General features: G+C 39.2%; 4 protein-coding genes across 5 annotated transcripts; 1 reads left to right on the top strand and 3 right to left on the bottom strand.

Moving 5' to 3' along the window:
- Positions 1-26,714: 26,714 nt before the first annotated feature.
- MAT2B (methionine adenosyltransferase 2B) lies at positions 26,715-35,173 on the bottom strand. 2 transcript variants are annotated; one of them, XM_015875956.2, is made up of 7 exons: positions 34,402-34,557; positions 31,792-31,986; positions 30,852-30,966; positions 30,416-30,568; positions 29,886-30,079; positions 28,856-28,969; positions 26,715-28,290 (listed from the first exon to the last, which is right to left on the bottom strand). In XM_015875956.2, the coding sequence occupies exons 1-7, from the start codon at positions 34,462-34,464 to the stop codon at positions 28,120-28,122; spliced, it is 1,005 nt and encodes a 334-aa protein (XP_015731442.1). In that variant the 5' UTR covers positions 34,465-34,557; the 3' UTR covers positions 26,715-28,119. The 2 variants fall into 2 exon arrangements, with proteins under 2 accessions (XP_015731442.1, XP_032303250.1); XM_032447359.1 differs by lacking the exon at positions 34,402-34,557 and adding an exon at positions 35,129-35,173 and having other exon boundaries at positions 28,073-28,290.
- An 827-nt stretch (positions 35,174-36,000) lies between these two features.
- On the bottom strand, positions 36,001-48,894 carry HMMR (hyaluronan mediated motility receptor). Its single transcript, XM_015875955.2, has 17 exons — positions 48,679-48,894; positions 48,010-48,086; positions 47,121-47,201; positions 46,191-46,379; positions 45,812-45,898; positions 44,836-44,936; positions 44,208-44,282; positions 43,181-43,359; positions 42,369-42,517; positions 41,870-42,084; positions 41,166-41,282; positions 40,416-40,574; positions 38,675-38,827; positions 38,471-38,570; positions 38,027-38,203; positions 37,622-37,784; positions 36,001-36,911 (listed from the first exon to the last, which is right to left on the bottom strand). Exons 1-17 carry the CDS (start codon positions 48,767-48,769, stop codon positions 36,898-36,900), a joined length of 2,127 nt encoding a protein of 708 aa, XP_015731441.1. The 5' UTR covers positions 48,770-48,894; the 3' UTR covers positions 36,001-36,897.
- Positions 48,895-48,944: 50 nt separating this feature from the next.
- NUDCD2 (NudC domain containing 2) lies at positions 48,945-53,575 on the top strand. The gene is made up of 4 exons (XM_015875958.2): positions 48,945-49,204; positions 49,632-49,680; positions 50,651-50,802; positions 51,692-53,575. The coding sequence occupies exons 1-4, from the start codon at positions 49,016-49,018 to the stop codon at positions 51,773-51,775; spliced, it is 474 nt and encodes a 157-aa protein (XP_015731444.1). The 5' UTR covers positions 48,945-49,015; the 3' UTR covers positions 51,776-53,575.
- A 631-nt stretch (positions 53,576-54,206) lies between these two features.
- CCNG1 (cyclin G1) lies at positions 54,207-59,396 on the bottom strand. The gene is made up of 7 exons (XM_015875957.2): positions 59,212-59,396; positions 58,678-58,941; positions 57,564-57,817; positions 56,918-56,996; positions 56,734-56,832; positions 56,320-56,514; positions 54,207-55,665 (listed from the first exon to the last, which is right to left on the bottom strand). Exons 2-6 carry the CDS (start codon positions 58,939-58,941, stop codon positions 56,323-56,325), a joined length of 888 nt encoding a protein of 295 aa, XP_015731443.1. The 5' UTR covers positions 59,212-59,396; the 3' UTR covers positions 54,207-55,665; positions 56,320-56,322.
- Positions 59,397-71,025: the final 11,629 nt, after the last annotated feature.

The raw sequence follows: 71,025 nt of genomic DNA on the forward strand, positions 1-71,025 counted from the left end.
GAGGGTTTGAATTTAGTTTAGTTTTTTTTTTTTTTTTTTTTAATTAATATTTCCTTGCACAGCTACTGTAGCATTTGACTTCTGCAGCACTACCCACTTGTATAAAAGCACATTTGTTAATCCCTAAAGGCTGAATGCAAGTCAGTATTCTATATTAAAAACACAAAGTTGCTGACAATGTATCAAAGTGAGTTTGATGTTCAGTTTTTTATATATGTAGATATTTCTAAAAGACAAGGACTTAAAAGCTGACTTCCAAACACAAAGAATAATGCCCTAATTGAACAGAAACAGCCTGTACTGGTTTTGGCTGAGATAGAGTTAATTTTCTTCACAGTAGCTCATATGGTGCTTCTTCATGAATTTGTGATAATAAAGTGACATTTTATCATCTGCTGAGTAACACTGAGGCTTCTCTATCTCACACTACCTTGCCAGCGAACAGCTGAGGTTGCACAGGAACATCCTATCTTACACGGCATCATGTGCAGTACAGGCTGTGGGAAGGGACAAGAAAGAGTGGGACATTTGGAGTTGTAGCATTTGCTTTCCCAATTAACTATTCCATGCATTGAAGCCCTGTTTCCCTGGAACTGGCTGAACACCTGCCTGCTGATGGGAAGTAGTCAATTAATTCCTTACTTTGCTTGAACATACAACTTTTATATTACCCATTTAAATATTCTCATCTCAAGACAAGAGTATTCTCACTTTTTCTCTCCCAGACCCACTGGGGGAAGCAAGCGTGTGGTTGTCAGCTGCCTACTGGGTTAAGCCCAACCAAGCCTATCAGCACCACCAGCACTCTGCCCATCATCTCAGCTTTCCCATTAAAGTCTCTGCTCAACATCACTTTCAGCTACAACTGAGAGACCGACTGTGATGCAGGGGTATTAAATGTCGGCATAGTTTGCACACTGTCAGCTGACTCTTTGCTAGGAACTGAATAGTGTAAAGACAAATCTAAGGGAGTTTATCATCATCCAGAAAATTATTAAAGGAGTGAGTTAAAAGCACTGAAGTTCCAATTTATGCTAAAAAAAAAAATAAATATCTAATTACTTTTAATAAATTAATATCCTTAATTAATAATTATGATCAGATTTTGTAATTGCAGCACTAGCATTTTACTGACTCACTATCACAACAGTGAAAACATTCATCAGCACTACAGAAAAATTAGACTACATATATTCAGAACCTTCATTTAGGCACCACCTCTGAAAATAATCATTTTAGCCAAACAAAAATAAAATATAACAGAGCAAGTTTGATCAAAAGACAAGTCTGATATGCCACTCCAGTGTTTATTAACATTCAAGCCACATATTATTCTCTATGTAGTCACCCAAGCAGAAACAGATAGACCTTAAAGGGATGCTATGAAATTAATTAGTTAATAACTATAAAACAATTTGAAGGTATAAAACCATGTTACAGAAATGTTAAGTGCTGTAATAATGTCTGTGTAGAAGTTGAAGGTGAGCTTGCCAGAAACTCTACGAAATTCTGACTGCATGCAAAGTAATTACAGGAGAAGTTCAAGTTATTTTCTTGCTTAATACAACAATCCATGTCCCAGCCCATCAAACCATTGTTTCCAAAGAGTGAATACCAAGTGGAACTAACAGCTCTCAGTAATAGACTTGTTCTCCTGAGAACACAATACATATCACAACCTGGTAAAGAATAAAACAGAAACAAAGGAGACAGACTCAAGATGAGCACAAGAACTGGGTTGATGGCATTCTTTTATCTAAGAAATGACTACAAGAGTTACTAGAATTTTATTTATTTTCCTTTTTAAAAGAGAATATCCATAGGAAGAGTTCTAATCCAATCTTTTGTGTCAGTGCAGTGCCCAATAACCACAATAACTTTTCCAAGCAGTACTATGAACAGCACTAACTCAACTGCAAAGCCCCAAAATCTGCCCAGAGTGCTTTGGGAAGATTAATTTACATGCATGCACCCAAATATCACACTAGAGCTCAAGGCCAGACTCAGGTCTCAGCTCCAGTAGGTTTATCTCAAGGAACGGTAGCAATTCCACAGATCTTTGCATCTGTCAATAAATGAAACTGTCCTTAAATCCACAGATGTCCATTTTAGATTGTCAGTCTTTGAACCAGTACATATCTCCAGTTTAAGCCAGTACTACTAAGTAACAGCACGAACAGTGCTAAAGAGTATCACTTCTAGTTAATTTAGAGAAGTAAAAAGTATAATAGGGAAAAGTAAAGACACAAATGATGCATTGTATCAGCAATAGCTTAAGTTTTTATATACAGGCAGAAGTAACCAGCAATGTCAGAGTTACTGATTTCTTTGACACTGTCTCCTTGTACACTACTATGTAACTAGACAAACTGCAACCCTAACTACACAGCCCTATTACATGACTCTCCTCTGAATGTGGTTCTGCGGATAAAGACATTAGGTTGGTAAGACACTTAGTCATACAGGTGATAAGAAAAGCTCCAAAAACAAAACAAAACACTCCCAAATACAAGAGTGGTCCTGCTTCCGTTGCAGTACAACTACTACATAGGTAAGTCTGATGCAGTAAAGAGCACCAGAACAAGTGCTGGGTCAACATGAAAACAAATAGACCAGTAATGATCACAGCCTCTGGATGTCCAGTAGAAAAATTACATGTTCATGGAGATTAGAACCACATCTCATTAAAAAAGTCAGCATCTGCTACACGGACAGAACAGAGGGTAACTGAACACTCTATAATCGATGAGAGGCACAGAAGTGATAATATTGCAACTTGAATGACTAGAGAAACGTCCAGGAAGAGCTCCTGGACAGTGCAACAGGTGAACTGCCTGCTCATCCCAGCTGGCTGTTGGGATACAAAGCTTCTTGCTGGGCATGCCTCATTGACTCAACTCCGCATTCACTCTGTCTTCAAATTCACTGTCTGCCACAGTACATGAGTACTGGCTTTTGGACAAACCACGCACCCTGAACTCCAGTTAAATGCTCCAGGCTACAGTCAACACTTCTGCAGCTGTCTATGGTTTTGTTTGCATTGGCTCCAAGTTTAGTTCCCTTGAACATTTCAGTCCACATTGTAACTATAGAAATGGCCATATAATTGAAATCAAAGCTAATTAAAATGAAAGCAATTGAGAAATATTTGTGCTGTATTTTGTTAGTTAAAACCTTCTCCAGTGCCTTCTCAATTTTTCAGCATTACTTGCCATTCAGTTTATGACACTAAACTAAGCGTTTGAAAATTCAAGATATTTTCAAGTAGTCTTAGCTAAGATTCCTGATATTAACTAGGTTTACCAAGTTCGGCTGCACTGACCATTTGTCAGAACCCATGAACAGTACAGGAAACTTTCTCTTAAGCTCAGAAAAGGACAGCAGAGATACAGCCAATGAAAAAGTAATGGGCAGAAGACAATCTCTCAGAGATTACTTTCCATAAAATTGAATTAGAAACATCTGCTCAATCTACTGTAGATAAACAGTGAACTATTTTCCATCTCATTAACTCAGAGGATGAGATATTAAATAAACCCCAGGGGCCTCGTGCTTTGTTAAGTCTTGTCCTGAACTCACCAAATTACTTTTCTTATGTAAGAGAGAACCTAAGAGCAGAGTTGCAGCTACACAGCAAACATACAACATTTAAATCCCTGGATGACCTTAAAAAAAAAAAAGTCCCTACTTAATCTGACTGTGTTTCTAATTACTAGTCACTTAGCCTAAATTATTAACTGTGTCCTCAGAAGTGATGTATGGCACATGTAAATTTTCAAACAGGATTCTAATAGAATTATCTAATTCTATTAAACCACAAACAACTACCCATTAAATATTTATTAGAAAGCTTGCATTCACTTAAAATAGATTGGAATGTCAGCAAAACACCATGATAATCTCTTCTTCATTTCAGCCTTCTATGCCAAGAGATCAAAATGAGCTAATCAGCATCACACTTATTGATTACGTACAAATTAGTTGGCTAATCAAAATCAATAAAAATAAAATGATCTGAAAAGAATTTACAAAGTAGACTATGGATTTTTCAAAAAAATACACTGTTTAAATAAACAAGATCGTTAAATTCAGGATTGTTTGATTATGTAAAGCTTTTTAGCTTATTCTGCCATAGGGTGGGGGTGGTAAATGCCAACTAATTAAGTTTTCTCTGTAGCATCAATGAATTGCACTTCATAAAGAGAGAACTGTTTCAAACCACTTAAGAGATTCAGTATTTACGTTCTCTGTGTGGTTGTGTGGCTTCATGTCTGCTACAGATTTTAGTCTTGCCCAGAACCAAAGCAAAAAGTTTTTCAGACAACCAAAAGAGTAAGCATCCCAAGAAATTCAAACTCACAGAGGGCACAGCAACTACCATCTACCTTTTAAAAAGAAATGCTAAAGACAAATGAATCATTCTGTTGTTTTTTCCATCTCCCCACACAACTACTCAACACTGATCTACATTCTTTACAGGGTCTGTAGCAAAAGAACTGTGAGACTGTTCCACCCAGCCTGAAAATATATACATATATATACATACATATATATACATATACATACATACATATATATACATATACATACATACATATATATATATATATATATATAAAAACAAATCTTGACTCTACACACTGCAGGAGAAATCCGTTGCCAGCTTTACTCCAGACCAATTAATAAGGCAGAATAAAACCAAAACATCTGACACTTCACACTTCCTAGATTGGTGCCTTGTTATCAAGTCTCATAGAGGAAAGAGCTCCGCCTCCTGCAAAGCTCAACTTACTAACAGAGCCCATGTTTCTAAGAGCTCTGTGGAAGCAATGCAACTCCTGCTGTCTTTCTCTTCCCTGCTTTTCTGGGCTTTGAGTCTTTTAGACGCTCACCCAGAATTATTGCTGTTTTCACATATATTTATTTCTAGGGGTCTTTGTTATTAAGTACAACTCCTCTGGTGCTAAGAAACGTGGGCCTGATTCTGCACTGCATGGTAGCTTTTTGTAGACTGTCAAACAGATCACAAAATGAGATAAAACTATCACCTCATAAACAGTAGCAATTTACAACCACTTTGCACAGCCGTAATTGACTGCAGAGAGCACAAGACAGGGCTGATGAGGTTTTACAAGGGAGCAAAGCAAGCAGAAATTGGCCTCAAGTTTTGCTCAGTAGCCAACACTTTAGCTCTTCACATGGAAACTTCACAGCTGTGAAACATTTACAGAAAGGGAAAGTAGTTACAGAACACTACCACTGGAGGTGCTTAAATAATTTCAGGTTCACTGTGTCTCTGATTCTTTTTATTCCATTTCTTCTTCAAGATCAGATGCTGCTCATTTTAACACTCTGGATTTTCACAGAGTTGCACTTCAGTTTTCCTCTAAATATGTATAAACTACATGAGCTTCCAAGAAAACAAAGGATTACAATTTTCAGGATGGGAGATTCCTTTCCATACTGGAATCACAGAAGGAGCTCCTTTTGATCATCAGGCAGGATTTTCAGAACCCATAAACCTTCTGTACAAGGTTCATATGGGGCAGCTGTACATCTAGAGACATGTCATATCATTATAAAAATCAAACTAATGCATGTTCACATTGTTCACATAAAGTGACTTGTATGCTTATATATGTATGAACTCAAGTCAGCCAGAACATAAAAGTTCAGCTTTCTGTTACACAAGGATCATACACTTGATGGTCCCATTTTATTAGCAATCACAATTTTAAGAGATAAACTTAGGAGACACAATTAGCTTTCTCTGCCAGGCCCTAATCATTCCTCTGAGTATATCCATTAGAACCTTCCTTGAGGATGAGGGAGTGTGCATTTTGTAGCTGAGGGTGCCATAGATCTGTTTTGGATGCTGATACTGTGTAACTTGATTAAAGTCGTATTAGACCTTCTCCTTCAAGGCTTGCACAACTGTAAATTAATAAAGTAGACTATTTGTCCATTTGAAAATCATGTTATTTGTTCTATAATGAAACTGTTGCAACAGTTTTTAAATGGAAGATATTAAAATAAATCAGTCTTATTTAACAGGAAAATAGGTCTCCATGTATTTCTGATAAAATGAAACAAGAATCTAGCCGTTGGGGCTACAAAGTAACTGAGTACCACTGAGACAGAGTTATTTAACTCACATGAATCGTTTGGAACTATCTTCATAATAAAACCGACAGTTCTCAGATGTCAAAACTGCCTATTTTACTTACAGAAGGTTGAAAAGGTAACTATTTTTTACTATTCTCTTTTTAAAATGAGCAAGAATGTCCACAGATATAGTAACAGGCAATACACTGCATAAAACTCACCTACACTAGATCTCCTAATAACCCAGAGCAGTTGTTTAGAATTCATACTTGTTTTGGAATAAATTCTAGGTTATAACTAGGTTTAGGTGGTTAGTTTTAGTCAACTTTCCTATCATTAGATGTGAAATGAGCCTATTTCATTTTCTTAGGATTTAAGCCAGACTCTACCAGTCCCAAAAATGAAGTTTTCCGGGTTCTTTCACAAACAGTAAGTTATTTTCTAGCTTGAGATATTTAGTAACCAAGATAATTTGTTAGTAAGCAAAATATTTCTATTGCTGTGAAATAAATAGATAAAAATCCACATACCTCTAGTCAACAATTCGCAAATAACTGATAAAGTAAGCATCAGTGGTTTCCAACTCACTGACATTTTAAAGGCTTCGTGAAGTGGTGGCATATTCTTTCATGCAGTGGTAAGGGAAAAGGATTAAAATATATATAAAGGTATTTAGTTCATTTTATTAATGAGTTTCACATCACTAATTTCCAACAGCCCAAAACCTACCACAGTCCCACTGAATGCCAGTCTTCCCTCAAGCAGAACATAGGAGAAAAGACTTTCACAATGAACTCAATAAACTGAAATGTAATCAAACTAAAACCAGCAGTTTATTTGTCTGAATAGAGAAAGGGAAAATGTGCAATATCTTTAATATATGGATGGCTGGGTAGACTAAATGACTGTCACACAGAAAGCTTATCAGTAAACACTGCAGAAAGTCTTAAGATTTTAAAATAAATGACTGGTTTCAGTCAAACACTGCTAAAGCAAAAGGCATGGCCCACAGGAGTAATTACAGTCTCTTTACTGAAACAAAGGGCAATTACAACAAGCTGAAGTATGCTCACAATAGTCGAGCACTTGATTATAGAGTGCTACAGCAATCAGCAAAAATAGGGATACACAGCATATCCCTGCACAGTCCTAGTCTGATATTACAGCTCAGTGCAAGAGGCGCTCCCATATGGACTAACTTAATGCAAAGTTTAGGCTCTGACGTGTAAAATGTAACACTTGAGAGAAATCTTAAGTATAGGAAAGGGAAGAAAAGCCCAAGGCAAGAAACTAGTGGGCAAACTCACTGTAGTCTCTTTTACATCTAATTGTGACTGCATGACCAAGCTGCAGGATTCCTCCTCCAGAAGCCATTGCAGTGCAGCAGTGCTACATGAGCATCATGTTGCCTCACAGTTGTTCCGTGCACTGCCTTTGGCTTGTCTCCACAGCACAGAATTTAAGCAAGACTACCAGAACTGTGCAACTATACTGAACTACTCAGCTGATCTGCCATATCACTGCAAGTATTTAAAAAAAATAAAAGCTCAGGCTGCTTTTAAGGCCAATCAAGGTTTGGCACCACTTCCTTCACATTTCTGAGTAGGCTATCAAGACACCTCACTAAAAACTCCACAGAGGCAAAGCTTGTGGGAAACAATATAGCTATGCTTACAGAAAATAACGCCGCTGTAGCTCGGTGGGTACTTTTGTCCCATACACAAACTGACCGCAGCTAGTAGTTGATCCAAGAGTACATGCAGCCAACGTGAGCCAAGTTTCCTTTGGATACCATGGTCTGCTGTACAAGCTCAGCAGGAGCCACAATCGAGCAAAACAAACTGAAAGAATTTCCCATTCCCACCCACAAATGTATTTTCAGGTGCATGCAGAAATCACTATGTACAATATAAGTACATATTAACAGAGTGCTAAGAACTAATATTACCCCATTGTACCTGGACAGTGCACCTGAGAGAATCAGACTCAAGCAATTCAGAGCAAGGACTAGACAGAATTTAAAACAGAGAAAAAGTGCTCTTGAGTTTGGTGCTTAACTTTCCTGAAGTTCAGTATGGTTTCCTCTCTCTCCAATGCCACATTCTATTTTCTGAAAGTTACCTGATTAACAATATTTTAGTGCTGTTACTTTGATATTCCATCAGATATTCAGTGAGATAAGAAATAGCAGTGAGACTCTTCTATTTGCCACTTAGTGCTGATTTCTTCAGTGTTAACTGTTTCTGTGTGCTTTTTCCTTTAAATGTTATAAATTAGGGTTTGACTAATGTTCTCCTTCCATTCCACATCATTCAGCTGGAATTATTAAAATAAAAATTCACAATTATGAAGATGTATGAGGTAGTTTAAATTGAAAATTTAAAAAAGATGAATGCAAAGATCAAGAAAAAAAATCATCTTTTGATGATCAATTCAGATTTGTGTGTACTTAGATTCAAAGAATAAAATAAAGCCAGTAGCAAGCAGGTAAAGCTTGAATCTAGTAGAATGCAAGCAGCATCCAAGTTTAAGATAAAAATAACATCCTTCATTGGACTATTTTATTCTCACTGCATGTGCTGCTCAATCTCTTTAGCTCATCATCTTAAAATCTACCCATGTAATCAATATATGCCAACACATCACAAAACAAAACAAGCTAAAAATAAAAGAGCAAGTTACACACAGGTGATTCTCAAGCTGTGGCCTATGGTTTTCTCTTTCTTATTATAGACAGGCAATCAGTCCTCATCATTTCAAACGACACGCAAGATAAATGAAAGTTGCCAAAAAAAAAAAAAAAGAAACAAAAAAAGAAAACCTGAAGCCTCAAGTTCAGACTTGAAAAAGCAAACTCAAGAAAAAGGCTTGCTACACAAAAAAGCAGGCAATCTGAGCAAACTCTGGATTTGTTTTCAGACCAGTTGTTTTAAGCACTGAACCTTCCTTGTCATCGCCTTTATTTCTGTAATGTTCTTCTGTATTAGTATAAAGACACTGAAATCTGGAAAAAATATACCATAAATGACCTGCAGAAAGAATAGAATCCTTACTGTAATAGGGTTTAGTGTCTGTGGTTTGGTTAGTAAACTTGATTGACTCATCCTTTGTGTCTAAATGCCCAGAACCAAGTTACCTGGCCATGTCGAACGTATGGCCTTTCTACATGAATGCAGAGGTTTCTATGCCTGAATGAAGAGAATAGGACAGTAATTCTAAAAGCAATCCCAGTCTGTTTCAAAAGCCCAAGAATAGATGAAACAAAATTCTGTAGAATGATATTGTATTATATTTATTAACACCTACTGGGTAGGGATGATATATGCTAACATTTAAGAATCGGACTGTCCAATTCACATAATGCAAATAAAAATATTAATAGTAATCCAACATCTGCAGGTTCAGTCAATCCTTCTTATTCAGGAAAAACTTCCTATAAAAATGAGAAAATATTAATAATCTTCCATACAATCTGTCTGTTGAAATAACTACAGAATAACTTTCATTGATCCAGCTGTCAATTTAGCCTCTTCTCTCAGTTGTCTTGGAATACCCTATCCCTCTTGCACACCTCAATGTCTGCCCTATCAATTCAGGCTTACCCCTAGCATCCCTCTCCTCTTCTGTGGTTACAATACTTAAGCATCCCTCACCATGACTGACAGGATCACAACTTCCTTTTGAACATAGTCCTACCACATCACCAGCTCTGCATTAAACAGTGATTTATTACTACAATTTAATCACCATGAGCTATGTGATATAAGTACTCTCATCAAGATTTTTGTATGTTTTTTATTTTTAAATCTGCTGTTAAGCATTGGGGGAAAAAAAAACCTGCAAACAGCATAAGTAATTAAAACCTCCCTAGTAATAGAAAAGGTAGATGCAGCATAGGCAAGGATGTCATAAGCCTTCAAATGCTGCCCCATTGGCACACCTTGGTGCCAGGTTGGATGGACCACTTAGAGGGGAGCAGAGGCTGCTTCAGCACATGCAACTCAGGGCTTCTCTGCTGACACTGTTGGCAGCAGTATTTTTTTAGAGCAGACCCAACGTCAGGTCTGCATTAAGTGTACTTCTCTTGTGCATTTGAAGAGAAGTAAGAGAGGCAGCTTTCTTTAGCCTTAATAACACTGACATCCACCCATAAAGAACATGACTACATGTCCACTCACTTCCCTCCAGGCTTTCATACACACAGCCTTCACACTTAGTCTTTGGAGAGTCATCCAGCTTCACAAAACACAAGAAGAGAAACAGTAACAGTTGGCTCACAGAGGTGGACTCTCTCAGGCTGAGGGAAGGGATTTGTTGTTATGGACCACAATTAAAGGAAAGGGAGATGGAGGAGGATGTGTCTGTGTTTGTTGTCAGACTATACGACATGCACAGCAGCCCAACATCACATCCAATTAGTATTTTCACTAGAGCACTAATTAATCACTTCAGACATCTTATCTGTCTCCCACACCTCCCTGCCTCCACTGTGTCATCATTTACACTGTATAATGCTGCTAAGTAAAACAACCTAGAAGCTTAACGTCCACAGCATTGTTATTCCCTACCCTCTGCCTCTTTCACCTAACAGAAATAAGGCAGTTAGAACACCAAACTCTTTGCATGGCCATGGCAGAGGCTCATCATCTGAAGACACCCAGCAAACATGGCCATCAGCAGGTATAAAAAGTATCCACAGCAGGAAGAACCCTTCATGGTATCTGCACTGTGTCAGATGCTCCTGGGCTGGCTTTACAGCTGGGTTTCCGCCTTCAGCCCTTCAACAAAGACTTGCCAGATCTAAAGTTTAATAGTCAAGAAGCATGTCTTGAGTTCTGCTGACACCAAGGGTGGAGAAGCAGGGTAATGCTTCCCCTTGCTCTTCCTAGCAGAAGCTGGACTTACACTCTACCAACTAAGGTAGACTTTTTAATTATTTTGTTCATAATTTCAAACAGAAGATTGTTTTTAAATAAGCATTTAGTATTTTGGATCATCACCTAATGCTCCTAAACACACTTGCAAATGGCCTAATAGCTTTGAAACCCACTGTGAAAGCAACTGTCAGGCAGGAACAGAAGATTCAGACAGTCTATTTGTGTTACAGCCAGACCAGCAAGTTTTACTTCACATCTGTAATTTGACAAAAACTTTTTAAAACAAATTTTCAAAACAACGACAAAACCCAGAGAGAGATCTTCTCGAAAACTAAAGAAATCAAACATGGGGTTTATAGTTTTACTCCTGCTGCTACTGTTTCCTTTTCCCCCACTGTGAATTCTGTAGTCCAGATACTGCAGTGTCCATCTGCATGAATAGATAAAAACAAACTGGACATTTGAGAGGTCAAGTGCTCTGGAAAGCCACCAGGTATTTCAGAAATCTAAAGTGTCGATCTAATTTCTATTAACTACTAAACCAAAAAGTACATGTCATTTACTTAAGCAGCACGACTAGTAATATGTTGGTAGCATTTGCACTTTACCAAAAAAGTAATAAGCCTGGAAAAAAAAAAGAACAAAAAGATTCAGAGAAAAAAAAAATGTCAGTGGGAATACAAGCTATTTCAACTAAAAGCAGTTTTGCTTTGAAGAGAGAAGCAGACATTTTCTGGAACAACTGTCACAATACTACAAAGATGATTCCCCCCTCGCTAAAAGTTTCTAGGACTTGAGGGAAAAAAAAACCTGCTATTCAGTTTTGATATTTCATAAGATTTCTCAGTAGACATTCTTCACTTAAAAAGAAAGAAGTTAAAGGAAAATGGAAGAGAGAGAACAAGCAAGTTCATTCGCAACTTTGATCTCGAGTCATTTACATTTGTTGTTATCATAGAATCAGGGAGGCTGTTTTCACTGCAGGCTGTGTGTGCTGCAGCATCTCTTGCTTAGAGTTAAAGCTTCAGAAAGCCAAAGTAATTTCTCGAAACAACTCACCTAAAAGTTCTGGGGAAAAAAAAAGAAAAGGTCAATTCATTTGTAACTGAAATTGACAGCAAAAGGTTTTCTGGGATATTGTTTGAATCACAACTCTTTCAAATGCTTGCAGAACAGCCCTGTTCTGCAAACAGACTGTTAGTGAGGCATAGAGCTTATTGCAGAGCGTTACATGTCAAGGCCTCAGCCAGTCCCTAATTGAGTGCAGGGAAATAACTCAAAAGAGATGAAAGAATTCTTGGAGAACTTTCATTTTCCTTGTTCAGATCTCTTAACATTCACACAAGTTCCTTATGAGTCTTTATAGAAAACTGCCAGTTTGTGGCTTACTCCAAGAACATTGTCGTATTTTAGCTGAGATGGCAGCAATTGTATTCAGTTATACACAAACTGTTAGGGAAAAACACTGACTTGTGGCATTATTCTTTTCATTTCTGTTTTACCCTCTGATTAAGGTTCATACTGCTAATACACAAAACCAGCACATCTGGAGATCTCAAAGAAATAGCTAATGGCTAAGTATAGCACTATCTAATCAGTCACAAGATCACCCAACATAAAAATTCATCATAAAAACCTTAGAAATTACATTCTCTTGCTAGTCTGAGATAACAGCTACTTGATCTGCATTGGTCTGACCCCCCACTCAAATTCCACATGCTAGCTTCCTATAGTACTGAGCACCAAGAGATGTGGTAATGTAACCTGTCCAAGGAGATTAAGCACAACAGCAAAGGCTGAGATAATAAACGATCTGTGAGCTGAGAGCCTGAACCTTGAGAACTATGGATCAGTGAGTTTTAGTGGAAAACAGAAAAAGAAAGAAAGAAAAAGAAGCAAAAGGTAGAAGGGAAAAAAAAAAAAAAAAGTGAATCAAGAGGCAAGTCTGCAACAATCAAGTTGACGGAGTGGAAATATCTTGGTAATTAACGTCAGCAAAAGAAGAATGACAAAGGTTTAGAGAACAAGGAAAAGCAGCATGTAAGCAAAGCAGCTGGTACCCACAGACAATTTCAACTGTCCTTCTGAACAGGCTCTGGCTTCTCCCAGCTCCAATCTGCTTCATAAAAACAACAGAAACTGAAATGTTGTGTATACATGACATACAGTTGGTATCTTACGAGCGAATTTTCTTTTCCCAGAGTTAAAAGGGCTGTAACAGATAGCTAATTACACCTCACACCACTTTGCCCAATTCAGTTGGCTAACTGTGTTTAAATAACTGCAGGTACCACATAGCTAAACATCCCAACATTCATTAAAACTGTTTAATTTCTACTTAACACATTCTATCAGCTACCTTCTTCATTCCCCATATTCTGGTGCTATCTATTAAATTCCTTTAAGTCACTTCTAAGTCTTTGCTGATTACATGAGATAGGGAATTCATATCTACTAATAAAGAATCTCTGTTTGAGCTTCGGTACAAATACAGTAATGTACCTGAACATAGCCATATAATTAAGAAATTGCAGAATAAAGAAAAAAATCACTGGGTTGAATGTCAAATGCACACACTCCCCACACTTCCATAACAGTTATTTTGGACACATGTTCCTGTCATTAAAACAAGAATAACACCTGATTGTATTCTATTTCAGAGAAAGGGAAAAAAGTCATGAGCAGAGAAAAGCTGAGCCAATTTCAAAAGAAAACCAAAAAGGAAATTAAAAACTAGAAAGAATGTATTAGAAACTTACTGCAAGGGCAACTGGACTTTGAAAATCTGAAGAAACACCTTAAACAGCCACAGGGAAATGGCCAAACACTTGCATACCCTTTCCTGAATCAGATAACAACCAGCTGTCACCTCAACACATAACCCATCCCAAACAGTAGACAGCCTAGATGTGTGACACTTTTTTTCTCCACTAATTTTCATGATTCATATTGTGAACTGCTGCTGAGCTAAATCATTACTGAGGTCAACTTCCCATTTCAGTATTCTTCACATGCAAATATTTCTCCTCCAAAAGAATGGTCAGGCACTGGAACAGGTTGCCCAGGGAAATGGTTGAGTCACCGGCCCTGAAAGAGTTCAAGAACCATTTTGGCATGGTATGAAGGGACATGATTTAGTGAGGACAGTTCGGTGGGAAGTGGACAGTAGGACTGGATGATCTCAGAGGTTTTCTCCCACTTTAATGATTGTATGCCTATAACCCATACCAATTATCACTAATAATTTAATAATTGAATAATGCTTTCTCTCTAAACAACTCTAATGAATTGCTACTTCGAAAGCTTTGTAACAAAGCTCCAAATAGCTCTATGGCCATACAGAAGAGATCAGGAGGTAATGTGCTTCTCCAAAGAAAGCACATATTTAAGTGTCTTGGTAGAATGGTATTGTAAAAAGAAGCCTGGAACATCCACTAATTGAACCATCCACTCATGATGCTGTCAATCTGGGAATGCCCTGCTAGAATCAAAAAAGGAAAAAAAAAGAGAGCAAAAGATTGCCTGTGATTTAAAGCCATTTCATTAAAGTGTATCTTTGGTCATAAATTACTGTTTACCTGTCGACTGGGTTCAGAACACTCATGAGGTGTTCTTTGAAGCTAACCTCTTGGATTTAAAGATTTTTAAACAGCTGTTGAAGGACTGTTTGATCTGAAAATCTGAATCTTTTGAAGTTGAGAGTTAGTGGAGTATTATTTTTTATTCACAGTGATCAAGCAGCTAATGAGATAAAGTGATGGGAAAACAAGCCTAATAGAGTATTTGGATGCATCTCTCTCTACCTTTCCTGCTGCTTTTTGTAAGGATTAACAGGAAGGTCAGATGTAGTCAGGGCCATATAAGATTAAATCATAATGAAGAAGAAAATGTTCTTTACTCAGGTAGGGCATTGTACCAGAACCAACGTCTTTTGGAAAATGGATTCCAAACCCCTTTGTGTATGTTCACCAAACAGGCAGTTAAGCTATCAGGGATGTGGACTGGGCTCTTTTATTCAAGCTAAAAAGCCTGGTTTCTGACTCACTTGTGATGTAGGAAGGAAAGGGCATGGCTTAACAAAAATGATGATCCAATACGCTTCAACTACATATGCACTCTCACTGTCTTTAAAAACCCCATCAAATCTATTTCATAAGGCTCCAAACACTTCAAGGAGTACCCTTTGGACACAGTAAGCATATTATTGAAATAAAGTGCTTCTAAACAGTAAAACAAACATTAATGAATGAATACTCTGAAATATAGAAACATCCTGCTCTTGTCCAACAAGACCTTCCAGACCTTCCAATGACATAGCTCCCTGTTACCATGCATCATTAGCTTCTTTAATTCATATGGGATACACTACTACAAGAATCAAATGCAGCAAAACATGTCATGCCATTCAAGGGTAAATTTTAAGCTACAGACAATATGACTGCAAGATAAAATTTAGGCAGTGAGTTACATTTAAATATAAATAGACTGAAATCATAGCTCAATTTACTATGAGATGAAATAAACTCACTTGCCAGTTCTGTCCAACCTGGCCTTCAAAAGCATTTGGCTACATCATTTCTGTTGTCTGAATAAATGGTCTAAAATTACAAAAAATGTCTTTAATTATCTATTTTAAAGGAGTGATATATGACGAAGGATACATAAAGGTAATATACATTTATACTGTGAAATTCTTCTCAATTCTTGCTTATTTTACAGAAGATATTAATACTGCACTAAGCATAAAGAATCAGACTAAGGCTACAATCCATATTTATTTGTTTCCTTCTTTAGATCCCAGAGTATTCCCCTTGAAATCACCCCCCTGAAGATTATGAATCCAGTCAATACAGTTGGTGAGAAAATAAAACGTAAAAATGTAAAGAAAACTGGCTCATAAAAGAACTTGCAATCTGGCTTGATGGCTTGGTGCTCTCTACTTTAGCCTCCATAAGTCTCAGCAAAATGGCAGAGGATTTCAACCCTGCAACCTTTAAAGCTGCCAAAGAGCAGTGACAGAAATGAGAATTAGAAGGCGGAGGGGGGGGGGGGGGGGGGGGGGGGGGGGACAACAAAAAAAGCCACTTAGGACACAGTTCCATTTGTTTCCTTTATTACATTCTGCTTTAGAGCAGAAGTGCCAAGGACACTTGTGGCTGAACCATTACCTGACCTGAAAGAAAGTTGTGTTTTTACTGTTCTTTCATTATTGCTAGCCAGTATGCTACTAATTATATTTCTTCTCTGTCTAACAGATCTTCTAATAGTACAGTTACCAAACTTCAGCCCAAGACAAATTTTTATTCCTTAATACCCTCACACAAAGTACAGAATATATTTCTTCCTAATTTTTCAAGGAGCAGAGGGGGAGCACAGCTCTCCAATGCTCATCTGATGCAGCACCTCACCTCCAACAGTAGCCTACACCAGATGTAGGAAATCCAAAGGGCAAAGACATTCCCTCCTTTACTTGAGGTAAATACTAGTCTGGACTCAGTTTTCTCCAGTGACCATGATTAGCTGGAAGTGGAAAAGTGGGACTTATAATAGTAATTAGGCTATCAATTATTACCTTCACAATAAATTATTTCAAGGTTACTGCCTCAAGGTCCTCGGCTAGAGAACCAAACAGCCCACAGCTCCTTTGCACTGAGAATGCTAAACTGTCTGTGATGTGGCAGAGAGGAAGGAATGGGAAGCAGAAAACCTTCACACCACCCAACCAGCAATGAAAGTCAGCAGCAGTAGGGGTAGAGCAAGAAGTAAGAGTAAGAAAACATATTGTCTTTATTTACTCCTCATTTTAAAGGGAGATGTTAAAGGCCAGATTCTGTCATTCTGATTAGAGATTTATTAAGCATATCTTTTGTGTTCTATGACCCTATCAATCTAAATCTTCAGATTTAGAAAGGGATAGTTAGTCCTATTCTGCGAGATCCTTAAACACAAAAGTAAAAAGGTTGAAAACCTGAGATTTCCCAGAGAACAGCAGCCATGGTGCTGTGGAGCTGGCAGCAGTACAGTCTTCAAAGTAAACCAGAGCATCTCAATTATTAAAGGCTTTATGACCGATAGTAAAATGAACAGTGGAGTCTTACCACTAATAAGCACCCTTAATTAAGTATTTCCTTGCTTATTCGTACAATGCATACCATGTAAGATATTTCCCAAACCTCTCCATCTCTATCCTGAATTAAAACCAGCTTTCTTCAAGCTTAAAGTAAATGGTACAAGCTGCCCAAGCCAATTTCAGTGCTTGCAAGATCTGGTATTATACTGAACTTTGGCAACTGAGCTATACTCATGCAAGTTGTCAGTGAGAAAGGAAATGGTTGAAAGTAACACTCATGAATATGCATACAACTAAAGCTGAATTCTGATTTGGCTGCATTCATAACCCATTTACGTTCACTTCTGTGGATGATCAGATGCTGGAGATTTATTCATGGAAACTAACTGAGCACTCAGTCACCAGAAGGGAATTCTAAGCAGCGTTTTCAATGGCAAGGTCTGCCAGTGCTGGTGAGCTACACAAGTCATCTAATCAGACAAGGGAAATAAGCAAAAGAAATAGTAATATATGTAAATCTAGCACAAATTACAAATATTCACAGTGAGGTTTTCACAGACGAGCTGCTAATCAGTACCAATTCACTGAGGAGAGGAAGTTCAGTGGTCCAGGTTCTGCCCTGTATCTACCTGCAGATACTGCAAAGTGCTAATAACCATTTCTGTAACAATGCCCCTGGAAAGCTGTAAGAGGCATGAGATAGAGGAGTTCACTATAAATACTGCACCAAGGCACTGCACAACTCTCTGCAGTCCTTTCACGAATAAAATAAAAGGAAGGAGCTAATTTGTTTGGACAAATTGCACAGTCCCAGACGACAAGGATTCAAAATCATTTCTGCTATGATTTCAGATATACTGAAAATTTCCTGTGCACTGGTAAAGCACCGACCAAATACCCTGAAATAAAAGATGATCTCTGCTGTTCTCTGATTTAAAGACAATTTGCAAATGGGATAGTTCTCTAAAGCTATACAGTACATTGGATTGACGAGGGCTAACAGCAGCTTGGCTTAATCGTAAACTGCTAGGAGAGCTGCAGCAGACCACTTTCTTCAGATTACACGAAAATCCAAGAACTGTGATCAGAAGATTTAAGTTAGAGCAGCACAGACCCTTAACAGTAAGGCGCTCTCACATTTTGGACTTTCAAATTCTTAAATTTGCCCTTTGCTTAAAAAAGTCAATGATTTCACCAAGAAAGTTTGATTAGTTTCTTTTACTTTCTGTAATGAAGTGCCATCCTTTTTACACTTGAAAGGATCTTTGTAATAATGCAACATTGATCTTTTGAATACAGATGAGCTAACCTAGATAATAGGATTTGGTGCCTGAAAGAGAGACCTTCTGAGCATACATCTCTAAGGCTCCAGTGCCATCAAGAGGACTTAGGAGATACAACACCTATTCACAAGCAAATGTTTATATTTTGTGTAGTAACAATACATCTTTAAATTTCCATTATATTTCTAGGAGGTCTTTCAAGCCCCCCAAACACTTCACGATGCACCTGAGAATGTAAGCAAGCAATGGTGCAGAACTAAACAGAAAGAGGAAATGGGAAGAAAGCAGATTCCACTGATAAGAATTCGGAAGCTTTTCTTTCTGGTAATCCATACCACACTGTGGTGTCTAATTTATTATCTGTAATAACATAAACTGGAAAAAGGTGCTTAAAGGCAATTTCCTAGACAGAGAAGGAAATAACCTAGAAAAAGATAATAATAATTTGAGGTTTTACATCTGAAACTACACCAACAAGAGCACTCAGTAAAAAAAAATTGTTTTCCTTAAAAAGGAACTATTACTAAGTGTTTCCTGAGAGCTTTAACTCAACTCCATCACCTCCAGCAAACAGAGCAGATCACCAGATATCAAAATACTTAGGTTTTCTTCCTAACCTTACCACAAACTTCTTGTACTGACCTCCTAACCAGGATAACAAATACACATCCCTACCCCTCCATTACCTTATTTCCTCTATTTATTTATCTACCTACACAGCCACCACATGACAGCAGCAATTTCTTGTGATGCGCTTACAGCCAGCACTCATAGGTACGTTTCATAATCTGTAATCATTTCATTTCACTCTGCCCTTTTCAAATACATATTGGGCCTATTTTGAGAAGGGAGCCAAGCTGAAAACAGTATTAAAAGCGATTCAAGATGGATTCCCTGTCATCCATGACCTGTAACTCAGAATAATGTTTAGCACAAAACCAACCATATTAAGAAAAATTCAAAGCACCTGTGCCAGCCAGAAGTGTTGTTTTGTGTGGTGGTTTATTAGTTTGTTTGTTAATTGTAACAGAAGTAAAACTCTTCTGCTCTTCCGCCAAGAAAATAACATCTAACATCTCAGCCAAGCTCTTACCAGGCTGCCAAACCATTGTCAGAATAGAGCAGCAAGAGCTGAACTCAAACTATGCCTCAACACCATTTTCAAACACAAATCTATTCCAAGTGCAGGCAGAGCCTTTGAGGACTGGCCCTTTTGAAATCTTCCTATGATACAGCCCATTACTAGGCTTATTGGGAAAGCATGTTTATTGGAAAGATTGGTATTGGTCTGGATAACTTCACTTGGATTTTTCCTATGCACAGCTATCAAATTTTGCTGGTGACAGCGCACGTGCCATTATTTCAGCTTCAGCTCACCAGGTTTTCAGACTATTGAAGCACAATCATTCTATATTCAGAACATCAAGCACTTCTGCTAGACCATGATAGCAGCAGGGTATCTTCCGATTTCTTCCCTCTGTATGTGCCTTCAGGCAGCACCTACAGATTGGGAGCTTAAGAAGAAAGTCAGACTGAGCCATGGTTTTAACTTGTAAACAGGGTCTTTGAAAGAGCAAAGGTGTGAGTTTGTCTCCAATAAAGCAAACTTACTTTGCTGTTTGCTTTAGGCATTTTTGTGATAAATCTACAGAGCAGGAATGGATTTCCTGTCTCTCTCTGCAAACTTGCCTTTTACTGAACCAAACAGAACTGCCAGGGTTTTATTGCTGATGCAAGAATATGTGTCAGGGTCAAAGACGAGGGGTCAAAAGTGCATTTCAGGACGAGGTGAATTTTTCCTCAATGCTTATGCAATCTTCTGTAGTAAGAAAGAATGAAAAACTTCAATTTCCAGGGTGTAAAGAATCAGAATAAGAAGGCTCCTGTGCTTTGGTCCTTCCTCCTCTGTTGATATATTTGCATCATTGTAAAGAAGGAGAAGAACATTTCACATAAAACTCATCTGTTTTGTACTATGAAACTGGTACTAAGCATTTTTTTAATATTAACTTGAAAAAAAAAAAACCTAACCCCGTGTAGTGTTCTTCCTTCAACCCAAAATCTCTCCCTGCATTACACTAAATAGCCTGAACCAATTGCTATCTGAAATTTCTTTTTATCAGTTGAGAAAAATAAAACACAACAACATGCTTGAAGCCACCCAGATATTCAGATTTTAGGCCACTTCTCAGCTACTACACACAAAAAGAACCACAAGACACATTTCTACACATGCACATACCCCAAAATAATCATATGGCCTCCAGCCATTCTAACATCCCTGTAGAAAAATGCACCTGTAATCTTAAGTGACAGGCAGCGTCAAGGAATTGATGTGTGCACATTACTTCAGTGACATTTCCAACTAAATATCATCTATTTTTCAAGTGTTACATCAGAGACAAAATGAATGTCCTACTCACGACACTAGCATGTGTCCATCAAACAGATGAAGATAAATCAACTACTTTGCAGCCCCCATCAATAAAAATGCACAAAAAACAATAAACATTATGAATTTTTAACTACCGACCTACTTCTACCTGCAAACATCAAATTCCCTCACGCTTCAATAAAGGGAAAATACACTCAATGAAGTCGAACAAATATGCCACCTGTTCTGGTACAGCAGATAAAGTAGAGCAACAGTTAAACGGGACTATACAGACCTCTAGTGGCAGCGCTGCAGAGAAACACCTCCAGAAGCAAAGGGCTCCTTTCTGTAAATGCAGGACCATTCCCAAATATTTTCTTGATCGTTTCGCTGCTGAAACACGAGAAAAACTTCTCCATAGAACCCGTCCATGTTAGAACAAACTTATAAGCTTCCTACACCATCAGCTGTAGCTTGTTTGGCCTGAAATGGCTGGCTTCACACAAATCCCACCTGTAGCTCCCAGGCTGCCCATAACATTCTCACCTGCTCACTGCATCTCACCTGCACATGTCTAGAAGCCTATCTTACATTATTTGTTCCTTTGGTCAAGAGAAAAGGCACGTTTAAGCAATTGCCCTTGTTTTTGTAGGTTTTGAGATGGTAGTTGCTTTACCTCACAGAACAAGGCCAAGAGGAATGTTAGTTCCCCCATGCCCTAAACCTGGAAGACCTCAAACCTAATTTAAATGTCTGGAGAAATATTATTCTTTTTTGCATGTAAAATGAAAATAAATGGAAATAGAGGGGGTAAGCAGAGCATGATGACGTTCTAGTGCAAAAAAAATGGTAACCTGGATTACAGTAACCCACCACCCACAGAAATGGATGACCTGTGTAAAAATCAGGAAGAAAACACATCTGCAGCCCTGAACCACCAAGTTTAAGGAGATCACGTACTTTACCCAGGATGACTGCACAAGCTATGCTTTGTGGAGTGGCTCGATCCCCACAGAATCACTGAGGCCCTCAGGAGCCATGGAGGTTACCTCAGCACAGAGCACAGCAACAGCACAAAGTTTCACATCTTGGTTTATCTTACCACTTGAGAGAAGTCAGAAGGAACCATTGGTGCAGAATCTTCATGGTGTTCTGAAGTTGTTTCAGTTGTAAGCTCCTGCTGCGTGGCCACAGGGCGCTCTGTGAGGAGTCCTGCACTGCCGCCATGATGCCTCATGCTTTGGCTGGACACTGAATAAAGTGTGGCTGAAAATACGAGTATCCCACACAGGCCCGCTGTGGGAAGAGTTTTCCCAAGCTACAGTCTGGGACTAAATTTTTTCACATAAAACAAAAGCAAGATTGTAAACGTGGCTGCTGGAGATGGCAATGAAACTGAAGATGGAAGCCCAGAGATGTCCTAGCTCCAATGGCTTCCATTCTTGAGTTAGCATAACACAATGCTTGTTCCGCCACATCCTAAAATGGCTGATGTAATCACCACCAGGGGCCTCGATGACAGCTTAGAGCCCTTAATTCTGTGAAAATAGGTATTCATGAAGAGTGTACAGGACCAAGCCTCTGCTATGGGAACTGCTGCAGTGACTCAGGTTACATTAGGACAGTACTGGAGTCAGTAGGGGTTACTTATAAGCAATTGAGAGAAATACAAAGCCTCAGGGGCCCGTTAAACAGTCTCTGAAAATCAGGTAGAGAATTTCTGTAGCGGAAACATTACAGGATATTTATGCATGTTGTTTCTACCTGCTGTAATCAAGTCCAAGGGCTGTCTTTTCCCAAGCTATGTTTATAGAATTTGAAAAAAAAAAAAAAAAAAAGAATCATCGTTTGGGCTGTGTAGGATTAAGAAGTTTTCCCCTCCCTCCCCATAATCCAGATAAATGATACCACTCTCTCTGTCCTGCCTACTCAGAGCCACCAGGCACATCTATCTTCCCTAATCTTCTTTTCCAGGATCCATGCTGACTACCCCTTAAGCAATTACATACATCTAAATGTTCTGTTTGCATAATTGCTCTCCTTGTATTTGCTGCCACTGAGATCAGATTTACAGGCCTGCAGTGTTCTCAGTCTTCTTCCAGTCATCCTGCTCATTTTAGATGCCTAATGCTCTGCTTTGTCCTTTAATAAATTATCAGTGAAATACACACTTTTTAAAAAGCAAGTCAAAATGGCCACCACTCGGCCTCAAGAAAGAAAACCTTCCAAGCCAAATGTCTGTTACAGACAGTTATATTTTGCTGCACTTTTACCCAACTCCACACACATTGCCCCAAAGAGAGAGAGGAGGAAACAAGTCCTTCACTCTGCGCAGACAGTGAGGGCCACCGGTGCTGCCAGAGATTTGGTTGGAACTTTGTGTTTCAGACTTGTTTCCTTCCTCTGCCTTAGTTTATCATTGACCTTCTGAAGTAATGCCTCCAGGTTGGTGGGATATACAGACACTTAGCAAGAATGCCCCTGTGGTCTCAGTTTGATGAATCACGTTTCTAGAAGCTGAAGAAGCTGTGTTTTCTCATGATAGAATAAACTGGAACAGTTCTCAGTAGGAGGGAGGAGAACATTGTGCAAAGCTCCCTACCTAATTGCAGTGAACAAATATAGAAGAGAGGGTCTATCAAAAGTACAAATGTTCATGTAAGTATTATGCATTCAGTTCACATTGAGTGGATGCATGAAATTCCTTTTGAGCCTTTGAACTTCAAGTTGAAATTAACAGTACGCTTAGAAAGTACCTCTTGGACTTGAGTAAGTGAGCCAAGTGCTGCCTGTTGCAGGATGGTTAGAGACTCGAATGTATGATAGGATTTACCTGCTCTGCTCAGTGCTCAGCTCCCATAGTGCCCTGAAAACCTTTGCAAAAATGATTTGCATAAGGTGTTAAAGACTGCTTAAATCTCAGTATCTCTTTAAGGCAGAAGTATTCTCTTACAGTATTGCTATTTACATCTGGTTTACATGGAAAGATTGATGAATATTACAAATGTTGATATTTGGGATATGGAATTAAGCATATCTCCATTTATGCTAACGTTATTTAACTTGTTTTCAGATAGGGGACTTCATTTATAGACACTGATTATCTTATACTTTCATTGTGTCTCCTTATGCTTTTTCTTTTTTTCTCAGTATGTTTTGTTTGTGTATCACTGTTATCAGAGTACACACTTGCATTTATATTGGAGCTAACTATGACCTGAAACAGCCATGCACAGAACTTATTTCTTGTTTATTTTTCTTTAGACAATCAATGAAAATGTTGTCCCCCACAGTTAGGAAACTGCAGTGCTTTAAGTCCTCAGGGAGAAAATCTGAAGCTTCTGCTTCACCTGTGTGAATCAAGCAGCTCTTCATAAAGCCTCGCCAATGCTCAGGCACTTGGGAAAGGATAAAAAAATACCTGCTTCTTTCCCCTGTTTTGCTATGTGTGCCTGTATTGTCTGTTGTCACAAGGGATGGTAGAACTATATTGCAAGACCATTTATTTACAATCTAGAGTGGCTATTTTGAGGGAATATGTGGAATGTCACACAGAAAAAAAAAAAAAAAAAAAAGCCATTTTGTTGGTGTTATTTTCATTTGGACATTTTTTTTTTTTTCTCCTTTTAAAACTCTTTCACTGCTGCCTTCCTGTGGAAACCGAATTTTGGCCAAAAAAAAAAGCCTCCTTGTATACAAGGGCACATTTCTTCATCTTCAGTACTTCAGACCTACACCCAGCTTTTGAAGCACCACTGTTCCAAGGGATGAGCTACTCAAAATATTCCTCTTCCCACTCCTGCTAGAATACCGAAATGTATAATTCATCTTGACCTTGTGCCTTGTCAGCTTTTAATACTTTTAATTGCCTGTCTGTGTTAGCATTATCATAAAACCTTTTAACATTTCACTTAGTCCGCTTTCCAGAATTTGACCTTCAGTCTGTCTCATGAATAATGGGCCAAAGAAATTCATTTAGACTACTTGCAGCATCAGCATCATACATCTTCATCCTTTCTTACAGTGTTCCCAGCAGCCATTTGCTGCTTATAAATATGTTTCGCTTCTATCCGCATTTTCATGCTTCCTTTAACCCCTTTATGTCATAGGATCATAGGGTAATTTGGGTCAGAAGGGACCACGGAGGCCTTTAATCTAATCTTCCGCTCAAAGCAGGGTCAGCCCTGAGGTAAGGCCGGGTGGTTTTATTCAGTCTAGTCTTGAACACCTCCAAGAACTGCACAGCCTCTCTGGGCAACCTCTTCCAGTGATTCCCTGTCTTCATACTGTGAAAGGCTTTTCAGCCTGAGCTGTACACATTCGAGTTTACATCCATTGTTTCTTATTCAGCAGCTCTCTTGCTGTCCTCCAGGAACTGAGGGTCCTTCCTGCAGAGCTGCTACTCATCCCGGATCAACTGAAAAGGGCTTTTCCTTCCCAGGTGCAGCACTTCTTATTTGGTCATGCTAAATTTCATACAGTCACTGAGGCTGGGGTACAAACAGTGACTTTTGAGGTCTGATCGGGTCCATCCTCCTGTGATTACACTCACTGCCATCACTATGAGTTCCTAGACAGCAATAAAATGATTTGGAACTTAACTGCTCCATTCTGTTAATACTGTAATCCTGTATTCTGGTAATACTGTAATCCCATAGAATACTGTCAAACTACACTTACGATGCACACCAGGAGACAATCTGTATGTTTATTCTCCCATCAAGATACTCTGAAGCATTGATACTTGTACTTAAATGTAAGCACGGTAAGGAACCCTACAGAAATCAATGGAACAGTAAGCAGAGTCAGAAATCTTTCCTGTGATAGTTTTCTTCATGTAATTCCTATGCCTCGCTGTTTACACACTTCTTTTTACATAACTACTAAGGACGATTTTTCATGCTTACAAACATCCTATAACATTACACAGCAGTCATTATTTTGGAAGCTAGTGGCACAAAACAGCCAATCCTCCTTGAGAGCCCTTTCTTGGGTTATAAAAAAAGCCAGCTCATACAGAAGTACCATTTCTCTAAGGTTTTAATTAAATACGAATTCAGGCAAATACAAGTTATAAAGTAAACAAACAGCACTGCAACGCCACAAGTTCTCTGAGCCCAAGGCTGCAACTCAAGGTCCCTCGAGGCAGTGCTAAGCTTACAATTTAATTTATCTCTAAACTCCAAAATCTCATCAAAACCAGGGTATATTGTATCAGGCTATACTTTCCCGTCTTATTACGCAGTTTATCTATGCTCCCGTTACAACATAATCCCTAAGATGCTCAAGCATTTTTATATGTAAGAATGATGGACTGCAAAGTTAAAACGTTAAAGAAAGAAGGAAAGAAGGAAAGAAAGAGAAAGAGAGAAAGGAAAGAAAGAAGGAAAGGTAGATGAGTAGATGACAGGTATGGAAAAGGTAAGGTACTGGCATGGTTACATGCTAAGCCAATTGTAGCTTTACAGATGTGTGTTTTAGCTTAGAGGGGAGTACAGAGCAACTAGTTCTAAACCTCCCTAGCGGGGAGACTGGGTATCTCCTTTGCACAAGGTTGCAGTACTTAAGAGAACATTGCTTCTGCCTTCCTTCAGCTACGGTAATTTCACATGGTGCTGACAGCTGCATTGATCACTTGGCCAGATCCGCTTCCAGGCAGCAGACAGAGACTCACAAAAATACCAGTGTGACATTTTGTATCTTACCTTTCCTTTTCTTTGATGAGACAAATCATGAGCTTCTGACCATCTAGCTTCATTTGAAACCTTTATACAGTAAAACATGAGAAGAGCTAAAAGATTATTTTGAGCTGAAATTGTGTTTAAGAGGTTTTCATGTATGACCTCAAGAACCCCTAGCTGATAGAGTGCAATGCATATAAATATTCAAGCAGGCCTGACCTTCTAATGCCGTACTTTGAACAATCACTTGAAGTTGGCAGGAGTTTGAAGCATTTATGACTTCCAACAAACAAATATTGGGAGAAAATAAAGAATGGACAAATGTTTCTCATGCTGCAATATATATTTATTGTCACTTTGGAAACAGGTTACCAGGTGTATATCAGGACTTCAGACTGAAAACAAACCAGGATAATGAACTCTTAGCATACATATGGCAGTTGAAAATTAAAGAACTGAATGTAAAGCTGACCTTTGTATGATTTGAAGTTGGTCTGTTTTTGTCCCACCCTTTACCCCCCCCAGATATTTTTTTAAAGATGAACACCTTCACCCCTCATCCACTCTTCATTTCAATCTCAGAACAATAAATTATCATAAAAATGCAGCTTTTCTTAATTTTGCTTCTGTTCTGCTGGCAACCTCAGAGCATTTCCGTTGTTTAACAACTTCAGAAGGAAGCTAACTTTTACAAACCACATTCTTCCTCTACTTTTAAGTAGCTACTGAGTTCACTTTCAAGGACTAAATATAAGCAGATTCAAGGTTTGGTTATATTAGACTACTGTGGCTACATCACAGTGCAAACATTTAACATATGCACTTAGCTGTTCCAGAACAAGCTGCATCAGTGCAAGATGTGAGTCTGTGCAAAAGAAGCTGGAGTGCTATAAACTCTTGAAATACCTTTCCTCTCCTCTCACACGTACTTACTAGCGACATCTTCCTACAAATAATTTCACCAATCCCAAATACCACTCAGAAGAGAAAGATGAAGATATCAAAACAAAGAAGTCACCTCCAATACCCACCCCAAAATAAAGGTCAAAACTATTTTTCCTCACCCTATTCTAGCTTTAAGTGATCATTAAAACAAGTGCAGAGAATTTGCCATACAAATATGAAGCTGCAGGCATTAAATTACAGAACACTCTGAAAATATTCCAAGCATAAAAAGTACACTTGATAATTGCAAAAATAAAGTTTCACTTTTTTTAAAAAACATTTTGATTCAAGCTCAAGCAAAACAACATTTTACAATTCCCGTTTCAGTTCAGCTTCATAGTAACAACAACTTCAGAAATTAAAAACGACTAACCCAGATTTTTGGTGATAAAGTAACTGACCATGTCTTTCAAGGAAGTGAAATGGTATATACAGCGATGGCACAGGCCTGAAGCATCAACAGCATGTTTCAGCCAAAAAGAAGTCTACAAGTCATCTGAGTCATTCTTAGCATCAAAAGGTGCTGACTACTAAGAACCACAACCTGCTATAAACACTTAAGTTGGACTGGTACTAAAAGAAGGAAGGATCTGTGGTGTCATACAGACTCAGTGTTTGTCACTGAACTTTTTTAGGCTAACGATTTTACTAGTGCAAGACCACACATTTACCTGATTAAATGAAAACTTTTAAGTGTCACAATTTAAGAACACTCATACAAAACTATTTTTTTTTTCTTTTAAAAAAGTGCCACATACCATACTTTTACTAAAAAAGTTACAAACTAATGGAAGACAGTCTGTCTCCATCTCTTGTCAACAAGGAAAGGCCAAAGTGATTCTTTGATTCCAGCTCGAAATGGTGTTCTCTGACCTATCCCCAGCATCTCCAACTTGGAGCAGTCAAGTTGAGCGTTCCTTGGCCGAAGAGCGCCCACAACTGGACAATCAGTAATCTAACAAAAAAATTAATACAAAAAAGAACACACCATCAGACAAGTAGAAATGGCAAAACATTGAGTATTTATTCTCATATACATGTTAATTTAGAAGCTTTTTATTCAGTTAAGTTCCCCTGTATTGTGTTTTTGTGCTTTTTTATTTTTATAGTTAACTCCATTTCAGCATAGGAGACATCAGGCAGAGTGATGTGAAGTGTCTTGAGTTGTGACATTTCTCAAATAACTATTGCCACCTACACACTTCCTTGTTTTATTCCTATTTTTGTCATGACAGTAGTTACAAGGTAAAAAAGATGACCAAAAATGTTGACAGAGCCCTGTCTTCATTAGTATAATGGAAGAGAAATAGATTTAGTAAGATTTTCTCTCCATCTTCTAAGTCACGTTTCAGTTCCAGCTGCTACTAATTCACAACCCTTGGAATATACGTGCTAGGAATACACATACAGACTGCCCTGAAGAGGAAGTTTACTTGTGGATCCAGTGTGAGACCCAGACCTACTGTGTGAAAAGATAAAATGCTCTCATCTTTCTACAGGTTTAACAGTGTATCACTTACTGGTCTCAAGTGGCTGCTGGGAAGGTTGAATGCATCTGCAATGGCACACGCCATTTCATACTTAGTCATCTGCTCATTGCCAGACCAATGAAACGTTCCTTTTATGGAGGGGTCCTAAGAGAAAACAGGAAGCACAAGTGAAAATAAAGCAGCCAGCCTTCAGACTAATTCCCATGTAAAAACTACGCAGATTAAGCTTACAGAACAATCCCATCCAGACAAGCATGTTACAGCACCTCAGTGATGTTCTGGGAACAATTTGCCTCCAAAGAAACACCTGACCAGGGACTGACACTAAAAATTAGTGTTGTATTCATTAGACAAAACTTCACAAAAACGGCTTGCATTCTGCAGCATAAACACGAAGGAGCCAAATCAACCTATTAATAAGTTAAATGAGTGGGGAGAAAGAACTCAAGAAAAAACTCAGCTGTTCTATACTATTCACTTAAAAAAAAAAAGGCAGAAATCAGCACACACGTTCTGAATGCTCAACTAACCACATGCAAGTCCTAGTTCAGAGACCAACAGCATCATATCCACAATATGACACAATATGCTAGACCCATTCTTTATAAAAGCTTTACCTATGAGAAAAATCAAGTGTTTTTAGATGCGCTGCTAAATAAAAGCAATAAAGTACTTCGTCCCACCAGTTAAACTTTTGTCATCTCAATGTTCTTAAATACAATGATCAGCAGCAACTTTGAAATTACTTTCAACTGCTTTTTTCAGTCTAACATGGCAGTCTGTAGAAGGCACGTTACAAAAGGTTATGCATTTGTAGTTCCTGTCTTTGTACTAGAAGAAACATGACAATGTTTGGAAGGATCTTCCTGTCCCTTTGCCCACTTCTGTTTTAAACATCAGAACACTTGCACACTGTCATGTAAGGCAGACACTGCACTCTTACAGATAGCACTTTCCCACCGTTCCAGAAATATAAAGGATAATGCAGGTTAGAAGTAGTTTTCAGTTGTTCATTGAGAGCTTGATCTGATTTTACCCCAATTTTTCTCAAGATTCTTACCAGCATTCTTTTTTCTGCAAGTTGTCTGCAAACAACTGCTACATCCTTCACATTTGTAGGAAATCTTTGTTGCCAATGGTCCATGTTGGCAGATTTATTACTGAACTGCACTTTATCAAACATAACAGTCACAGCACTTTCCTCCAGTCTTTCCACCTCTCCATACAAAACAGGAATCCGAAGTACCGCAGCACCTAAAAGACACAGTATTATGAAGAGTATTAATGGGGCTACAAATAAGCTCTAATGTCATACCACAACCTGAAAGATGTTTTGGAAGTGTTAAGAAATCTGTTGGTGATAGTAAACAAGTACAAATAGGAAACAAAAAGCAATGAATGTGTTTGTACTCAGAATATGATTCTGAACATTACTTCCTTAAAGCATTTTTTATGAACACCAAACACTACTTTCTAAATCCGTTTTTCCACGGCTTTGCAACTTTATCCCTGACACAGGAATTTATTAAGCTAAAATACAACTATGCAAAATAGGAAATTTCTATTAAAAATGTGCAAGTGTATTCTTACCTTCGTTATTTTCCAGGACTGCCTTTTCACCCTCCAGTTTGGTTTTACCATATAAATTCAGGGGATTTGGTACATCAGTCTCTTTATAAGGAGGGCTCGTTCCATCAAATACATAGTCTGTACTGATGTAGATCAGAAATGCTCCAATACCAGCTGGAAGGCAAATGTTTATACGTAATCCATTTGTATTCATTTCTTGTTTGAAATCTCAGCAAACCCTTAAATTTCCAAAGGACTGTCTTCTAGACCCATTCATTCCTTCTGTCTTTTCACTGATCCCCTGATACAGACAAGTACATCACTCTCAATAGAACATGGATCAACTGCACTCTGGCAGCAGAAATAACATTCAAAACTTTGAGTAACTCATATTTTTGTTTTTGCCTACGTAAATATAGTATCTAAAGGCACCAAATCCATGAGACAGCCTCCTTACCTGCCTCTTTTGCTAAGTTCCCTGAAGCAGCCACGTTGAGTTGGGAAGCAGCATCTGGTTGGCTTTCCACAACGTCTGGACGCCTCTCAGCAGCACAATGCACTATAACATGAGGCTGGAAATTAAACAGTAATTTAGAACAATGAACATTATGAAGAAACTGCAGTTTGACCCTAACGCCCTCAGGATAAAAGGCATTTCACTAAGTTGTGAAAACAGTAAAAGAAGTAGCATTATTTTGAGAAGCAAGTTTTCCTTAGGTAGCAAAACAGAACCAAACTGCCTCAAGGTTTTGTATCCGAGCACCAAGGGAACCTGACTATAAGTTTTGCAATCTTGACCTGTAACTTCAATCTAACAGAAAGACTGAGGTTGTCTTTTATTTTTTTAAACAGCAAAATAATGCAAAATACAGAAAAATGCAATATCTCACTGGTAATGTTACAGAAAAAATTAAATTACTCAAATTACTTTTGTATAAGCTATTTTCCCATGCCTTATTTCACATATACAGACTGTTAATGGGATATTTAAAGACATATTCTAAACTGGCACCCTGAATAATGTTTTTCAAGTTTCACATAGTCCCCTTGCAAGTTAGAACAGGAAAACAGGATGCCGTTCATCCTGCATGCTAGACATGTGGTTACTGGTTACTTACTACACTGAAACTCAAGATTACCTTTTTCTTTATACCACAAGAGCTGGCGTACTGATATCTATATGTACCACCTGTGTTCTCTCTATGGTGATGATGACAAAGTTCAGAATTATTTGTACCTACAGAGCAAACCTGTATTCCAGTTAGATCAAAGACAATGATATAATATTTTAGAGCTCTACCAAACTTTTACTTCCACTGAAGCCACATGGCCAGTATCAGAACGGCACTGTCAACTAGCCATGTCAAGTACCTTATCTGTCTACTCCAGAAACTCACCTGAAAATCATGGATAATGTCATGAACTGCAACAGAGTTGAGAAGATTAACCTGCTCAAATTTAGGTTGAGCTCTTCTGTATCCACAGCCAACAGCATTCCAATTATTTTCATTGAACTCTTTAAACACAGCTCTACCAAGAAGTCCCGTAGCACCCGTGATCAGAACTCGTCTACTGGGAATATCAATATCTTCCTAGGAGAGGAGAACAGGAGAAGTTTTGTGTTCCATTGTTATTTATTGGCTTCTCATCTTAAAGTGTTAGCAAGGCTACAGGGAGCGTTACTGTATTAATGAGCTTTCACTGTGATGTGTTTTGAATAGAGTGCCTCACAGAAAACAAACACCTGGGAGCACTGATACTGTACAGAGTCAAGTAGTTAAACATATTCTTGAAGATGCTAAAGACAAAATTCAAATAAGAAAATCTTGTACTTTCACAATAGAGGGAGAAAAAACAACACAACCATCCAAAGAAGACAAATTCAAATGTGAGAATTTTAAGCTCATTCATAATCCACAGTAGGTGCCTCAACAGTGATCATGGCACTGGAAGACCAGAATTTTACAAGGGCATCTCTGAAAGTAATGTCTTCTATTTTATTATGTTGTTCCATGATCTCAGAGGTAGAAGCCAGTGGGATGGCCATAGAGGCTGAACCTTTCCAACAATATTCCATTACATTCTGTTGCCGTGTGACAGATGGCAGCAGAGGGACAGTCTGACACAACGATATCTGACATGGAAGTGTGTATGAAACAAAGGTGTGATACTGAACTCCTCCATGCAGAGAAAAATGGCACCTAGTGCCACTCTTCAGCACTTGCTGAACATTCACGGAGACTGGACAGTGGATGTGAGTGAAAATGCATAGCTAATAATGGTAAGTGTTGAAAAACAGTGCTTTGTAGCGGAGAATTTACTCTATCAAATAGCAGGCATTACTTCTGGAGTAACATATGTATTACTAAATAAAACTGTAATTCATTGTTTATGACCACACTGGCCTAATAACAAATAAACCGAAACTATCACCCTCTTGTCTTAGCTTATTAAAGGCAGGTGAAAGCGATTAGGTTACTTAATCTCTCCATCTGTACAACCAAGTAAGGATTTACTTCAGCCACAGCACATTCAGTACTCGGGATGACTACATAACTTGGTCCACATAGAGCTTGTTTCTCCCCAGCACTGCTCACTACTGTCAGGCTCTCAAGACTGCAAACACTGACTCACAGCTGTCTGTGCAACCTTTATTCCCTTTCATGCTTTCCTTCCACACATATTGTTGAGCAAAATCCTGCTAAGAACAAAAATGAAAGCACATGCTGCTATGCCAATAAAGAAAGCTTCAGGCATACAGGAACTATCAATCTTGGATTTCCCAACTGCACCATGCACAAGGACACTGCTTACTGAGTACACTATGCACTTCTGATACCCCATTCCCTTCTGAGCATCCTCATGGTTTCAGCACCACGACATGCTCACTATGGCTGATTGTAGCAATGATTTCTCTGCCCTTTGCCCTTTGCGTCTGAAGGTTTCTGTCCTGCCAGGTACAGAGGTGTGATGGGCACAGCTGAGCCCAAAGCAGCTGTGTGAGGCTCCCAGCACCATGCACCTATGTTCCTCAGCATTATGGGCAAAAAAGGGATTTATTCTTCTAAGTACTGGGTGAAAACGGGTAACTCTTATCTGGAAAACAGCCAACTACAACAAATTACGTTAAAAAATAAGTACTTCTATCTTTATGTTGATTCTGATCAGAGAACAGAAGTGTGTAGACTGCTCCTCAGGGCCATCCATGTGCCTCTGAGAAGCGGGAACAAGGAAATGGTGATTGCTTTCTCTGTCAGGGACTTTTCAGTCCCATGGGAGAGATGACTGCTGCTTCTGCAGACAGGGGGTATCTGCTCATCCACATCAAGGACCTGCTGCAGAAAGCAGAAGGCAAACGTGTTCTAAAAGCACAGCAGCTACCATAAAGTGACCAACATAAATGGGTAATTTCATGTGAGATGTGGAGAGACTGGCAAGTAACACCTACGAGCCATAACGTTACTTTGTGCACATCACCAAAACACAAGAGTATCATCTACAGAAGCAGCAGACACGCTTTGAGTTGAGAACCAGGACCAACCAAAGCTACACAAGGAACCACAACAAGACAACACAAGATCTAGGACGAGCTCAACAATTCCCACTGAAATACGGCCCTGCCGTAACAACGACAAGATGGGATCCACCGCCACATCGCCCCGCGCGGACTGAGCCCACATCGGGCCGGGGCAGGCGGTGGCAGCGCTGCCGGCGGCCTCAGTCGCGCAGCAGTACAACGCCCGCGGGAGCAGCGATACGCGGAGCTACAGCCAAGCGCTTCCGCGGGGACAGAGGTGGGCCTGCTAAGCGCCCAAGGGGCCGCGGACGTCGTTCGGCGCCGCGGAACTCAGCCGCTCGGGTAGCGGTGCGCCCGCCGGTACGAAACAGACCGACACTGCGACCCGGCCCCGCCGCACGCCCCGCACTGCCGAGCCTTCAGCAGCTCCTCGGCCCCCACCCGTCCGAACCCCGCGGCCCTTGGAAGGCGACGCGGTGTCCCCGCGCACCTCCACGAGCTCGCAGCGCCCGGGCACGAAGCGTATCTTGAGCTCCTTCTCGCGGCCCACCATGGCCGCCACACGCAGCCCCCCGGGGCCTCGGCCTCCTCCGCTGCGCCCCCGCTGCCGGCGGACGTGCGTGCCGAGGGACGCGCCCTCACAGGGCGGCGCCCGGCGCAGGGCAGCGCGGTACCGAGCGCTGATAGGCCGAGGGGCCTGAAAGGGGCTGAGGGCGGCGGGTAGGAGGCCGTTAACGGAGGCGGGGTGGGGGCGAAGGTTTCTTTCTTCCCTTGCAGGAACCTCCTAATAGATAATAATCCGTGATAGTCAGTATAAAGTTTTGTTATAACATCCGTAATTCGGAACCCCGGAGCAGCACTACCCCCTGCCCAGAGCCCCACAGAACTGCTTGTAGCCAGGATCCGTACCTGTAAGAACGTTCCTGAGTCGCTTTGTCTCGTACTCACACAGTCGGTACTGGATCTTTCGTCACTTTTATGTTTTTAAGTATAGATTATTATATCTAAACTAGTTGAAGCAGTAAAATCATTAATATCAACTCAGTTAAAGCCCACATAATGGTGTATTAAGCATAACACAGCAATAGGTCACTAAAGCACTGTTTTGTGCTGTAATTAAAGAAACGAGTGCTAGTTCTCTTTCCCTCATTCTCCTCCCTTAATTTCCAATACTGACGTGCAACAGCAATTCTTCCTCCCCTCACCCAGCACCTTACCTGCCCTGCTTCCACCAGCACTCGAGGCATTATTACTTCAGGAGTAATTACCAGATAAAGAAGTGATTGCACCTTTCCCTGCTCTGGTCTGCAGCGAGCACACAGTGAAAACACAGAGTGAAAGGAGCAATAGCTATGTTGATCTTCCAAACCAGGATGCTAATCCAAGGCCTATCACGTGTGGTTCTGAATGCTATTGAGCTTTGTTTTATTCGCACTCATGCCCCTTAAGCTGCTCAGTAGGAACTTGGTAACAGCAGCACGAGCAAGTGCAGCCACTGCACAATTCAAAGCTCTCCCTGCCCTGCCCTTTTTCATTGAAGCAAGGATAGAAAAAACCTCCAAGACAGTCAGCTTCCTCTTTTACCACTTGCACATTTGCTCTGGACTTATTCACATTTTCAAGTTAAAACTGCACTGCTTTAAGAAGGAAAACCCAATCACTTCTGAGAGTTGCTCCCTTGTTTTTGCCTGCGTAAAACATGCTCCTGGTAGTTTAATAAGTGTTTGAAATAGGCTTAAGCAAAGCTGCCTCTTTGGGCAGAAAGCTTTAACCACTGAGGTAACAGGAAAGAGGTAGACAAAAAGGTGCTCCTGCACTACTTGCAGTACTTCACTGCACTTGCTATGCTTTTACCCTTTGACAAACTTAAAGTAACATGACATAGAACCTGGATACTTTATAAGTGACCTGAATTCAGCACCATCGTTTCTTTGCTTGAGCTTCGTAGAGCCTTTCAATCACTTGCTTTAATCTCTTGAAATTAGAAACGAGTTTACATTAGTGTAAACACTTCTTTTTGTCAGGGTTTTTCCATCAGCTTTTTCATTTGATTTTGGTTTTCATCTCTTCACAAAGGACAAAGACAAAGCATCATTAAAAATATTTATTCTAAAATATCCTTGATTTTTGATGCATTTCAACAGATTACTTCCACCTTGCCAAAAACTCATCTCTGTACAATCAGCAGGTAGTAGGCATCCTCTCAGTCAAACCAAGTTCTGTTGGTATTCTCTTTCATATAACAGGAGTTCAGATAGACAGTTAAAATGACCACAACAATTTAAGTCTTATGAGCACATCTGTAGAACAAACTTCCCTTTAGACACTTACCTTGGCCACATGATACAAACATTTAGGTGGACAAGGCAGTTGTTTTGAGTTTGACCTGGAAATCCTTTTCTGGAGAGTCACATTATCCAGCCCCATGAATGAAGTTAGCATGTCTTAAATATGGATCCCATTAAAAATATCCATGCCAACTACACAGTGTTGTTTTAACAATTGATCTATAATACATAAAGCCATTAAGGAAAAAGGATTTTCGGACATCATTTCTGCCATTGGCATCAAAGCAACTATTACCAGCAAAAATCAATTTAACATAAATTGCAGAAATTAGATAGTTACAAAACAACATATTCACAAAGGCACCTTGTGTTTGTCACCCTTTATCCCTAACAATTATCCACCTTTTCCAAACATAAGCTGACCTGCTGAAAACCAGCTAAGTAACTTCAGAAAACAAAGCAAGTCAAACAATGGCAGTTACAGTGATACTACCAGGAGTTTGCAATATATCAGTTATGCCATCTGCAAATAAGAGTATGACCAAATAGTTTTTCTGAAAATGGATTGTTTGTTAGTGTGATTACTTGATAGCATCTAATACAGATGGCACACAAGTTCACCTTGAGAAGTCTGTTGAAATCCTCCGCAGTATGTGAGCGTATTGGTGAGAAGTCTCTCAACAGTGAGAAGACTAAACTTAGTTTCTATTACCTGCAAAGGAAAAACATCAATGAGTTTATGTTTTGCACTATTGCTCCCTCCACACTGAGCAGGTATTTGTCAGGTGGTGCAGAGGGAGGCACTAGATTCCACCTAGCAGGCAGGACCACAGTTTCAGACCTTCACTTCAGAGTACGTTCCAGTGTCTAGTTGAAAGTCATTTGCCACTTCTCTCCTAGTCTGCTTCCCTTTTTGCACCCCTTTGCTCTTGCTATTTTTCACCTACAGGCCTTTTGCTTTTACCTGTACACCTAACAGCAGTATATGGTCTTGCAAGGTAGCAGCTAAAAAAGAAGGGCTCAGGCATCTGGCCGAGTACCTTTTACACCTGCTGCTCTTCTAAGAGGTAGTGCTTGCTACAAAAGGTAAGCTGCACAAGGAATGTTAGCAGGTGACAGACAGTAAAATAATTAAGTTCACATCTTCCAATACCACATCAACCACTTCTCCACATCAAACAAGTTCTGTTGTCTGATTTGAAATATATCTTGGGTTAAAGCAATACAAGCTAGGAGGTGCAGTGGCAAAAAGCCCACTGGAAAAACAACACTACACAGCTGTATTTCACAGCAGATACTAGAGGCTACAAGAGATGCCACCTCCTTCATTTCCCAGTGAGGTACACTAAACAAGACTATCATATCTTTTTTGGATATGTTTAAGATACACAAGGACCGAGTTACATGAATATCCATGCTTACCTTCTTTAAAAGGAGTTTTTGGAGGAACATTTTCCTTGCTATTATGCTGGAATGCTTTAGAAGGATCAAAACGCCTAATGCCCTGAATTTTATGTAGCTGCTCCTGCAGATCTCTGTTTGTTTGTTTCTCTTTTGCAAGAAGTGCACGCAGTTTTGTTATGTCCTGAAGAAAACAAGACTCAGAAGTTAGATTAAGTATAGTAAGATACTTCTACATATAGTGTTTCCAACACAGATTCCCTTGCTGCTTCAGAGACTGATGGCTTATTCTAACCTAGCAGGGAAAGTAACAACTATGAAAAACAGAGTTAGAATTAACCTGCAAGTCTTTGGAAGATGTAGCAGGAAAAAAAGCAATCAAACAAGCAGATCAGTTCTCCATTTTTAACATCTTAATTGACAAACCTGCTGCAGGTGGGTATTATCTTCCTTCAACTTCATAACATGCTTGATTTTTTGTTTCTGGTTTTGGTGGCCAAGTAGCTTAGCATATGCTTCACTTAGTTTATTCAGTTCTTCTTGGGCTGCACCTTGCTCATTCAAGAGAGCATTTTTCTCTGCTTCAAATGCATCTAGTTGTTGCTGAAATATATAGCACATTTAACAAAAATAAAGTTTTGAGTGTTTTTATTTTCCCCACTGCACCCTTCCTCCCAGACTGAGATCTGAAGTACAAACATCGGTCTGGGAAGGGAAACAACTGTTTCAAGAGATATAGTAACTTAGGAAATCACTGCAGGATGCCTTTCAAATGAAGAAATAGTAGCATATTTACTTCTAGAGACCAGAACTTGACTCAACCACAGAAACATTAACAAGATATCAAGGAGAATTTACTGCCTTACACACCTGAAAAGGCTTAGTTTTGTTATGCAGTTCTTCATATAGATTACGCCAGGTCTTTATCTCTTCTTTTAAGCTAGAGATCACATCATCATGTATAGTTTTCCTAAGATGCAAGAAGTAGAGATTCATCATTTCTACTATTAGCTCTCAGCATGTTTTCACACTGTGGTGTGCTGCAATACCCAAGTTTAGCTTCAGAGAAGTCACCTTGACTTTTCCACTTCAGACTTTTGTTTCAGATCTTCTGTTAGCTCTTCCAGTTTTTCCTGTAGCTTTGTCACTTGTATGAGGCAAGACTCTTTTGTTCTCTCTGCTTCTGCTTCTTTTAGTGCAAGCTTTGTCTGGGCTTCTAAAATCATCCTGAGGAAAACATAAGCCATCCTTAATGAACCCTAATTATTTATGCTTAGCTTTATTTCATATATTAAGTTACTCTAACTGGGAAAATAAAATTAACCACATTTAGAATTTCAGTTATTCCAGTAACAGCTTAAGATCTGTATTATCAGTACTGTAAGATAGAAACATAGTACAGAAAACACTCAAGTTCAAGATCTACAACGTAACTTCTACAAGAAAACTATCTTTTGAAAGCATGGCAACATTATGTTTTTTTATGACTGTTAAATATTAGTAACTCTTAAGGAAAGATTCCTGGCTAATTAGACTTTTAATGCACAGGTTGATTCAAGTAGCGTAGATGACTCCCAAGGTCTTCCAAGCTCTCAAATATACTGCTTTCCATCTCTTACCTCAGCTGTTGCACCATCTAGTTAGATACTAAGAATCTTTTTCCTAACCATCTACCATAACCAAATCAAATAGAAAATAACTCTTCAGACAACAAGCCAAAAAACCCACAACTCTAACAGAAAGTGGAGGAAATACCGAGCAGCTGGGGAAATAAGAAAGGACAACACCTTCAACAGAAGAAGTGTTTTGGAATCTGTCAGAGCATGCTATGACCGTGTTCAGGATTACCTTAATATCCTGGCTATGAGTAAACAAGACAGCAGAAGCATTAAAGAAACAACGATCATGAGGAAAGTGATTTAGTTGTGGAGATCAGAAACTGCCCAAATCAGTTCAGCCAGAAAGGAATTTTAATGCAGTTAATAGTTGATCCACTGAATGGCTGGAAAGACTAGAGCATAGTTGTTTACTGAAATCCAGCCTCAGCTTTGGAAGCTAGCTAGGAGCTGCATTATGAGAAGAGGAAAAGGCAGGCTAGCACATATGGCATGATCCATCATGTGCAAGCAACTACCACAGTTGCCCAATACTAATTTCCATTTGTATACAGGTACCTTTTGAGACCCAACTGTCTCATAACCTCCAGTCAGCAGCTGCCCACAACGGGAGACTTATGGTCTGCTACAGTGAGCTGGAAGGACATCATTGAACCACTAAGCTGCAATTAGCTGGTGAGAGAAGCACATCCACAACAACTGGCCTAGGACAACTGCTGGTTTTGCTACTTAGAGCTGCACACGAAACAAAGGCTTTTCTTTCCTTCACTGCAGTGTGGTAATTTGTTAAACAGCATCTGCTTGTAAGCAGAATTTGAGATGACGGATATTCAGAAAGCAGTGGCACAGTCACATCCAAATTAAATACTTGTCTGCTCCACAGAGCTTATTTATTCAACAGTCACTGTAAGTGATATTTCTAAGAGCAATATTCCAACAAAATCAGTTAAACTTGTACCTATGTTCCACATTAAGGAAAGCCACCTAGCAATTAACTGAATCAACTGGTCTTCTAATTAACTGAATCTTAACTCATTTTGTCTATCAGAATTTTCAAACTCCTGAATTGGGAAAAAGAAATAAAAGATTATGCCAAGTACTCACTTTATTTGATAAGACAGCGTTAATTTCTAGCACAGAAGGCAGGCAAGTCTCTGCTAGTATTCTTTAGCTAAAGGAAAAGTTTGTCAGCCCAGTACCTTGCACATTCTTCCTTTGTCTTGTTTTTAGCGTGTTCTGCTTCCTGAAGCAGCTGTAGATTATCTTCATGTATTTTTTTCAGGTCAGCAACTTGTTCCTGCAGAGAAGTGTTCTCCATTGTAAGACTGTGTATTTCTTCAGCTATTGTCGTCTTGTAGCTGGTAGGACAAAGCAAGAGAAGTATTGCTACTTTAGACAACATATAGATTAAGTATAAATCCATAAAGCCTTAAGCAGCAATACTGTGGCCGGCTCACTTATGCTTTGGTAGAAAACATCAAAAGACTGACTAAATTGGAAGGATTCATCAACACTTGTGATGATGTCTTGCATTCTTACCAATATATTTACCTGAATATTTTGAGAAGAAAGGTTTGCAAGAACTGTAGGAAAAAAAGAATCTTGTTTAGTCTGAAAACTTGCACTGAATCAGGAAGGCTTTCTGCAAGTTATTTCAGAGTGCAGATACTCTTCACCAGTTACAGCTATCACTGAGAATGAGGAGCACTCAAGTGCTTGGTTACACTTTGGTAGAAACATCCACAACTTCCTGATTTGTGAGCATGTCATTACAATTGACTAGTACTCAAAATAAATTGCTTATTACCAAATACTCCACCACAAAAAACACTGCTCAAATACTAGCTCTCAATATACAAAGTCAAGAACAAAGGCAGCATAAATCATTGTAATGCTAATGGAAAAAAATAAAATAAAGACTGCCCAAGTCTTTAGTGGAACTGAAATACCTTTCAAATTCAGCAACATTCTCTCCCAGTTTACGCAGTGTGTTGTTCAGCTCTTCTTGGATTTGCAGAACTGTATTGCTGTGCATTTCTTTGATTTGCTCCAACTCAGCATTCTTCCTGAAAGAAGCATTCAACATTGCACGTGGGTCAAAAGCACATCTGAACACATTACCAAATGCTGTTAGCAGTTAGAGTAAGCCTACAGGAGAAGCAGTATATTACTCCTGACATATCAGTATCCTCTGTCACAATTTCTCATGAATTCAAGCACAACCTTCAGATTTAGCAGCTTTAACTAAAACACTTCTCCACTCTCCAGCTTCCAGGATACTCGTGGAATAGATATGATGTATAGAAAGCTTACTAGCAGACATTAACATGAATAACAATTCACTTGAAAAATCTTTCCAAGCAATTGCCCTTTCTAGGGCATAAATGCCTAATGCAACACAGATGGAGCTACCATTTAACAGTAGCTTCACATTACTAAAGTACCCGCACTTTAAGCATGATTTAAATAACGGTAACTTAAAATTACGCAAATCACTCAGATTGGTTCTACCTTCTGTAATTAATCTAAAGCAGCAAGAAAAGTTTATATGTATTTCAGATCTCTTTAAAACCTCAGTGCTCAAAAGCATTGTATACATTACTGATTCAACTTTTCTCATTCTGTAGCTTTCAACTCAGTTTGTTTTACAAACCCTTTTAGCTTCACATCCATCTGTGCAAGTTCAAGGGCTTTAGATTTGGTTTCTTCTTCCAACAGCTTCACCAGTTTCTCAGCTTTCTTCTCTTTGGCATGGAGTTTGTCCAGCTCCTTCATTGCACTCTTGAGCTCCTCCTCCAGGAGACATCTCTCACTCATTACCTCATCTTGAAGATTTAGTAACTTCTGGTGCATAGATGCAGACAACTCCTGCAGAGTATAACAAAACTTAAAACTACTAGTAGTTACTTAAGAATTAAAAGCTGCTTGGCAATTTTGAAACTTTAAAGCACAGAAGTAAGGGAAAAATGGGCAAACTAGAACTGTCGTACACTAGCTGTGAACAGCACAGTTTCTGCTAACCAGCACCCACTTGTACATTCTGTGGATTATACCATTAGACATAAAGCAACTTCATGTGTAACCACAAAAAACAATTTAGTCTCACTCCTCTGGATAAGTGTATTTCAGACTACATTAGAATCTATATTTACCCTCTCTTGCTGCAGCTGAGAGATGAACTCCTCTTGTTTCTGAAGCAGTTTTTGGTGTTCTTGCTCCTCTACAAGTGCTTTATTTTTCAGCTCTTCTATTTCAGCATTCATACTCAAGATTTTTCCTCTGCTCTCAGATGATTCTCTCTCTGCATAGAGTTAGCAAGAATGCAATAGGTAATGCCTTCTCTGCCTTCAAAGAAGCACAACATCTACTCTAAAACTAAAATAGCATAACTAAGTAAAGTTAGTTAAGCATGGAAAATACCCACCTCATATATTACCCCCTTTGGAATTCATCAAAACCAACTGAAAGAATCCCACTTCTAATTAGGCATGAATGGTAGCAAACATCAGCTCAAACAATTAGCTTTTATCAAATAAAGTAGCACAGACAGGAAAAACCTACTAAATGGTTCCCTCAGAGTTGTGAGGAGTAGAGTGGAGTTAGGGGAGCAGAAGCAAAGAAGGATTCCTGGACATACTCCCAGTACCTCTGTGAACTTGGGTATAAACCACTAACAGTGAAATAAAGGTGTATAGTACTGATTCTTAATCAAAAAGAACAAGCATTCACCTTTTTGATTGAAGAGTAGCATTGAAACAGTTCGTATTTTTACACTATTTACTTCAGTATGTGGAAATATAAACATAGACTCAGTTGTTTCCATACAGATACAAACAGGCTGGTCTGTTTTCAGCTGAAGCTGAGATATGATTTGGAATCCACACTACCATTTTAGACAAACATTTGTTATAGGATGCATATGTGATCCCAGCTACATGAACAGCATTCAACAAGTAGCAATTACCTTTCTCTTGTTCAAGCAACTCACACTTTTCATTAAGTGCTCTAATCAGTGTGTTTGATTCTTCCTCTTTTGTTTGGAGTGCATCCCTCAGGATCTTGATGTCCTGGTCTTTCTTGATCAACATCTCCTCCATCTGAGCAACGCCTAGCTTGTATTTCTCTACAGCTTCTGCAGCACCACTACAGAACAACATTTATTGGTTACCATAACTTCATTTTTAAGATTTCACTTTGGCACAAATGAGAGATGCTTGGAATACTGAATACTGTTTGTTTTTAGCAGGAAAGCTTCCTTTCCTTACTTAGACTTTTTTTTTTTTTTTGCAGCATTAACACAAGTTACTTAAAATTAAACAATAATAAAATACCAATTTTGATATTAAGTTCAATTAGAAATAAAATTACTCACAATACTTCATTTACAGATCATCTCTACACCTGCTTTTTTTAGAAAGATGAGTTTGACAGAAAAGCACACACACAAATAAACCAGACTTCACAATAAGTAGAAACTTTAGGCAAGTTCATGAGGAACCTCTTACTGAGTAAACTGGCAGAAATGGGACGCTGGTGGAGAAGGAAGGTTCAGATCGAAGGGAACTAAATTGGAATGCTTTTGTGTTTTCACAATTTTCTGAGCTAGGTACACATCATTGAGGAGCTGGTTAGTGCTTCCACCTGTTACATAGCACTAAGCTGGTAGTGTTCACAGCCAAATCAATATTCTTAAGTGCCAGAAACAAAGATTAAACATCACAGCTATAAAATATAAAATAAAAAACAGAAAATTCCAGTAGCTCAGAGGAAGAAAAAACAAAAGCTGAGTTTTGTATACAAATAACTTTCTAAATGTGGATACACCTTAACTCCTTCCCATCTGTCTGGAAGGATAACCACTTTTTCCCTCCCACACTCTTATTACTGTAGAATTGTTCCCAAAATTCTGCTTCACTGAGGAAAAAAAAAAAAAAAAAAAAAGCTTAGTTTTACTGCCTTTTAACACAGTCCAATTCCAGAACAGTTTTTACCTGAGCTCTGTGATATAATCCAGGAGTCTTTCAGTGTCACACTTATCTTCCACTTTCTCTCTCTCCGTAGCAGACCTAAAAAAAAAACCCAAGACATTTGCACTATAAATAGAAATATTCAAGTACATCAGAGTTATTTGTAGTATCTATAACATCATAGGTTATTTGTTTACAGGTAAGCAACTAGTAATCTGTCACTGGATCACTACTTAATACTAATGCATTCTTCCCATTATCAAGTGTGGCTGACACTTCCATTTGCACTAACAACACTGTACCACATTTTAGCACAATTGAGTATGTTAGACAGGCTGCATTGGTTAGACAAATTATCGTTGCCTTTCGTGAATTGCATTACCTACAATATTAGATTACAGTTAAAATACACAAAACTAAATATAAAAAATGTACTAATTCAAGCAATTGGATATTAAAAGGGAGCAAAAGTCCTTTTCATATAGGGAAAATTTTCCCACAGCAAACATCCAAACATCTCACCATAAATTTTATCTCAGGCCACTGTTAATTTCTGTTTCCTCCCAGTAGAAAGATGGCCTTAATTTTTCTCCAAGCTACAAACAGCTCAGATATTCATGTTACTACATCCATTCCTTTTCTTACTACTTACAGTTTTTCTTGTAACTGTGCTACTTTTCCTTTTGAATGCTCCAGATTCCTCTGTACTTCCTGCAGCTTCATTTCCATGTTCTCCTGCTTCGCAAGTGCAGTCTGGAAAAAGGTCAGTGTTACCACCAAAACTAGTATGACAGAAGTTAATTTTCTTTGAGTCATATTAATTTTTAATTAACTCAACCAGAAATTAATTACAGTACTAGCCCCTATGCTAAATGTGACTCCTTTATTCAAATTACCCATCTGCAGATATAACAACTGTTCATTACAACTACAGGCATACACTACCCAGAAAACCCACACACAGCTGTAGCAATTGGACAGATCAATATGAGAGGAAACGTATTACAACCTTTCTTTCTCTGTTGTAACAGAGCTTTGATGACAGAAAGACCAGCATGACAGAAAGGTGCTATAAATGAAGGAAAGACTGCTCACTCACATCAGAAGATTCCAAGTTCGCAGGGGAAAGCTTTGCCAAGGAGGGATCTCCAGAAAGAGACCCTTCCCCAGCAGCAGTCAGCCCTTCAATGAGGCCTAAGAGAAGTGCAGCCAGGCTGCAGCCCTTCAGGTCACACAGCTGTGTTGCCTTCACCTGTGCTCCCAGGGCTGACCCAGTCCTCTCCCTACGTACTCAATCAGCAGTTCAGGCCATGACTTGAAAGCTCCCATTCAATGGCTAAGAGTCAATTTGAGGCCACTGCTTTTTGACTACATCAAATGTAGTCAACAAATATATCTATGTAGTCAACAAAATGTATCTAACAAATATTTCTACAGTTTGTTATTCAGAGGAACTTCACATATCAAAAGCGAAATAAGGATCATTCATTATTATCTTTCCTAATTCCATTGAATGAAAAGCAGTTTTTGAGTTGAGGAAAGAAAAAAAAAAAAAAGAAAAAACTGCTGCAAGCTCTTTGTTGACCGTTCCTAGGCAGATCAATCCTGTACAGTACAAAGCAGCTTACCTTCTCCTTAGCATCCCTCTTGGTTCTGAGCTTCATTAACTCCATACATAGACTGCTCATTTTCTTCTGCACACTGTCTTCAGATAGCTTATTAGAGATTAATAAGACAGTAAGCATAAACACCTTCATGTGAAACACTCTGTGTTTTAAAACAGTATTTTCCTCCCACCCACAACACTGATCTCTCTGGGTCCCAGTAACTCACATTAGGAAGCCCAGATCTGTCCTTACCTTAACACACAATGTCCCAAACAAAACACACTCCAAACATGAGGCAATGAAGGAGTGCAGAAAATGTGTCAATGGGGAAGTTTATTCATGTCCAGGGAATTCAGTAACAGCCAAGTCAAAGTAAATAAGCATCTATTTGTCTTCTTACCTTAGATTTTAATAGTTCATTGGTTCGTGTTAATTCCAGAAGCTGTTTTTTCAGGCAAGCAACATTTGCCAGAAGAGATGTTTTCTCCTGAACTGCAGCACTCAGCTTAGCTTCCATCTTAACAAAGTCTTCATCCAGGGCCTGAAGTTTTTTATCCTGCTCTCCACGTTCTCTCACTAATACACGAATCTAAAACACAACAAATAGTCTCTCCTATTTTATGATATTATTATTCTTAAAATCCTTACGTTATGACTGCTGTTTTCCTGACATGGCTGAATATCTGAATTGTACTGGCTTATATTCAGAACATTTATCTTCAATCTGTCACTCACAGACAGGATATAATACCAAATTGTCCTTATCTTTTTTTAAAATATGCCATACAGCTGCAGTTCTGCTCTCAGTTGTCTGTGTGCTATTGGACCAGCAACCTGTAATTTGAGTTAGAGTAGTCTTATCTCTGACTTGCAAGAAAACACATCCTTGGCTAGAAAATACAAAGACAACGTGATAACTGAGACAAATGGAGTAGATATGAGTACATAGACGTGTATTGAAAGGAAAAGCTAGCTGCCTCTTAAACTTCAAAATCATAGCAGTTTTTGAGGGGAAAAACAGCACGATTTTTATAGCTGTTAAATAACAAACCCTTTTCAGAGATAGAAAATATAGGAGTAGATTGCTTTATTTTCTATTAAAAAAAAAGGTTTAGCTTCACAGCTGCTCAGGATTAGCAGGAATTAATACAATTCCATTCCATTAACAAGCCCAATGTTTTCTACAAACCATAACATCTGATAATCTCAGCTCTGCATAGAGCATTTGTGCACTGTTGCGTAAAAGAAGCTAATTCTGCCAGCTTCTCTTTTTAGCTCTGGAAAGTGGCCAACATAAAGTGAATGCAGTTCTCCGATAATGTATTCATACCTCCTTCTCCAGTGTCTTCTGCTTCTTTTTCTCTCTCATAAGGATAAGATCTTTTCTAGGCTTCACATTCCCACTAACCGGCTGTTGAAAACAAACTTATTAGAAATATTTTAACTGATTTCTAACTGCATATGTTCAACTGTTGCTAAACTAATAAGTATTGATAACACAATGAAAGATATGGTCACAAAAAAATAAATAAATCAGCTTTACTGTTGTCCTTTCTTGAATGGAGAGCTCCTAGCCATTGTGATGGGAAGGAGGCTGGAGAAGCGTGAGACCTGCACATCTCTTCAGCTACATAACAACACATTAACCTCTTAAATGCAGCTGGACTCACAAAACTTCTTCCTATTTCACAAGTACTAATAAACTGAATTACTAAGTCAAAGTTATTATTCAACTCATTAACATAGTCATCTTCAAATCTACAGCCTTAGAGATTGCACTGAAAACCTGTAAATACAGTATAATTCCCTCTTCATTTATTTCACCACTAGGTGCATGCTCTGGTCTAGCCATCATATGAAAGCAGCAGAAACAAGATCTTAAGAGAAGCAGCTGTGTTGCAGTTCTCTGATGAGCAAGTATGAGACTACGATAAACACAACACCAAAGCAAACCAAAAAACCCAGTACAAACTAATGAAAATATTGTGTAGCCAGTCTACAAAGCCAACAAGCCACTCTTTAGGCTCAGGTAATCATCGTGTCATCACAAGAATCCAGTTATTTTTCCCTCCTCTACTACTAAGGAATCCAGGCACAATAACATGCTCTGCATTTTACGGAAGTAAGTTAACAGCAATTGTATCAAATCTACGTGAATTTACTAAACACAGAGAGATTTACCTAAAATAAACAGTGCTGCAAACACAAGAAAACCTTACCAGTGATCCAAGAGATGCAAGTCTCCTTCCAGTTCCAGAGGCAGTTGTATTCTTCTCATCATCCAAACCTGTCTCACCTGCAGGAGGATACAGAACAACAAAGAAAAAAACGTGTGCATGCATACAGTTAGTAAAAGTCCACCAAAATAGATGAAGATAATTAATTTCCTATACAAAAGACAGAACGCTCTGCAATTATTAGACTGCCCAGCTCACAACCTAAAGCTAACTGCTTTCTTACTGCAAACAAGCAGTCAATATTAGTCAGGTGGGCACACAACAAAGACCAGAAATTGACTAGCAGACAGCAGCACATCTTGAGGAAAGAGCTTCTACCAAGCTTATACCTCCACCTGGGTTCACACTGATAGGTTTCAACCATAAGACTCCTTATAACTTAAAAAAGCCTTGAAAATATCGCTAAAGGCAAATCTAAAGATCTTAAATTGTGCATCTTAAAGCATGGGCTGTACTGCTCAGTAGGGGTCATGTATGAAAAGCTTCCTGGAAAAAAGACAGGAACAGCCCTGTTTCTACAGTGGGAAGGTACGCAATGAGCTGCAGAAAGAAACCAACAAAGCTTAAAACAAAAGAACAAAGAAGCAGCACATAAACACCCACAAGTGTAGTTTACAAAAGCATTGCAGCACAACTTGTAGATATACTCACTCTTATGTTTCCTAACGTGCTGATGCGGCTCAGAGGACGAAGAACCCCGCAGGGCAGCTGAAGACTTGGTGTCACAGGAGCCTCGCAGCATGTCAAGTGCTATGAACGAGATGCACAGAACGGGAGAGAAGCGGAAAGAACAGCAACAAGTTTCGGTTTTTCTGAGCTGAAATCAGTCAGACGCTGCTCACGGCGCGACCCGCCGCTCCCCACATTCAAAGGCACCAATCAGCGCTGCTTCCCTGGAGCATGCGCGTTGCCTGATAGAGAACTTAGCACTTCCGACGTTTCACTTCCGATCGGGGTGGAACGGTTTGTTCCCCGTCCCTTGTGTCACATGTCGGCTCCGTTCGAGGAGCGCAGCGGGGTGGTTCCCTGCGGGACGCCATGGGGCCGCTGGTACCAGACCCTGGAGGAGGTGTTCATCGAGGTGCAGGTGCCGCCGGGCACGAGAGCGAAGGATGTGCGCTGTAACCTGCAGAGCAGGAGCGTGGCACTGTCTGTGTGCGGCCGGGAGGTGCTGCAGGTAACGGGAGGGGCGGTGGGAGATGTCAGTAGGATAGTAATAGGATAATAGTCTTGTGTGGGTTGGAAGGGACCTTAGAGATCATCGAGTCCAACCCCCGGGATTCGAGCCTCCTGTGTAGCAGAGCGGCACTTCTACCGCTTGTGCCACAGGGGCACACAAGAGAGAGAGAGCGAGCCGTGTGTGGCACTGAAAACGGGGGCAGTAAAGGTTCTAATGCATCAAATGCTACATTAAAAGCAGACAAACAAGCCAAGTTATTATGCAGTAAAAAAAAAAAATAGACCTCTGATAACGTGTTTAAGACTATATGTGTGGGGCATGACTGCCCTTTCCCTTTGCGGTGGAACAGAATAAGGTACGATTACATGTGAGCTTATGGCTGAGTTGCTTTTCCTGTCCTGTAATGCAGTGAATGTCTTTGCAGGGTAAACTTTTTGACTCTACGATAGCTGATGAAGGAACGTGGACCTTAGGTAATAACCTTGATCTGAGGTGACATCTGGGAGGGGGGTACAAACAAAATATGCTGCAGAAGAGTTTACCAGCATCACCCCATCCCATTCTTATTCATCCTTGTTTCTTCTTATTCCGTTTCAGTTCTGTATAAAGGGGTGATCACCTTGCCATGCTAAGAAACGAAGGTAGCACAAAGGTCTGAGGTTAATGGCAGTGTAGAAATGTTGGATCTGGGAAGGCACCATCCTGTGGCTTAGGGGGAAATATGCTTCCTAGGAATGAATGTTCGTACACACCAAAATTAGAGCAGTGCAGCTTTGTGCCTCTGCAACTTTTATTTCTCTTATTTTTTTTCCCTTCTTATTTGTGCATTGTATTTCTGGGGTAGGTGACAAAACCTACAGTCCAAAAGCATTAAAAAGCAATTAGAAAATGAGGCTAAGGTTCTTATGGAGCAAAATGCTGCTTTACTTGATAAATATTGGAAAGTTTAAGGACTGTACTGATCCATGTTATTTTCTGAAGGATTTCCATGTTATTCTAAGAGAGAAATGACTGATAGTAACTCTAAATCACTTAATGGTAGGTAATGGTGCCTTTTACAAGTAGTAACCTTCTATAGAGCTTGGCTTCCAATACTTCGTTATTCCTCTAGCTGACCTATATCTTATCCTATATTTGACCCTAAATCTTTTCTCCATCACAGCCCTCTCCAGAAGGTTTTATTTGGAATAGACTTGGACCAGAATGGTTCCACAAAACCACTGTTATGTTTTTTAGGTCAGAAAGTGAGGTGTGGCTGTACAGGCAAACTTTGCTTCCTATTTATATTTCTGTTTATTAATAACCCCCTTTGACATTGAGAACTTAAACTACCTCAAAAAAAGTCCTGTGCTTTGGCATGTTGTTGGTGAATTCAGCACAGCAACAAAAAGGCTTGCACATAGGGCACTAATGGTTGTTTCCTTTTTTTCCCTCATTCAATAGAAGACCGAAAACTGATACGAATTGTTCTGATGAAGACTAATCGAGATGCTGGAAATTGCTGGACATCTCTGTTAGAAAATGAATACGCTGCTGATCCTTGGGTTCAAGACCAGATGCAAAGGAAACTTACACTGGAGCGATTCCAAAGAGAGGCAAGTCAAAGGCCCCCACTTTACTGCTTGTGTTTTGTGTTTGCAGACATGGGTTATGGTCATGAAAGCAGAGTAAAATTGTTCTGCTGTGTAGTGCCATGGAAACAGATGGTAGTTCAAGATGGAGATGCGTACACACATGATATGTCAGCATACTATCAGGAGGTGCTTCTGTCTGTAGCCTGTGTGAAGAATTGGTGAAAAATTGAGTTGCAGGGTGCTGTGTTGGTATTTTAAGGTTTTGATCCATAATTGTAACAAATTGTCACTGAAGATAGGCTACCTATATTTCTGTTATTATCTAGAACTGTGTCATAGCTCTATGTATAATAAACTTGTAACATCTTTCTGTGTTGAATAGTTTGTGTATAACATCAGGTGACTGAAACGAGTTAACTCAAAAATTGCTCTGCCCTTTAACTAAACTTGCTTAAATTATTCAGACACAGCTCCAGTACTCAGCTATTCCTATTCATCTCTACAGAGTTTTAGAAACTTAATAGATGGATCAGCACTACAACCAAGATGATAATTTATATCAATGTTTTTATCTAGTATGGGGGCTACTTTTTTTTCATCTAAAATTGTAATTTCAAGGCATGTGAAAAAACCAGAGAATTTTCTTAAGAGTTTTCTTGATATTTCTTCACTGGGAGGTTGAAGTGCTTGCCTAATGGAGAATGGCATTACAAAGGAATTTCAGCAGTGGGCAATTAAATGTTTGTTAATGCGTTCTCCTGGCAAAAGAATTTCAGTGTTAATAATCCAGTTAACAAATTGTACCTTTATGTCCTTGTTAGAGTGGTAGAATGTTGCAAGAAATGTTATTTTTTTCTTTGTATCAGTTCTGTTAAGAATAATCTGTATGCTGAACTTCTGTCTCCATCAGAACCCTGGATTTGACTTCAGTGGGGCAGAAATTTCTGGAAATTACAGCAAAGGAGGACCAGACTTCTCTAGCCTTGAAAAATGAACTGTTTGCAACTGTGTTCCTTGGGAGCAATCACAGATTACACTGGAGGACTGGAATATGTAACTGGTGAAGACTTCAGTGATCTATCCAGCAGATTGTTGGCAAGTAATCACTTCAGTGAAGAGTAAGGAGGTCTATTCTAGTAGAGCGAAGAGGAAGTGTTAGTAGCTACCTTTTAACATCAACTTTCTAGTAACTTTCTAATGTTAAAGGGATTAAATACACAAAAGGAAATTACAAATGGAAGCAGAACTTGTCTTTTTCTCACACCATGGTTAGCTAGTGAGCTATAAATACACCACTTGTCTATGCAAGAATATCTTGTTTGCTGTTGAAAATGGACCCTATAAGCAAAATACCTAATGTTTTTATTTAACATGCAACATGGAACATAGCAGGAAGGCTCATTACAAATTCTGTTTTAGCAGCCTGGTAAGAATTTGTAAATGTTATTTTAAGACAGTGGTTTAAATAAAGAAAACTACTGGATTTTGCCTGAAATGAGGTTTTACAACCCCCTGCGCTGCCAAATATAATACTAGTGAGAAATGCTTGCTACCAGACCAGTTAAGTGACACAAGAAAAATGAGAAGTCGGATACAAGTCTGAATATAAATAATTGTGTTAATGCAATATAGTAATATATGGATTTTTGAAAGTAAGAGGATATAGCAACTTCTAAAAGGAGCAGTAAGTCCCTAAGTAGAAAATAGTATCTTCCATCTATTCCTTACTGATACACAGCATAAGAAGATGCAGCTGTAAATTTTGTTAGGTAGTTCGATAGTCACATCTTAAACTTAGCTATTGAATGATATAATACTTGGCATTTCCCAATTTCTTATTTTCTCCTTGTTCTTAGAGACAAAGGCAAGGAGCCCTCCAGCTGCATTACGCAGGACAAATGCTGTGTCAAATTGACTAAGAAAACGTGATAGTATTCTGAACCCTGAAAACACTGCCTACAGTTAGGTCCTAAGCAGGCAGCTCACTGGTGATCAATTGCCAGCAGCTGTCTATCATATTGTTGAACCTTATTTTTAAAATGGCATCATCATTTTAGTTGGCATATGGCAAAAATGAAACCATAGCTGGAAGAGAGCTTTCTTGTACCATTAAGGAAGCACTTAGTACTCATAAGATAACCAAGTATTCTTCTACCCATGTAATCCTTACACAAATACATAGTAGGTCCAAACACCATGCTTGGGTTTTAGAAAATTTGCCTTTCTGTGCAAACCACAGTACAGTTTTTTATCTGAGGTATCTTTACCACAGTCCTGGTTTAGAAGGTAGATAGTATAGCTAAGGAATGAATGAGGCTGCTGCAAAAGGTAGAACTGAGGACAGAGATAGTAAGTAACTATTAATGCTGCTTCAAAGCACTGAGATATCATTCAGTGCAAGAGTGTTTCACTTTACAGCAGTTACATTTGTTTACACAGGAATGTTTTTTATTCTTTATGCTTACACAAGTTCAGAGTAGCATCTGATGCTTACTGCATGAACAGTTTTATAGTATATTCTTTCCAAGCTAAGTTTTCTCATATTTTCTTCTTCACGAAGTGCTGTTTTGTGCTTCATAAAGTATGTGTTGAGCCATTATAGCTTGCAATTATTTTAGGAGCACAAGTTTAAACTATTCGGTTTGCTGCTTCTATTGTCTGCTGTGGTTTATTTCCTGAACTGGAGTCTACTCTGTTTGCAGTTATTATTTCACCAGATGATGGTTTGTATTCCATCTTGCTGGGATTCCATCCCTTGTTTCTTAAATAAACCATAAAAGATGTGACATATGCACAGAGTTGGATGTGTGATAGTTTATACAGTGACCTACTTTATAGAAAATATTACTGAGCAGTCATCCACGTTGCTGTTTGTTATATAAATGGGCAGAGGCCACCCTACAGGCATTTTTTCATACCTCCAGTGCAAGATAAGGTCAGATAGATCAAAGGATAAACTGCCTTTAATGGATGTGTTAGGCACAGTAGATGGCTAAACTTTTATCTGGTCAGCTCAGTCCCAACACTGAAACCTTGGAATTGGCAATGTAGGTTCTTCTTGATCTTAAAAGTCCCATCTGTGTAATTACTACAACACACAGAAATAGATGATACGTACTATTAGATACAGAGGGGAAGGTATTTGAAGTCAAATTAACACAGTGTAGTCTTTAGGCAGTCTAGGTGCACCAAATCATTTGAGATGCCAAAACAAACCCAGCCAAGCTCAAATAATTTGATCAAGTTTTGTTTTGTTTTCCTTTTTGCTTTCCTAGCCTTTCTCATTGCAGCTTCAACCTCTTAAAATACATCCTTAGTCTCCTATCTCTTGCACAGAGGTTGACCAGGTCGCATTCAGCTACAAGCAGCTTTGTGGACTTCCTATTAAAACATCTTGTAATACACTAGAGAAAAAAAGAAGTTACTCAGTTATTTGCATTCCAATGTTTAATTGAAAGGTACATATCTTGAGATGTCACAATACCAGCACAACTGCACACTGCGTTTTGTTCTCTCCAAATAAGCTGACTGCCCATTTGTCTACATCACCTGTGTTCCTTTCAGAAGCCAGCATAATGCACGTATCACACTGGTGGATGGAAAACCCAATTCAATATGCAGCACAACCATTCCCATGAGTCTACGAGAAAGCTTGATTTATCCAGTACAGAGCTTTGGAATGTAGTTTTCTGTGAGAAGTTTCACTAGGTTGAGAAAACTGAATAATCTCCCCATCCATTATTACCATAAAGGAGATGGATTTGGTAGGCTAGCTTGGTAAGTCCACAGTATTCCAAACATGCAGATTCCTTCCTTCTCCACTGACTCCATTCATACAACAACCGACTTTTAACAGAATTCAAGGAGTCATAAGCAACATTCTCCAAATCATCCTACATCTTACATACAATAACATGTTCTTTTTGTTCACTTTCACATTAGTACCAGCAGCATGATACATTTCAAGGACTGACTTAATTTTAAGGCAAAAACAGCAATTTAGTAAGCTGTTAAACAGTCTATGATTTTCCTCATCTTGAGTAGCCTTTAAATAGGAGCATAATGGAGCTTGAACAGTTCTGACTGCTTGTCCTTGTTCAGTATCAGCATTTACTCCTTGGACAGTAGAACCCTGACAAAATGGTACCCAATTAGGAGCAGGTGCTGCGGTGCTTTCTCCCCAGCCATCACTAGGTATTATGAAGTTTCCACACACTCACCCTCATCCATAATCTCAGCAAACCACACTTCTTACATAATACTGATGTTACTGATGCACTGTTAATGGCTACACAATAGGAATCGCAAAGCCTTACCATGAACCCAAACTGGAATTAAAAGGCCAGCACCCTACCCCATAGGAACACAGATGCATGCTCCTGTCCAAACAGAACGTCAGGCGGACTGACCAGCATGTGTTCTTCCTATCAGTACTGAGTAAGATGGGTCTTTAGTTTGCCTGAGACACTGAAGCACCATGCTACTGCAGATGATGTTTACCTAGTGGCATGTAGTCTTTGGAAAGTGAACCAATTTTTTTCCATTTAATATATAATTCTGCATCTGCATTTACTGTAAAACAAAGTTAGATTACACAAGCTGCTCTATAAACTATAAGGTATTAAATTATTTGCATCTGTATTGTGACATTTTACTGTTTAAATAGTAAGTCATCTAGTAAGTAAGACCAAAAGCTAATATTAGGTATCGTAGTCATCATGGAAAAGAACATTTGCTGCAAGGAATTCTAGTCTGAACTGCTACCAGTTGTATTCTTATATTCGGTATTCTTGCAGAGTCAAGTTCTTCACTTTTAAGTTGTTTCTCAAATCTTCATCTGTCTATGAACAGTTTTCAGGCTGCTTCTCTCCTTTTATTGTACTCCTGTAACACAAACAAAACAACCATAAAGAACAATCAACTAACAAAGGGATGACTACAAGAATAAAGCACAAAAGAGACTTTAACACAGAAAGACAGCTTTTAAAGAAGATACGTAGCCTTCCGAATTAAAGTCTAGATGAGGAAGTAATGCATGATTGCTCAGTTAATCAACTGCAATGTGCGTGATCAAATGAGTTTCAGACTTTACTAAATGGACAGCTATTCAACTTGAAGTGTATGAAGCTGTCGTTAAGTGGCTTCAGTGAACTACTGCAACAGATTCTAAAAGGCAGCTGTTTCCTGTTTGATTCTTTCTGTGATAGGAGCAAGCTAAGTATTTCCCCTGCTTTTTGTTTTACCAGTTTTACTCTGTATATAAGTTTGAATGAGGTTCCAATGTCTGTAGAATACTTTTCTGCTCCCAAAGTACATCAAAGCATCAGTTCCTTTTCCAGTGTTCACGTATTAGGTAGCCACTTCTTTAGGTACATCACAGGCTCAAGCATGAACATGAGAACAGACCAGCCTCTGTGACAGGCCTACTACATCTACGTTTACATCTCCAACAGGTTACCTATATGGACTAAGAAACTTTGAGATAGTTAACAGCTAATTAATTCTACATTGTGAGAAGCTGCTTTTACAGGTTATTACCTATTACGAGCTGGTTTCTGGAATTGTAGGAAGGTGTGTTATTCTATAATAGCTATGTTTAAGCTGCCGTGCTGTACGTCCAGACACGATCCATTTTAATTTCTGGACATTTGGTTTGGAACACTTGCTCGAGGAATATTCTGTAAGGCACTTCAACACCAACTCCTTCCAGAAGGTCAAATCTCTGTTGTTTATCTAAATAGTGAGACAGAATCCATATGTTACTAACTCATTACATCCTTAAATTACATATGCATTTTTAGCTACTTAAGATAAAAAGCCAAACATCTCAAGCCAGATGGAAGATAAAAAGAGGAAAATAGAAACCAGCACATCAATAGAACTCCCCTCCCCCCAGCGAGAAAGCTTTCACATGCATTTTTATTCCCACACCCTGAAAAGCTTTATCCATACCTTGGACTGCAACTGCAGAAATTCCAGTGCCTCTGTCAATTCCAGTAGTTTTTGTTCTTCTATCTCTAGTGCCAGAATAGACAGTGCTAAGACAGAAGGCTGGAGAGAGAAAGATAAGATGACATTTTTGATCTGCAACTTTAAAGTTTCTCCAGTCTCACCAACCAGCTTACAAGAAGTTTACCTTAGCTTTAGAAAACATGATTCTGCAGTGACATGCCTTAAGCTGGGTCTCAAGTCTCTCAAAATTAAGGTATCTCTTCCTGTAATAAAAACAGATAAGTCACTGTTGCACAAGAACACAACATTTATTAAGACCACTCTTCTCTAAACAAGGGCCTCATTTGTACCAGGAGAAGAACTATTTTAGTCAAGCAGGTGTTAAATTTTGACAGTCTTCATGCCCAAAATAAATCTTGCATTACAGTGGGAAAAACAGCATTATCAAAATAGATTTAGCACAAGGGAGCTTCAATGTTAACTACTAAAAGGAACATTTTTCTGAAACCCTATTTTGAAACCTTTGCAGTAAGGCTTTACAGACATAACATTCTTACACTATCACTGTTGAGTAATTTGTTTTGGGACTTAGAGAACAACACTCATTTAATGACTTTATACAACAACAAAAAAAAACATTTTAAGATAACATTACACCTCAGTATTCACATTAATATTAAGGAGGAAGGTTTTATCCTGTTTTGTTGGTTTTTCTTTTTTTTTTTTTTTGAATATCCAAAGGCCAATTACTTGACTAAATCTGCTTGTTTTCCAACATAGGCTTCCTGATCACCTGCAGCTGTTAACAAAATAAGCTTGAGATATTTTACCTTTCACAGCTTAAATTCTCATGAATGAGCGAGTGATAAAGCTGTAGAAACTGGAAGGCTGTTGTTGCTTTGACTTTCCAAGACAGCTTCTCCAATACGATTTTCTCCATTCTCATCATATCAGAAACAGTGAACCTATACTGGCTTATTCGAATTAAGTCGGTGGCTAAGGGAACATTTCTCTCTTCTTCTGTCGCCTTCACAGCCAGGTAGAAGCAGCTCAATCCAACACAGCCCAAGTGTTTAGGCTGTACCTAAAGAAAAGTCAAAGTTTTTTGTTACTTTTAAAGAGGGAAGCCTTAAATAAACCATTTCAATATGCAAGTACCAAATTATATGTTATTTTAGGGGAAAAAAAAAAAAAAAAAGATTTGGTAGAACTAGTTTCTTAATGAGGTTGTGTAGGACCTAAAGTGTTGTACATATTGGCTTATCCCAAGAATTTAGTGTATATACATATATACACACATATGTATGTATGTATAAAAGGGAACCACAGAGAATCTGTAAGGGCATGTTTTGGATTCAGAAGTCTCATACTCCACCCAGCCTTCTGATTTTTAAGGGACATACTAACATACAAGAAAGTCAAGCATTTGTCTTGGACTAATTGGAATAGCAGTAATCCTGTCTTGTTAAGACAAATAACCCAGGTCAGCATGCCAAATACATGCTAAAGAACAGAATGCTAGCTAGACACTCATTTTACATGATTAATAAATGCTGAACAGTATCCCAACTCTTGTTATACCTAAGACACACTAGTGGGTTTAAACAGCAGTAAACTGTGAGGTAATTCAGCGTGTTCTTGGGTATGTGCAACAGGCCAGACAGCCTGTCTCGATCTAAAGCAATAACGCAGCCTGCATTTCCAAGCCTACGGGCACCCTCAAGTTGGAACAGACGCCCCCTTCCTTCTCTTCTTCAGAGGAAGCATCTTTCTTAGCACTGCTGAAATCCAACCAGGGAAAGCCATTTTTTAAGCTCTGCAATCAGGATCTGGGGAAGGAGCTTAACCTTTAGCCATCTAAAAACAAAGCAAGACCTTCTACATAAACAGGAGCAAGGTCGCAGCGAAGAGAAGCTAACGAGGTTATACTTTAAACAGCCATACCTTCATTTTGGACAAGAATCTATCTAAGAAGTTGACAGCCAGCGAGAAGGTCTCCGTGTGGAAGCCGAAAAACTGAGTTAAGCTGAGCAGATCCTTCACTTCAAAGTCTCGCAGCCTGGCGGTCATTCGGAGCCCGTTATCATGGGCAGCCTCGATCAACCTCAGGCCCGAACCTTTCGGCTGACACCGCACCTCCTGCTCCAGCAGAGCTGTGAGTTGGTACAGCAGCGCGCGGGCATCGCTGCTCACGAGCGTCTCGATCATCTGCAAGAAGAAACAAGTTCCAACGCAGCCCCACACACACACACACACACACACACTCACAACACCGAACCACCCCGGGCCCGACGGGGCCGCGCACGCGCCGCCCGCACAGGACATGTCCGGGATAAGCCCGGGCCTGTCCTCATCCACCTCGGGGCCGCACCGAGCGGGTACGAATCGCCCACCGCCCCGCTCTGCACCGCCAGCGATGCGGGCACGGCGCGGAGAAACCCGAACCGCCGGCTGTTGGGTCCGACTCCGTGCCCTTACCTTGTGGCCGCCTCACTGCTTCCTTCTGCCGGGGGAAGGTCCCGAGGCGCTGCGCGAGCCTCAACCCTTACACAGCCCCCACTCACCCGGGTGCCGACCCCCACCCGCACGGTGCCATAAACCCGTCTCGGCTCCGCTCAGTTACACCGCCCCCCGCTCCGCTCCGCCCGGCCCGGCCCACCCCGCGGGGCTGATTGACGTTCAGCCTGCTGTGCTGCTCTGCAGCTCCATCTAATGGCGGCGATGGAACATGGCCGGTGTTGGAAGGCGTGCACGTGGAAGGTACTTCGTCTACTGAAACTTTTTGGGGTGTTATTTCGGATGTTTCACTATTTAGATCCATTGACTAAAAGCAAATGATCCCTTGTGGTGTGTGCTTGTGGAAGTGTTCGGACTAAGAAGTAAGGCAATATATATATTAATTTCCAGAAATGCCGTGTGAATGTAGCCTTCCAAGTGAGTGTTTTTGTTTGTTTATTTGTTTTGCTTCCCAAAGAATTGCACGCTCTGTTTATCAGATCTGGGTGCTTGAAAGTGGACTTCACTGTATTTACATTTATTGAACATCAGGATTTCATTTGTTGGATCGTCGATCTGAGTTGCTCAGAAGTTTTTCTTTTGTTGTAAACCTTGAAATGTTACAAATTTCTGCTTCATTTCTTGATATATTTGCCAGACAACCAATGGTCCCACGGCTTAACTGTTGCTGTTGGACTCTTTCCTTGATTCAGATCACTAATAAATGTTTTTTCCTGTTTTCTCTGAGCCTTCTGATCCTCCTTCAGAGAATACAGGAAGGTTGGCCTGGCAGGAGGAGGTGTTGATTCTTTGTTCTGCCATCTTGTGCAGCACATGTGGATGCCTGAGGCACTTTGTGTGCTTCTTTGTGTTGAACCACGTGTTTTTACCTCAACCCCATGAGCCTGTGTCTGCTACTCGGAGATAATCTGCAGCACTTTTGTTAGCTGATACTTTGCATCCCCGTGTTTCTACAACAGTCATTCGTTCATGTAAAGTAGAATAAGGAGCAACTGCTGAAACCATGCTGCTTCTGCATGCTGAGATGAAAAACGCTCATAGAAGCCATGCCACGCTGCGCCATGTTGTATCTTCAGGCCTCTTGCAGTTAGCTGCAAAAGCAACAGAGATGCTTATAAAACTGTTTCGCACATCTAAGTAAAAATGTCTCAAAATCACTTTTCTTCATCAGCAAATACTTCCTTCTTTCCACTTGTTTTACAGCTTATACTAATTTAAAAGGTGTCCTGCTTCTTCAAGAGGAGGTTTCTCAAGCTGTGTTGATCTCAGAATTTTCTACTTTGTTATTTGGGCAACTATCATTCCTTCTTAGGTCAGAAATCTTCTTTATTTTAATTTAATGTTGCCTGTAGAAATCTAAGGAATGTAGATATTTATTTTTCTTTGCTAATGTTTTTAAGACTTCACTGCAGGCTCCTAAGTTAAACCATGACAAATTTTAACTAAAATATAAAAACTAATATAATAAAACATAAAAACGTTTTAGATACGTTTGAGAGAATAAAGTGGAATTGAACTATCGCAGAGCAAAACATCTGCATGACCATATTCTTTATGACATGCTTGTCAAAATGACTTGCAAGTGCATTTGCAATGTCATTGGATATCAAATAAACTTAATGTGCTCCTTGCATCTGTTGTAGTTATGGAAATAAATAGGAGGCATTACTTTTGGAGCACCCTCTGTATTTTCCTAGCTTTACAACCTTTACGTTGATCCACTCTCTCACTATAACTCTCACTGTAGTTGTTGTGCAATATCAGTATATACATCCAGAAGAGGAAGTTTAACATCTGTTGCATCAGAACTTTCCCAAACGGAGCTTCTGTGTCTGTCTCAAATTTCTTCATTCTGGTTACTTGTCACTGCAGTTTGGCAATGGTCAGATATAAGTCCACGTCCTGTTATACTATTACTTTCCTTCTGCCGTCCCATTTGTCTGCTTGCACCTGTGTGCAACAGTCAGTAACTATGTAGCTGTGTGATGGATAAATAAGGCAGAATGACTGTCAGGGTTAGCAGGTGCAGCTGGCAGTGATAGCCTCAGCTACCAGTTCTTGTCCTTGTCAGTGTGACAGGAGAGAATGACTCTTGTGTGTGATAAATAAACCAGTATTCTAACTAAGTTGCTGTTTCTTTAGCAAAAGAAACACTCCCAAACCTACTGGTTTGTACTGGGGTCAATGACTTCTTAGGGTAGTCAGATGGCCAAGAGTGAGACCCACCAAGAAGCTGTTAGCATTAGTTGCTCTAAGTAAAGAAGTTTAGGACACCTTGCTTGTTCTCCTTGCTCTCCTCTCTCCTGTTCTGGTGGCTGCCATTAGCACTATTCATTGCTCTGCTATCACACAAGGGAGCAGCTTTCCTGGGCAGCCAGTGCAGCTGTGTTCCTTTTTTTGGATGGAGTAGTGTACATATAAAACTGAGAGGATCTGTTTTGTACGCCAGTGAGTTTTATTGTCATTTTTACTCAATATATATGTCAGAAGCAGTTTTCGTCCTGTTGTTTCCATCGTACCTGTCACTGTGTAAGTGTAGATTTCTTTGATTCATTCTGTGGGTTACCTTTGGAAATAAATTATGTTTTAGTAAAGAATCTTGACAAGGTGACAACAGAAAAGCTTGAGATGCAGAGATATTGAAGAAAAATATATTTTGCATAGTAAATGCTTGGATTTCTAGAAGGCTCAGTAGAAATTGGCATGAGGAATTGTATGGGTGCAAAGGTGGGATGACCAAAATAGCATGTCCAGCTTTCCCCTCTGAAGCATCATTCACATGTGCAGAAGCCAACTTTAGTGTTTATATTTGTTATATATTTAACTTTATTTTTCCTCAGACCTTTGCTGTAGTAGAATGAATGCATCTAAAAATCTTAGTTTTGTCATTTGTGATGACCTTCATTTGTATCTTGATTAGGAAAGAAAAAGTGATTTGTTTAAAACTAAAAGGAGGGGCATAATTCCCAAATCTGAATCCACAACCTTTCTGAAAGTAAATATATTGACTTTCTTTGCTATCAACTCTTACCTACAAGTCAATCTATTGCTCTCTATGATATCCCTACATAATTGCCCATGAATGCGAACTCAAGTACTTCAAGTATTCACAGATGTAGAATGTTAGAAATAAAAATTATAGTAAATCAGATCTCATGAATATGCATTTTTTGTTGCCAGTAAATCTGAGTTATCTAAATTAAAATTCAGAATTATATATTGCAGAGGAAGTGCTCTTTTTAAGAGTTGGAAAACATTTGCTGTGGTCTTCCTGCCATCATTATGCACATAATAATCATCTGAAGCAAATGATACTTCCTTTTATGCTGCTTGTTTTGAATAGCTTTTATTTCTTATGTTGCTGTTAAAAATAGAGATATCTTAAAAAGCAGTGAGCTATGGAATGGATTGCAAGCTACTGGCCACAGGTGAAAGCACTGGCCTGTTTTGTGCTCTTATGGTGATGGTTCTGGACTGAAGCAGCACTGAGGGAAACTCGTTCCTTCCTGTCAGTGCACCAGTAGGTTTAGAGACCCTGCCAGCCCCAGCTGAAACTGCCACCCCCAGCTCCAGGAGCCTCACTAGTGTTCAGCGCTGTAGTGGCAAAGGGGCTCTGACCAGCCTTCCTTCCTTTCCCCTTCCCCTTCCCCTTCCCCTTCCCTTTCCCTTTCCCTTTCCCCTTCCCCTTCCCTTTCCCCTTCCCTTCCCCTTCCCCTATTAACTAACAATCTAACTTTCCCCCTCCCCTTTCCCTTCCTTTCCCCCTTCATACACACCATCTAACTTTCCCCTTACACTTACAATTCCCCTTTCAAATTCCTTTTTATATTATAATATAAATAATATATACATTCCCTTTCCCCCCCTTCACTTTCCCCTTCCCCTTTCCCCTTCCCCTTTCCCTTCCTGTTTTTTTTTTCTGATGTTTTAAGAAAAGTATTAAAAGTTAGAATGTTTTGTTTGTTACCTATTAATTATATTGTATATTTTATGAGAGCTGCTCTGAAAGCCATGCCTGCTGTTGTTCTGTGTTGGCTCATGACATCAGAGGCGGGTGGGTGTTGGTGGGATGGCAATAGAGGCTGAACCTTCCCACCAGTATTCCATTACATTTTGTTGCGATGTGACAGATGGCAGCAGAGGGGCATTTGACATAATGGTGTGTGACATGGAAGTGTGTGTGGAGCAAAGATGTGCCATTATGTGGAAAAAATGGCACCCATTGGCATTCATGGATGCTTGCTGGATGGTTATGGAGATGAGCACAGTGAGGCAGTGGGTATCTCAGGTAGTGAAGATTTTGCCCTATCAAACTGTGTTAATGTGCTCTTCTTATCTACAGTAGTTTCCGTGGTAATAAATAGGAGGCATCACTTTTGGAGCAACATATGCATATGTGGCCCAAGGCAATTCCTCTTTATTCAGTATAGCCCAGGCAAGCCAAAAGGTTGAACACTCCTGTTTTCAATAAACACCCAACAGACCCTGTAGATGGTCCTTTGCAGTCTATAAACCTGTTGCTATTGGCTAGAGATATTTCTGATGTAGTAGAAACATGATTGTTTTGTGGTGGTTTGCAGATACTAGCTTGCCTGAGCAACATAAGGAAGCACTGCAACACTGCTGTCTTAGAGGAATGTCTATATGCAGAATCTAGGTCCTTGAGAGCAGGAAAAGTTCTCTTTCATTCTTGGTGGAAATAGGGCTGTGTCTACAGATAGCATCAACCTTTTCCCAGGAAAATTACTGAAGTCAGTGCTGGCTTTTCATGTTTTACTTTATGATGTTCTGTAACTATGTAATCAGAATTAAGATAAAGCTTGGAGCTATTCTTTATTCCCCTCTGAAATTCCAATAAACAAAAGAATATTGTTGTCTTTTGCAGTCTTCAAAAATATAAATCCTAGATGCATTCCTCCCCTGTGCCCCATTTTCTTCTTTTTTTCACGTAAAATTCACATTCAGTGCACAAAGAGAATTAAGGTTTTGATTACAGTGGTTTGTAGTTACATTGTGCTGTGCACTTACTACAGTAATTATTGTTTTGAGTAAATTTATTAACATCATTGTAAGCAAAAGTACGTGAGAAAAAAAAAATGGGGGAAGTAAAAGGAGAGAGGTGAAAAATTACTAAGAAAAGTAGAGGCTCTCCAATAGTCTGGGTGACCCCTTTACTGGGGCTCATTGTATCGAATACATCAGGGGAGGAGCACAAATCCTTTGGCTGGATTTGAGTATAAGAACTTGTGCATCTGGCCATGAGAGGCCAAGGTGACATCTTCAGGCCATTTGGATGTGCTTTGAGGAAGTCTGTACTTCAAGCATAGCATAGGAGAACTCTGTGATATCAGTTTTGAAGGCCTCATTTAAGCTTGGAGATCCAAGTTCTCAGCATCTAATTCTCACTGTCCTAAATGTAAAGGATTTTGCTGTCTGAACTTCATTGGAGATAGAAGGCCATGGAGTTCAGAGGGGGAATCTGCTAGTCCTGACCTTAAGGTGTGGTTTGACTAAAGACTTAGAAGTAGATTAAATGACTTCAAAAGTTTTCTGTGACTTTTGCTTTCCTTACATTCTTTAGCCTTTATACCTTGTCTTTATCTGTAGTCCAAAAAGAAGGGTCATGTGCTGTGCGTATCCTTAATACACATCAAATGGAGACCATCACTTTGCTGTACTCTGTGGAGATTTTTAACACTTCCCATAAACACTAAAGCTTGTAGTAGGTATAAAGTTTTAATTTTTGACATTCTTATATTGATGTTAGTCAGATGTTCATTCTGCGCCTCCTTCTCCTTTTCTATTAACAAATAAAAGTTTACATTTAGTAACAGGAAATCTTTTTCAAACTGGTCATGTCTTCCTGTATGCTTATTTGATACTGCCAGTCTAAGCAGACGACTGCATATTTTTCCACCTTGATTGCAACGATAATGCACAAAACATTGTTTTGAATGGGAAATAGCAGTTCATCAGCTCTGTTGATGTATTGGCATATCATGTAATCTTCATGCTCTAGTCTATTTTATTTGCATTCTGCCTGATTTACGTGCTTGCAGATGTTTATTGTGATCTGTGCAAGTTATTCTTAAATCAATACGTTAAAAATCAATCTCCTTTCCCCCAAAAAATGTACTTAAATTGAAATTTATTTAGAAAACTTCTGTTCAGTGCTCATCCTTCTTTCCTAAGTCATTAACCTGAAGTGGCAGTGGATCTTTAAGGGTAAGATCTTGGACTGTCTTACCTTGAGGGAAAGTCTCAAGCCAGCCCCATGCCTTGCTGAGCACTGTGCTCTAATTAACTCTTGATTCTACGTCTCTCATAAGGGGAGCTTTGCTGTGCTCTGCAAATTGTCCTGTGAATAATCAGAGTGTATGGAAGATTGTTTCATGTCAGACTACACAACCTCACTCTCTCAGTGATCCAGTAAGCAGTGATATATGGGCTTTAAGAAGAAGCAGATTGATTCCTGTTTATCTGTATTGGATTTTCAAGATAAGAGGGTCTATTAGTTGATTTTAATTGCCTATGTGCTTTACCAAATGAATGAGTTGGGCAGTTCAGGTAGTAGTTTAAACAAGCAAGAGATAAATATCTTCTTCCATCCATAGATGTAGTGCTGCAGTCTGCAAGTCAGTCAGTGTGTGTGGCGTTGTGGGAGCACAGAGGTTTGTCTGCAGCTTGTAGTAGGAAACATTAGGATGCTGCACTTCATGTGCAGGGCTGCATCCCTTTCAAAAGCTGTTTTAGCAGAAAAAAAAAAAAAAAGAAGTCTGATTTTTCACAAAAGAAGAGCTATGATTAAAGGAGAGTCTGCTTTCCTGATGGATGATTTTGGTTTAGTAGAGGAGATCTTTTGATAACCTAATGAGGAGAATTTTGTTTTTGCAGTGGGAAACCATAGCAACCTGCCATTTTAGAATGCATGGTATATAATCTGTCTGTCCTTCAGACAGTATTTTGCAGTCCAGAAATACTCATTTCCTCATGTGTGAATGCAGAATGTCAGACAAATGTAGCTGGAGTGACAGTGTGGTCTCTGTGGTAAACATGAGCCTTGTTGTGCTGTCTGTGTAGTGCTGAACATTTGAAAAGCAGATCCTAGAGGAGGACAGAGGTGCTCTATTATTTCTTTTTTTAGTAGTGGTCTTTTGCTTATTTATTTATTTATAAATAAGCAGGTTGTGGAAGCACTCTGAGAATTGGTTATGGAAAGAGCTGCAGTCCTTTTTTCACCAACCTTATCCTGTCTGGAAGCCTGTATTTATTCCTACTTATTTTTGGCACACTCTTCTTAAATTAAAGTACTTAAAATTGAAAGCTTTCTGGTCACCAACCTCTCTTGTTTAGCTTGTTTCAGGCTCAAATAACCATAAAAGTACTCAGTAATTATATAGTGGGGGGTAAGTGCCCTGCAACTTGTTCACAGCTGGCCCATGCTACAGTTTGTGCTGTCTGTGTTTGATGAAAATTGATTAATTAAATGATTTAATGAATCTAAACTGTTAGCATTACTCCAGCTTGTTTAGGAGTGTTTAAAAAAAATAAACCTTAATGCACAGAATGTTTAGTATTTATATACATCTTGCATTATTGATTTCAGGTGTTTTTCTGTAAATCTGATTTTAACGGCTTGTTTCTTGTGGTTTAAATGCAATATGATTTTGATAGTACTGTGATCTTTGTCTTATGGAAGAGCAAAGCAATACTGGATCAAAACACCAGAACTGTAGGGAGTCATATAGTCCAACCCCCTGCTAAAGCAGGTTCCCTATATCAGGTTGCACAGGAAAGCGTTCAGGTGGGTCTCGACTATCTCCAGAGATATATATCTTCCATTCATATATAAACCAGTAGAGCACTCATCAGGTGCTTGTGATCACTCCTGTCTGACCACAGGCTGTGGGCTTCTTGTTTTGTTTTTGGCTTGGTAAATTGGCAGTTGTTCAGTAAAGCCAAGTTCAGTAAAGCTTTCTCGTTGCAAGAGGACACTTCAAGTTTAAGTGAAGTGTAAATGACAGCAAGTATGCTCAGATCTTTAAGATCAAGACTAATAGTAAAAATAATTGTGTAGAAGACCATGTTATTCGAAGAGAAGCGTGATATTCAGATTTCTGCCGAATGAGGGCAGTGGTGGCACATGATTCCTGCATGCCGTGTTCAATGCAACACTCGTTAAAAACTGTGAGCTTTGGTATATTTATATTAGGTGTTTCGGTGAATGTGTTGTTGAATTACTTTTATAAACTCAGAGCTGAGAAGTACCAGGAAAGACTGTGAAGTGAGATATTCTTATAAAAAGGACTTTGAACTTAACCTCCCACTAGAATGATTTTCAAGTTCCAAAAAGAAGCAAGACAACTTGCTGAAGGGAAGAAAATGCTATTGCTTGACAAGTAGAGTTGGTAAATTTGCTTTCAAAGTGTTCTATAATTTCAGGAAATGGTCAGGTTTCACAGTAAGGGAATTTTTTACTTAAGGACTGTTTTCCATACAGAATATTGAACCGCTTAGTCCAGTGCCCACCCAGTCTATTCGTACATACCTTAGCAATATACTTGTGAATATTGCACCCTGGTGCAGAAGCAGCTGTGGAAGTATTGAATGAATAATTACCCCTCCCTAGGCCTTAACCTGAGACCTGTCATGTTTCTTTAATTGGCTTTTAGTACTGAGTGGGATTAGATTTGTGAGAGATCAATATATGTTGATGTGAGTGTTTTAATGAATACCATTTTCTGAAGCCTAGTGTTGCTGCCAACTAAGGACCTTTTCATGTTGTGTTTAATGACTTGATTTTTGCAACTGTTACTACGGTGGTGAAGATGAGGTCATTGCTAGGCAGGTATCTTGTGCAGATGTTAGGAGGATTAGCTTAGTGGAATGAATAATGGAATTACAGATTTAAATATGTAATAGGATTTCGTGGTTTTATGAATCCTGATACTCTGTGCAATCTGTTTTTGTTTGCTTTCTATTAATATATCTGTCCAGTTTTAGTGAAACTTTTTGTGTTTATGCTCCACCAAGTCTGGAAACTCTGCAATTGGAAAAAGAAAAGACATACAGGACAGTGAATTCAGGTCTTTCTACAAAGGCTTTGTAGATACATTGAATGAAGTGGAAAAGGTAACCTCCTAGCAATTACAGCTCTTGCACAGTTGCCAACGGTGGGGTATTTGTTTCTGTGTGCCTGGAAGCCGCGTGAAAGTCACCTCATCATTGGATATTGAGAAGTGCTAACAAGGGTTAGTGGCTTTGGTGTGCCAGGGTGCAAAATCTGCAGCTCTATTCCGAGTATTGACTGTTACTGCTTTTAGTCCATGTTGAGGAAAAAGTGTTTTATGTCGCTTGCAAGTAAAGGAAAATCAGCTTTAAAATAAAATCAGTTGTTGGATTTATCTGTCAATATGACAAACAAGACTTTAATTGAAGTATAGAGCTTCTTTCAGCTTGTAGGAGGAAAGTTTGTAGAAAAGTAAATATGGTAAATATGGATCTTCCCTTTCTATTTGTTTGCAGCTAAATTTACGTTAAGGAATGCCTTCCCCATGTCACAGGAATGTCATGTTCTAGATACCATTAATAGTTATGTAAGAAAAACAATGCAGAGAACAACACTGTCTGAGTTGTCACTGTATTGTGGGTACGTGCAAAGCAAATACTGTATAAGTTGCTTCTAAAAAGTAAAAGTTTTCTTTGTTTCTCTGTGTGGATCTTACTGGAAACATGAATGGCAACAAAAGGCAGCCATCTTTGAAAGTAGAATAAGATGTAACCCAGGTGTTACTTTCCATACAGGCAAGGAAAAAACAAACAGCTTTTGCAGCAGGCCTACTTTGGCTTTTCAAGTCAACATAGTGAAAATACCTGCCTTGCCATTAATAATGTGCATAATTATTTTCAGAAAGCAGTCGACGTGAACTTAGATCCTGCATTCTAGGTTGCATTTATTTTTTTCTGAATGTGTTGTTGAAGTTCTCACCTACAGACCACATGTCTTGGGACTCTCTTCCTTACTGAAGTAGCTCAGCGTTCCAATGAATTCTTTGAGGCTATTATGTGACCAGTACCTGGCATGCTAAGGCTTTTTCTTCAGGCTGTATTCTTCTGACCATTGATAACTGCAGTTCAACTCAATGCATATCCAGCATGTCTGAAACTGAAGCTGTGAGGTCCAATCTGTCTTTTACCAAAATCAGTAGAAGGAGGGCAATGGTGAGAGTTGGACTAAGGACTAAAGGCCTTTGGAGATAAAAGTCAAAGAGTAGGAATACCATGAAATGCTGGGTTCCTGCACAGCTCTGCTGCTGGCTCTCGCCCAGAGTTGGACTGTGCCTGCCTGTCCTCTGTGCCTCTGCTTCTTTGCTTTGTTTCCATGAACAATCATTTTAGTACTTTCAAATATAGCTTCTGAGAGCTCCCTCTGGCTCAAGTTCTGTGTAGTGTGTGAGCAGCAATCATCTGTTTGTGCATTTTGAAGGTCTGTAAAAAGTGATAGAACTTGTGTGCAGTTCACTGGTTTAAAAACAGTTTGTAGACTTTGGAGGAGTTTTACTGAAAGAGAGAAGCAGACCAACCCTTGCTATCAAGTGGATCAATAAGTAAGAGCATGGGAACAGTTACAAGTCAGTCTCCCTCTGCAGTTATTCCTGGTCATTTTTCAACATCCTGATAAGCATTTGAGGGAGGGTGGTGGGGTTTTTTTTTTTGTTTTTTTTTTTTTTGTTTTTTTGTTTTTTTTTTTTTTTTTAGTCACTGAAGGTGATCCTTGATGACCTTTCCTCAGTACTCTTGGACCCAAATCTGAATCCTGTTAGGCCTCTTTTGAATACAAAGCAATAAAGAGAAAATTTTAAGAGCAGTCAGTAAAAGTTCAGTTGTAGTTTCATAGAAAACATATCCTGGTTCCATACTCCTGGAACAGCGATGCAGTGGGACCCCAATTATTTGTAATTGCTAACCCCTTGGAGCTCTGTTCAGTTGATTTGGTTGTTTTGTGAGTCAGTGAATTACTGCAATATCTGATCTGGGTACTTCCTGAGCTATAAACCATAACAGCCGTATAACTCTGAACCACAAATGAGGTGATATTTGGCCTGACTGATTGTCAGTTTCAGATCCTTATGCTTGTTCTGTGATGTTTCAGTTTTTAAATCTGTGGTTCTTCATATCTTGTGAGCTATCAGAAATATATCTTCTATCCTCTGTGTTGAAACAGCAACTGCCTGGCTCTTGTTTTTCATACTTTAAAGTGAAAATATATTATACTTGAGTATGTGGGCTGAATTACTAGACATTTGTGCAAAGCCATGCTAATATGTGAGTCTGCAGCTACTTAAATAGAATAGATGCATTCTTACTGAAGCTTTATGGAGTAGCGACATAGAGGGGGAAAAAAACTACCTTGATGGCACAATGTGCATGAGCTATGAGTAAGTGACAGCTAAGAAACATGATAAAGTAACTCTTGCTAGGATATGCCAGTCTGAATGGGAACTTGATTTGAAAAACTCGGGACCCTTGGAATTGGAAACTCATGCGCTCCATTTCTGTACAACTGTGGGCTCCTTGGATGTCCTCTGTGGGGTCATGGGGACCAAGTGAGGTCACTCTGGCATCTCTTCTACTGAAAGCCCAAGTGAAAAGTGGGTATTTTGTAATATAGCCTTTGGCAATTGGCTGTGTAGAAGACTGATATCTCACTTTGGGATGGAGTCATTTGTAGCATTTTGCTTAACCCGTGACAAGATGTGTTCAGAAGGAATGTTT

Source organism: Coturnix japonica, chromosome 13, assembly GCF_001577835.2.
Source record: "Coturnix japonica isolate 7356 chromosome 13, Coturnix japonica 2.1, whole genome shotgun sequence".
Taxonomy (NCBI): domain Eukaryota; kingdom Metazoa; phylum Chordata; class Aves; order Galliformes; family Phasianidae; genus Coturnix; species Coturnix japonica.

What these genes read in the sequence shown, in the direction of transcription:
- MAT2B (XM_015875956.2), bottom strand. Translation starts at nt 34,464, where the DNA reads ATGGTGGGCCGCGAGAAGGAGCTCAAGATACGCTTCGTGCCCGGGCGC. An exon ending in ACATTATCCATGATTTTCAG is followed by an intron (nt 30,967 to 31,791) that starts GTGAGTTTCTGG and finishes TTTAATTTCCAG; the next exon opens with CCTCATGTTATAGTGCATTG. An exon ending in GAACTTAGCAAAAGAGGCAG is followed by an intron (nt 30,569 to 30,851) that starts GTAAGGAGGCTG and finishes TTTGCCTTCCAG; the next exon opens with CTGGTATTGGAGCATTTCTG.
- HMMR (XM_015875955.2), bottom strand. Translation starts at nt 48,769, where the DNA reads ATGCTGCGAGGCTCCTGTGACACCAAGTCTTCAGCTGCCCTGCGGGGT. An exon ending in GATTATATCACAGAGCTCAG is followed by an intron (nt 43,360 to 44,207) that starts GTAAAAACTGTT and finishes GTTGTTCTGTAG; the next exon opens with TGGTGCTGCAGAAGCTGTAG. An exon ending in CTCAGCTGCAGCAAGAGAGG is followed by an intron (nt 42,085 to 42,368) that starts GTAAATATAGAT and finishes TATACTCTGCAG; the next exon opens with GAGTTGTCTGCATCTATGCA.
- NUDCD2 (XM_015875958.2), top strand. Translation starts at nt 49,016, where the DNA reads ATGTCGGCTCCGTTCGAGGAGCGCAGCGGGGTGGTTCCCTGCGGGACG. An exon ending in GCGGCCGGGAGGTGCTGCAG is followed by an intron (nt 49,205 to 49,631) that starts GTAACGGGAGGG and finishes ATGTCTTTGCAG; the next exon opens with GGTAAACTTTTTGACTCTAC. An exon ending in TGGAGCGATTCCAAAGAGAG is followed by an intron (nt 50,803 to 51,691) that starts GCAAGTCAAAGG and finishes TGTCTCCATCAG; the next exon opens with AACCCTGGATTTGACTTCAG.
- CCNG1 (XM_015875957.2), bottom strand. Translation starts at nt 58,941, where the DNA reads ATGATCGAGACGCTCGTGAGCAGCGATGCCCGCGCGCTGCTGTACCAA. An exon ending in TCATGTTTTCTAAAGCTAAG is followed by an intron (nt 56,833 to 56,917) that starts GTAAACTTCTTG and finishes TTCTCTCTCCAG; the next exon opens with CCTTCTGTCTTAGCACTGTC. An exon ending in TTCTGCAGTTGCAGTCCAAG is followed by an intron (nt 56,515 to 56,733) that starts GTATGGATAAAG and finishes CTCACTATTTAG; the next exon opens with ATAAACAACAGAGATTTGAC.